The sequence below is a fragment of the Apteryx mantelli genome, chromosome 2 (genome assembly GCF_036417845.1).
Source record: "Apteryx mantelli isolate bAptMan1 chromosome 2, bAptMan1.hap1, whole genome shotgun sequence".
Classification (NCBI taxonomy): domain Eukaryota; kingdom Metazoa; phylum Chordata; class Aves; order Apterygiformes; family Apterygidae; genus Apteryx; species Apteryx mantelli.
Window position 1 is genome coordinate 97,978,023 of NC_089979.1, and position 72,089 is coordinate 98,050,111.

Genomic DNA, 72,089 nt, shown 5'->3' on the forward strand with positions numbered 1-72,089 from the left:
AGTGACAATCTGTCAGGTTACAGAATGATGGATGAGGTACATAGTGAATGAGTGGAGGAAGCTAGTTTCGGTGTAAAAGTGAAGGAAACTATTGGTGGGAGGAAAAAGAATTACACAGTTTCACACCAAACATCTCCTGCGCTTTTACCCCAACATTGCTTCCTCCACTCATGACAGAGATTTCCAGCCATTTCCCCTGAAGTACCAGTCCTGGCAGCCTCTCAGCTGAGAGATGTAGTTCACCATTCGGTATATCTGCCGGTTGAGGTCTGACCACAGTTTGACAGGACAATTTAGCTAAAGGGGTACCCTGCCTGCACCACAGGCCGTGAGATGCAACACAGCGAACACACTGTGGCCATCCTGCCCAATATATTTAGCTGTAATACAGTTCTCCTGTAATTTCTATACTGCAGTTTCTGAGACTGCTTTATTTTCACCCCATTTGTCTCCAGATTAGAAACAGGTGACATGGTAAGGCTCTACTAACTCCTGCTTTTGCTATTATAAACCCTTCTGCCCTTTCAGGGAACATGGCAAACACAGATTATAAACCCCATTTCCTATATAAATACTCTATTTCCAAGAATCTCCTAGCAATTTGTTATTTTGACCTTTGTATATATTTTTGCAGAATGAAGATTGGAGGGGGCCAGTCTGAGACATGTGTAGGGAGATTGAGTTCTGAAGAATTATGTGCAGAGCGAGCGAGTTGGGAGCCTTAAGTGTTAATTCCCAGATATTCTAATTACTTGTAAACGTGGAGAAATATGTTTTTTAAAAAAATGCAATGTTGGGTGGCATGTGAATTCTGTGGACACACTTTTAATAGAAGCTATGAACCTGGCCCTTAATCCTCCTTCTCATAAAGAGTTTCGCATATAAATAAATACACATGACACTATCACAAGCCTACAGACTGTATTCTAGAATTGCTGGGCAATGTAGTCTCCTACAGACAAACAGGGAATGAACACAGGCCCAATCAGAACGGAAGCGAGCTGAAGCAAGGGGTGAAGCCCAACTGTATGAATGCTCTGGCACCATGAGGGCAAAAGTGCACACTGCAAGGGGCAGCACAAATGAAGGAGGATGAATTTAACACCCTCAGCTGCCTCTACAAATGCATTCTTGCAAGCCGTAGCCTGAGATCTGGAGGCTCATAACCAAAGTATCAGGCCAGGGCTGTGTTTGCATGAATAACGTCTGGAGAATCGCTTACACACACAAGTTTCATAATGTGCTTATTAGCAGCTCTAGATCTGTTCCAGGTTAAAAACACATGGTAATATATTATCCCTCAGAAGTTATTTCCTTTGCTGCCTTAGAGAAATGAGACCTGAAAGGCTAGGCAGAGTGGAGTTCTTCTGCTGGAAAACGTGCCCTTTCCAGGTATGTGCAGGAAATGGTGGAAGGGCAACATCAGCTCATGAATGCACTGTGCTTAGGGCATCTGCTGTGGTTGCTAGTGCTGATTCTTTCAGAACTGCTTCCAATACCCCAGGTAGTACTTAAAGAGCAAAGAGAATATTTCAGTCAGCTGCCACAGACAGCCAGACAGTGGCTTTTGCAGACGGAAAAGTTTTAAGACAGATACTTTTGCCAGGTTAAATTTGCAGAAGGTATGTCATCAGTAGAGCAATACTTTATACAGATATGATATGACTTCCCTGCAATGTATCGTGGTCAACTGTAGGCATGGCAAAGCAAGCAGTTCCTGAAGGCAGTAAATACTCCTGGGCATACTGTCTACTTTGCCCATGAGGAGCCTGAACTGCTGAAGGCTGGAAACAGGACATCCCCTTCCATAGGAGTAATCTGCTGAAAGGAACAAGCTTGGGCAGGAGCAAAAGAAACAAGCGCAGTTCTCCAGGACTCTCCCCTTAGATCTTTGTTTAATTTTGCCATTTCGCACTCTCATTTCAGGAGTGTTCCCCCTCATCCTAGTCCTAGCATCTCATTGTTGGGAAGCAAAATTCAGTTTTCTCAACAACCATCGAGAATCTCTGAGTCAGCTCTCACTAGAGAAGGGTTTTCCACCTTCCTGTCTTGCTTCATTTTATTATTGTTGTGTTGTTTTTTTTGTTGTTGTTATTTTGAACCAAGCTGTGCTAACAGGACACTAATGTCCTCACTGTTTGAACATGGAATATCACAGTGCTGTTTCACCACCCTACAGAGAATCACAGAATCACAGAATCGCTGAGGTTGGAAGGGACCTCTGGAGATCATCTAGTCCAACCCCCCTGCTCAGCAGGGTCACCTAGAGCACATTGCACAGGATTGCATCCAGGCGCGTTTTGAATATCTCCAGAGAAGGAGACTCCACCACCTCTCTGGGCAACCTGTTCCAGTGCTCTGTCACCCTCACAGTGAAAAAGTTTTTCCTCATGTTAAGATGGAAGTGTCTGTGTTTCAGTTTGTGCCCATTGCCTCGCGTCCTGTCGCTGGGCACCACTGAAAAGAGTCTGGTCCCATCCTCTCGACACCCTGCCTTCACATACTTGTACACGTTGATAAGATCTCCTCTCAGCCTTCTCTTCTCCAAGCTAAACAGGCCAAGCTCTCTCAGCCTTTCCTCATAAGAGAGATGCTCCAGTCCCCTAATCATCTTTGTGGCCCTTCACTGGGCTTGCTCCAGTAGTGCCACATCCCTCTTGTACTGGGGAGCCCAGAACTGGACGCAGTACTCCAGATGTGGCCTCACCAGGGCTGAGTAGAGGGGGAGAATCACCTCCCTCGACCTGCTGGCAACACTCTTCCTGATGCACCCCAGGATACCATTGGCCTTCTTGGCCACAAGGGCACATTGCTGCCTCATGCTTAACTTCGTGTCCACCAGCACTCCCAGGTCCTTCTCCGCAGAGCTGCTTTCCAGCAGGTCAACCCCCAACCTGTACTGGTGACTGGGGTTATTCCTCCCCAGGTGCAGGACCCTGCACTTCCCTTTGTTGAACTTCATGAGGTTCCTCTCTGCCCACCTCTCCAGCCTGTCCAAGTCTCTTTGAATGGCAGCACAGCCCTCTGGTGTATCAGCCACTCCTCCCAGTTTTGTATCATCAGCAAACTTGCTGAGGGTGCACTCTGTCCCTTCATCCAGGTCATTGATGAAGAAGTTGAACAAGACTGGACCCAGTACTGACCCCTGGGGGACACCGCTAGCTACAGGCCTCCAACTAGACTGTGCCACTGATCACAACTCTCTGAGCTCTGCCATTCAGCCAGTTCTCAATCCACCTCACTGTCCACTCATCTAACCCACACTTCCTGAGCTTGTCTATGAGGATGCTATGGGAGACAGTGTCAAAAGCCTTGCTGAAGTCTAGGTAGACAACATCCACTGCTCTCCCCGCATCTCCCCAGCCAGTCATTCCATCAGAGAAGGCTATCAGATTGGTTAAGCATGATTTCCCCTTGGTGAAGCCATGCTGACTACTCCTGATCACCTTCTTTTCCTCCACATGCTTGGAGATGGCCTCCAGCATGAGCTGCTCCATTACCTTTCCAGGGATGGAGGTGAGGCTGACTGGCCTGTAGTTCCCTGGGTCCTCCTTCTTGCCCTTTTTGAAGACTGGGGTGACACTGGCTTTCTTCCAGTCCTCGGGCACCTCTCCTGTCCTCCATGACCTTTCAAAGATGATGGAGAGTGGCTTAGCAATAATGTCCGCCAGCTCCCTCAGCACTCGTGGGTGCATTCCATCGGGGCCCATGGATTTGTGGGTGTCAAGTTTGCTTAAATGATCTCTAACCCACTCCTCCTCCACCAAGGGAAAGTCTTCCTCTCTCCAGACTTTCTCTCTTGCCTCCAGGGTCTGGGGTTCCTGAGGGCTGGCCTCAGCAGTAAAGACTGAAGCAAAGAAGGCATTCAGTAACTCTGCCTTCTCTGCATCCTTTGTCACCAGGGCACCCACCCCATTCAGCAATGGGCCCACATTTTCCCTAGTCTTCCTCTTGCTGCTGATGTATTTGAAGAAGCCCTTCTTGTTATCCTTGACATCTCTAGCCAGATTTAATTCCAAACGGGCCTTAGCCTTCCTCGTTGCATCCCTGCATACTCTGACAACATTCCTATATTCCTCCCAAGTGGCCTGTCCCAGGTCTGGGGCAGGTTTTGCTGTGTAGCCAAGGATAGATTCTGCTGTCACTACAGGCCTTAAGGAAATGCTACTGTGAGAAAGTCCAGGGTCCATGAGCTCTTTCTGTTAAGTTTGCGTGGAAGCAGAAGCTTCCATGAATATATGCAAGGTTTGATACAAGGTTTGGATATGACAAGCATGATGTTGTAATTGAAACAAATGTATTACCTCTCTTTGATCAGTTATCCTTGATTCCACACATGAGTGAAAGAGGTAAAACATCTGCATCAAGAAGAACAAGCGTTGTAGAGAAATGGGATGGGCTTTTCATTTACCGCATCTAGTATTAGAGCGGGATGACTTGGTTAGACATTTACAAATCTATATTCAAGCATATTCATTGAATAATCAGGAGACTCTTAGATAACACAGTCCAAACAATCTACCCAGCTTGGTCATCATATTTCCTGGCAAAGATGTTCTGGCTGTCACAAATGTTGGTATGTTATTGTCTATTATCGTCCATCCTTTCAGGGTGGATATATTCCTCCTAGATGAGTTGTAACATATGATATGATAAACTGTGCATTTATGGAAGTTTATAACCCCTTGCTGTTAGTAAGTGGGGTGGGCAGCATCACTTGTATCAGAACATCCGCCTTTGAAATACAAAGTAACCACAACACATGATCTGTCAAAAACTATCATGATGATAAACAATGGAGTAAGCTCCAAAATAAATAAATAAACACTGCCAAAGAAATTATTTGCATATTTTTCTCTCTCCTCAACCAGTGCTTGAAAAATGTCCTCATTCAATGTGCTTGCTCATCCACGCAGCTGCCAGCTGTGCCTCTTCCTTCAGCAGCAGTCACATGTCACAAGGTTTGTAATACCAAGTCCATATTGCTGCAGAAACCTAAGCTATGAAATACAACTCTCTCTGGCCCTTTAGAATTTGCGTGGAAGTGTGATTTCAGCACTGCAAGTAAAATTTGACATTCGGCTGAAGACTGTAGCATGCGGAAAACCAAGACAGACAGAGTACATGCAAAAATGTCCAGACACTAAGAGACATCTCCAGCAACCCTCATATAATTAACATAAATCTGGGCTGCCAAAAGTAGTAACATCACTTGAAGCAGCTTTTAAATCCCAAATGCATGACTTCTAAATTTAGTGCTCTGTTCTTACTATATTCTGTTATGCACATGTTTAGATTTCTGTTGATTGTTTGCAGAAGAAAAGGAATCTAAAGGTTACTTGTTTGGAGCTACACTGTGGCCTACAACTGCAATTCAGCCCTGGAGAAGAAGAAAAACTACTCTGCCACCATAGGAATTTAGAGTGGCATCATGAAGTATTCAGAATTGAGGCAGCTGCTCTGCTCTTGAGGAGGATGAGCCTGGCGATAGCAGTGTTTACTAGCAGTGAAGAACACGCAATCCACCCCTTTCCTTATGCCGTCTTTTGCAGACGCTAAAAGAAATGGTAGGTCTGCATAGCTGTTACACTCACTTAGTGCAAGATTCTGGCCATAACTGTCCCTGGGTAGGTGGCACAAATGTGGGAGATAAGATTAGAGCGTAATATAGTGGCACTGCAGAAGGTTGCAGCTTGCACTGAATATGAACGCAGACCTCAAATATGGAGGAAGAAGGTAAGAACCAACATGTTTTTTTATTATTATTCAGGAGAGTCACCAGGATGGTGGTAATCAGTTGATACCCTGACGTTTAGCATCCCCCCTTAACATGGCACAGACAGCTGTGGCTGCAGTTCAGTTGTGTATACCACCTAATTATCCATAAAGATCTGAATTTTTAATCTCTTTTACCATTACCAAAGCTTCTACTTCAGCATTCCCCCCCAGACATTTCTCTCATGGGCTTATAAGACTTAATTGTACCACTACATAGCTAATAGAAATAATGCATATCCTACCCCTGCCATTTTGTCTTCTTTTTTTCCTCCTGTGTGGAAGGAAATCGACAGAAGATCATACTTTGTATCCACCCACTAAGATCTAAATCTTTTTTTATATCCTGTTTCTAGATTTTATGTGCAATTTCATGAATCTGAAGCTGCTTTAACATGTGCTTTAACATGTGCTCTGTAATGATGAGGCTTTTTTACTTTGTGATTATACATACTTTTATGCTGTTATGAATCCTGAGTTGAATTTTGTTTCTTTTTTTTGTACTTAATTATTCCCTTGTAGTTATATTAACTGCATTGAATGCATTTTGATGGAAAAATTAGATGTATATTGTTCAATATGATTAAGTTTCTTCCTTTTCTCTTGTCTTTTGAAGCGATTCTGTAGGTCTTGTCTCCTTTTTTCAGCAACCTGAAAATATATTTCCTAAAGTTTAGGGTCCTTTTATACCCATATTTCTTCCTTTTCTTTGTAAATCATTCTAGCAGTAGTCTGAAGGAGAAAGAGCATGTACCCAATGGAGTACACAGATACTGTGAAGAGAGGCAGATTGCATGATTCTGATGGATACCATCTCAGTAAGAGAAGGAATAATTTCTAGGTAAGGTATTAGGTTGCTGTTAATGTAACCATGAAGGCAGAAGGTGGTAACAGGATAATTCTGGTAGACATACTCAAGTTTTAAACCAGTTTTATGGTATCTCCACATGATAATGTAAGCAAAAGGGGTCAGATACGGAATACATTTTTAACCATTTGTATATTAGTGAGACGAGGCTTGATAATAAAAATAACAGTTGGGCATGCTCTTGCATTAGAATAAATATTCTGCATTTGGTACTGGAAATATGATAAAATGGTTGTTGCGACTAAAATAGCCTTTCATAGTTCCAGCTTCTTCCATACAGTAAAAATGGAGAAAAAGGATACAGACAGACTTCACATCAAAGATTCTTTGCTTCTGATAACTCAAAATGGGAGGCAAATGTTATGGATGAAACATCTACATAGCAAAAAAATCTAATAGCCTGTTTGGAGAATCCATAATACAAAACCTAATCACACTAGATAACAGTCTGTCCTGCTCTTTAACACTTGCCCATAATGTGTGACAAGACAGAAAATTTTAATAGGGATAACTTCATCCCAGAATATATTTGCTCATCATCTCATGCATCACAAAATTTTCCAGAATTTCTAAAAATAGTAAATGGTAATTTCTTTGTACAGAAACTCCTGATCTCAAACAAGATAACTCAGGTTTTGATCTTATTTGAATGAACTAAGAGTTAATTGCTACCATAAAGCAAGTGGTTTCCTAGATATAGATACCATCATCTAATTGCATTTACCTTGTGCAAACAGAATATATCACCAAACAACAACACACATATATAATAGACTTTGCAGAGGCTAGTTTTTGGTATATCGTACATTAAAACTGTTGTTGGTATATCATACATTTAAAGTGGTAACTATTGGCAAAAATATGAAAACTGACAAAAAATAAAAACCTGAATAGCCACATGGCACAATTCACAGAAATAAAGCAAATTATACTGAGCAAGAAGCCATCCTAGTTAAAAGGTGATAGAAAACAATAGAATATAAAATATTAATACAAAATGTGAGTAAATAACAAAGTATTATAAGCTACAAGTTGAAAGATATACAGCCTGAAGAAAGGATTGTGTGTCCAAAAGCTTGTATGCCTTTTTCCAGTTACGTCTTGTTGATCTAGTAAGAAACATCCTCTCTCCCTGCAAAACCTGTCCGGAATATATCCTTAAATAGTGATGGCTACACAATACATAATAATAAAACCTTTAAGACTAGAGGAATGAGAAAAAAAACTAGCTTATGTATGTTCATTCTAGATTGCAAACTGTAGACAGATGTGTATGTTCTATACATGGTTTTGGCTTGTAGTTTTAATGAAGTGGTATATGTCAGAACCATTCAATATAGCACAGGGAAAGAGAGTTTATCATCCCCAAAGGATGGCATATGATGAAATATATACTAAAATGGGAAAGGTGCAAGTTAACATACCTCATGTAAATACTTTACAGGCCTTATTTCTATAAGTTACAGAACGCTGAACAACCAGTATTATAGTTTTATAAGTGCATGAAAAATGGGGAAATTTCAAGGTAATGAAAAATTGCCTATATTGATATTATTGATATTTAAAGCATAAAAGGTTCACCCAACTTGGTTTCTTGTTGAACTAATGGATTTTTAATTTAGTATTCTATTTGTAAATAAGCTTGGGTGAAAGAATTGTTGCATAAAAAACAGTTTGCCAAACAATCATTTTTGTCAAAATTGCAAGTCTAATCATGTGTTATCATAACAAACCTGGATTTCTCCAGAGTGCAAGGCACTTCAAAATTAACAGAGACTACAGAGATCAGGTTAAAATTAGCTCACTAAAAGATCTCAGAATGGGTAGTCCTGTTTCTAAGGAAGTCTTTCAGGGATTATTTTGCACTTTTGCCAATTACCTAGAAGATGATACAAAATCTTTGTTAACAAGTTTTGCAGATAGCGCAAGGATTGGTGAGGTAGGTAATGAAGATGATCAAGAATGATACAAATAATCTGTTTAAGGTGTCACACCCAACAAAATTTCATTTAATATGATGATTAGAAGGTAATATATCTGAGAATAAAGAAGGAAAACTGTGCCTACTGGCTGAGAAGTTCTGCTTTAGAAAACTGTGACAAAATAATTGGTTTGAAGATACTGAGAGTTAATCAACCTCAATGATAGTAGTGCAAGCAGTGTTTGTAGGGAGACCTCCTCTAGCCAGATCATGGTCTTGATCTTTCCTGTGACACACAGCTTAGAGTTTCTAAAGACTGAAATGTTTTAATCTAAGTAGTTTACATGATACAGGGAATTTGGTGGAGATACCTGAACCACTTCTGCTAGTGACAGTTTGGATACTGGAAATGATGCAGCTGCAGCTGGGAGCTGCTGTGCCTGGACTACATTAGCTGTACCACTTTCAGCAGTGTTCCCGGGTTAATACAGCTTTATTGCTTCCTGTATCTGAGCTAATTTGTTCAGAGGTAGCACAGGTATCGCTGTATGGCACTCCATTGTGTCATGTGTATATACCTTTTATGGCCTGTAATATATAGGATGTCAGGCTAAGATGATCTGATAATCCTTTCTGGCCTTAAACAGTATGAAACCACCATCAGTCAGTTCCATTAATCTTCTATGAAGGAAAATAAGACACCTGAATACGGCAAGACAGTGAGATACAGCAGTAAAAATGTTGAAAATGTTTCTCAGCTTCACCCTGCTCCCTCACTAATTCTGCCATGGATTGCTGTCCTGAGTCATGCACTGTCCATGGAGACATAGAGGCATTCTCAGATTTATTCTGACTGCTGCAGAGGCATTAGATTCGGACTAGCTACCTGGGCTGTAGAAATTAACATAATTTTGGTGGCAGATAAGGAACAGACAATTGTACACAAAAAAATATAATATTGCCATCAAAGTCCCTGAGTGCTAGCATGAGAATTTTTAGCTAGACCTTAGGCCCACAGCATTAACTACTGTTGGCTGCTATTTTCATAAGCATGAGAGAGAAACAAGCAATCTTGGATTTATTCCCTCTGTTTCAGATGTGTCTCATGTAAAATGTACTGAGTAAGTTGCAATCTAGAAATGGCTAAAAGCTTTGGATCAAAAAATCTCATGGATCATGGCCAGTTTGTGCAGAAGTTACCAGAACATGGTCTCGTTGCTCAATACACAGAGAACAAACAGCTGGAGGGCCTAAACATCCACGTGATGGGGATTTGAGAGAACCAAGACTGGGAGATGTGCTGATTTTCTCTTCTGGCGTGTGAATAGGTTTATTTTGGACAGAATCTGTTTTATTTTTTTGTTCTCCGTTGTATGTCATGTTCCTTTAAAAAGGGAGTGACTAGGTCAGATGGACCCCCTGAAGGGAGCAGAGATTCCTCCTTTCCCTGGAGAGCAGATGAGCATGCTTGAGGACTTGGTGGGAGGAGGAGAGGTGGCAAGGAGGAGCTTCCAGGCTTCGGAGTGTAGCAGAGAGAGGAAAAGAGAATGGGAGTTATAGTGAGAAGATGGGATCCTGCTATTCATGACTAGTGAAGGAAGCAGGGAACATATGCACAGCCAGGCCCCCTTGGGGAGAGGAAGAAAACTTCCTAGGGATCAGAGAGGACTGTGCAGAGTTTGCGGCAACTCAGAACGTCACTGAGTTGACTGAAACTGAACCTGGAAGCAAGTAGGCACCTAACACAACAGTGGGAAAGGGGTGAAGCTGTTCATAATTTTTTTTCTGTGTTTTTTGCTCTCACAGAGAGAAAATATTTCTTTATTTATAAAGTTAAACATTCTCATTCCTGTTTTATAATAATTGTCTTTTTGAGTTTAAAAGATCCTTTGGTCTTTTCAGGGAGCTCACGGTAGGAAAAAGTCTAGATCACCTTCAAAGCCCTGGTTGCCCTGTGATGAGGTACAGAACCAGAAGTGACACTCAGTTTTGCTCTTCAATGCTAGAGATGTGTGAATAATAGAAACACTATGAACCAATTAATTCAATTTCATTTATAGCATGAAACCATCCCCCAAAAGTGTGAGAAAATTTGGAAAAAAATACATATCAGTTAACATCTTTTAATAATTCTTCCTTTAATTTCAGCAAGTTGAGCAGAGCAAAAAAATGGTTCTTTGGCAGTTCAGAAAAAAGCAAGGGTTTACTTTGGATCAGACTGAAAATGATTTTCTTTTTTATAGTTTTGTGAAATATTGCAAAAAATAATGTAACTCAAAATATTTTATGTGCGTTCAAACCTTTTACAACTGTTTTTCTCAAAAAATTGAAAGGAAATTTCAAAATGAAATGCCATTTTAAATGAAATAATTGAAATGCTTCATTTACAAAAATGTCAAAAGGAAGCTTTTGATTCTTTCAGAAATTTAGAAGGGTCTTTTCAAAATGAAGCATGTAACAAAATCAACACAACTTTGCAAAATGTTTTGGTATAACTCTGCCTTAGTTGCTCAGAAAAAAAAAGCAGTTGAAAAATTTCATTCAGCTTTGCAAATAAGTAAACATTAAGAGCTAGAACAGTACTTAATATATGAGCATTGAACTTTTTCTGGCCATGCAGACCAGAAGTGCCCCTGAAGAGTTAGTTTAGTCATAACCAGAATAGCCTACCAGAAACACAGATCTGTTAAGAAGAAAAATTAAAAACAGATATACCATGAATGTTTTTGTTGCTCTTTATTATTTTCCATTTTCTTTTACATTCTTTCTCCCCTCCTTTTGCCCAGTTCTTCTTAGATGCCTGTGTACCAGACATTCCAGGACAGAATGTCTTGTGATCTCCACACAAATACCTCCCCCAGAAAAACTGTGGAGCAAATTCTCTGCTAGCATAAACTGGCTCAATACTCATAAACTGAATTATGTTAGCTAGACATGCCACCTGATAACTTTGGATACAATGATTTCAAATGCGTGTTTTGTAGAACACTTTTTGACAATTTTTATTCCATAAATCTTCATAAGCTTGACAAAAGTTTCCTATTGAGGATTTAGAGAGGAAACAAAGTAAGTGTCAGCATCACTGACGGACTTCAATTATTTAAGAAATGAAACAATTTTCAGGACAAGGTAAAGGACATGCAATAAAATGCTTGCTAGCTGAGGACTCTTATGAGTAAGAAGATCTGAGAAGTTAAGCAGAAGAGCAAAACCTGTGGTCTTCAGGGCAAAGTGAGCCTACAGAGTATTTTCACATGTTCCCAGACCTCCTAGAAATCTGGACAAGCACATCATACTGTGCTGGGAGATGAGCGCCTTGAGTTAATACTGACCTGAAGTGCTAGGCCATATGGCTTGCCACTGTGCCATACAGATGCCCCATCTCCAATTGCCAGCTGAGTTTATTAGTTTTAGTATCACACCTCAAAAGCAGAGTTGCATTGCTTTGGAACCCACACAGGCTCTGGAAGTGCTGAGTAGGCAAGGCTCTAGGTCACAGGTAAAAATACAATATAAATGGAAGTGCCAACATGGTTTGGGTTTATACTGTCTCTATTCAATAATGGTGGGTGAATGGCACAGCAGGTGCAAGGATACTGACAGATAAACCAGATAAAATAAGGTTGATATCTCTGCGACAAAAAGTATTTGTCCTTTTCCAAATCAACTGAGTCATCTCTGGTTCTGATGAATTCAAATGGGAACTTCCTGTTGTTTTCACTGTTTCTTTTGAACATAAACCCTCCTTTTGTTAATCAATTTTGTCTTCTTTTTCTTTTGATGTCTGAAAAACAAAATTAATTGGAAAGGTCATTCACCCACCCACCTTCCTTCTTTCCCTTTTCTCTTTCCTTCTTTCTTCCTTCCTCTCTCTTTTTCCTTTTCTTTCTCTTTTTCATTCTTTCTTCTTTTCCCTTTCTTCCTTTTTTCTTTGTTTTTTCTTTCTTTCATTCTTTTTTCCTTTCTTCCTTTCTTTTTCTTTCTTTATTTTTCTTTGTTTTTCTTTCATTTCTTTTTCTTCCTCTCTTTCTTTCTTTCTCTCTTTCTTTCTTTCTCTGTCTCTCTCTTTCTGGTCCTTGGAAGGCATTTTAACATTATAGGAATACCAAGTTTGGTCTTTGCCTTTTTATTTTTTCCTGGAGCAACTCTGGGAAGTCTTGTGTTCTCAATGTTCTGGCACAGTTGTATAAAGAATGAGGATCCTGAGCAAAGGCTTTCTTTGCCCAAAATTGTAATTAGTTGCTGAAGTTGCTAACAAAAGTAGAGGCAGACGAAAAAATTATTCTGGACATTAAAAAGCTTGTATGATGACAGATTGAAGAGATAGGGACTATTTAGGGGAAAACAGGGTCATTTTTGTTCAGAAGAACAACCAGCCCTATTAAAGGAATAAAAATAATACTACCACAATTACTATCTTATTATATAAATCAGTACTGCACCTTTATGTTGAATACTTCGTTCTGTTAGCTAAGATACCATCACAAAAGTGAAGTCACTTTTCAAAATGATGCTAAGTGTCTCATCTTTCACCACACTAAGGACAGCAAGACTTTACAAGGGGATGGAGCTTTTGATATGAAAGTCCACATCTTTTTACTGAACCTAGCTAACTCATGAGATTTACGTGATGAATTTTGTCAAATGCTTTGCGAAAGTCCAAGTAAATTATGTCTTCCAATCTTCTTGTATTCACTCTTTTGTTATCATACCAAAACAATTAAAAGAATGTGAATAGCTTACAGAGGCACAGATTTCTTTTACAGAAGCCATGGCGATCTGTCTCCATCATATTATTTTCAGCAGGGTCTTTTATAATTCTGTTTTTAATTAGAGTTTCTACCAACTTGCTTGGTACTAAAGTAAGAATGCTCAGCCCTGAATTTCCCAGAATAACCTTTACAGTAAAATCCTATTTACAACATAGCTGTTCTCTGTGACAGTAGCTATTTAATTTTCATTTCTTCTACTTGATTTTTGAATCCTTTTGACAAATATTTTATTTTTCAAACAACATTTTCAAAGGCTGGAATGAAATTTTTTTTTATCTAGAGCTTAATTAGCATCTACTTCGCCTGCAGCACTCCATGAAAGAAATCAGGTTTTACTGTAAACCCAAAGAAATCTCCCAGGAAGAGGCCATGGATAGAAGGACATTGCAGATGAACACAAGGATCAACCAGGAAGCTGAGAGAGAGCTCAGCAATGAAATTATAGGACACAAAGGTAACAGTATGATAGAACAGATGGCTTACAACATTTCCAGTAAGAGGTGGTTCAGTTTTAAATACCTGGCTTATGGTTCAGCTCTGCCTACCACAGACATGTCAGACTCCCTGTACTTCAGCAGTCTAGCTCAGTGCAGGAGTCTGTATGAACTGGCCATGCCTAGTCCAAGAAGTCGTTAGCCTTCAATGAACAATTAGCCTTTTTAATGAGCAAAAACTGAGCACATTCTGCCCTTGATTCTGTGAAACCAATTTCTGCCATCCATTTCCTCAAAAAACACCACTTCCAGTGTAGACAAAGACACGGGATGCAGTTTTTACAGGCTTTCAGGCTCTGTGCTGTTTAATGTTGCAAGGCCTAGGAATCAAATTCTAAATCAGGACATTTAGATACTTAAAAATCTCTGAATAGTTTTTTTTTATTGAGCATCAATTCCAGCAGTGGTTCAAGCACTTATTAGTCTGAATTACATAGAGGTCAGTGAGGTATAGGCTTCTAAGTATGTTACTGTCTTTGAAAATGTCTTTTAGGTCTGGAAATCTTCTGTGAGGCAATACCAAATACTTTCTAAAATCAAAGTCCAAGATGCTGGTGTCGCTCTTTCAGACAGATCTTGGCATTGGGAATTTACCCCTCCATGGTATTTTGATTCTGATCCACCATCAAACCAGCTTCCCGAACTAGGTTATTCAAATCACAGTGGTGTGGTCTCCTTCATGTAGATGTATCTGTAGGCGGTATGCTCACCAGCCAAGCAGCCTCTGAAATCTAGAGGTTATATATCACACAAAATAACCTGTACAAAGCAAAACAAAACAAAATCATTCTTTAATCAGTAAGGTCAATAAAGACATAATTTTAAAATAAGAAAATATTAAAATATAATAAACAAATTAACAGTCTACCTTTTCTTGGTGTGGAATCCAATCTTTGGGCTCTTAGTTAAAGTTTCTCTAATGTTGGTGTTGACCCCCATGCATGTTTAGAAAGATTAAGCATTCAGCTTCAGGCAAACACAATACTCTAAAGAACTATTTTAAAAGAGCTTTCCTGAAAATACCAATAATGGAATACCACAAGTGAATTGAAATAATTGAAACAAATGCTGCATGTAGGAGATAATTCATAATACAGTTTTTATAAATGTAACAGAGAGAACAGTCTTACTGCTGACACTTTCATAAGTTTTAAGATATGAAGAGTCAGTCTGTGAAGATATAATTCTTGCCCAACTGCAGATGCCAAGATTCAAAGGTTTCATTTCACCTGCAGGTGGGCACATGAGCAGCAACATGGGTTAAAGTGGGGAAGAATATCACAGAACCTTGCCATTATTATCTGGTCACAGATATAAAACTACATTATTACAAATATGACAAGTGGATGTTCCCCATCTCTTGGCCAGTTCTGCCTACAGTTCTGCCTCATTTATATGCTCTGTGTTTACCTACATCAGTCCAATCCCGTTCTGCACTCAGTTCTGCCTCTTGATTGGAAAAGTCTACTGCTTCCACAGCCCTTCATCTATTAGTATTTTCCTTGAATCTTCTTCCCTTGATATCTTTTTTTGACCTAATTTATGCTGAAAGTCTTAACTTGTAAAACATAATTTATATTCCTAAACTTACTAAGGTCTATTAGCACACTACTTCCCCAATAGTAGTATTGTATACATGTCCTATTTACTCTGTAGGTTAGAAGCAGTCCATTTGGCTGCATGCTTGTGCAACACCTGGCATTATGGCATCATGATCTCCTCCATAACCTTAAGGAGTCATCTTGAACACTGATGGAAGAATTCCTTTTCTTTAAACTTCGCTGAGTTTTGCTATGAGAGAATATCATGGGCCTGAAAACTAAGGAGCTACATTGGCCTACATGTTCAGCTGGCAAAATACTGATTAGTGATTTTAAAAAGGATAAATCTGGTAGATGGTATGTGGCCAGCCAAAGTGGAAAAGGGAGAAAACAAAAGAATAAAAGACTAGTCCCAAGTAAAATTCCCAGGTTAGTTGCCAATATCAGTGGACTAGCAATTTTTTAAGAAAGCTCTATAAACAAAAACCAGTTAGAAGAGTGGAAACAGCCAATTCTGTCATTCAGGTGGAAACAGACTAAATAATCAAAAACAACAAAAAAAGCATATTCAGTGTACTGTTTGTTCTTTCAATTGCTTCTCAGAAACAAGCCCCTTCACAGGGAAAGGATTCCTTTATAATCCGTATTTTTAACACGAATTAGATTTAATGCTTTATTCCTTCATAGATTTTTTTATTTTATCAAGAGTTCATGGAAGTGTTTTTAGTATATACTGTTAAAAATCTGATAAGGTGCATAAATTCAACTGAAAGACAATGGGTGTTAGGAATTAAGTATCTATCCTGGAAACAATGTAACATTTTTATCTGCTGTGCAGGTGCACATCTTGTATTAAGTGTGTTTGTGTAAAATTAAAAACCTGATATTACACTCCTGCAGGAATGCTGTTGAATGATTTCTTAAAACTGTGTATTTACAGAACTAAGTTTTACTAGTTTAAAAAGAAATCTCACTAAAACTGTAGCGAAGTGACACCTGATACTATATTGTGTCTGATTATTGAACTATCCCAAAATAACATGTTTGAAGTTCAGGTGACAAGATGAAGCTCATAACATTCTTTTGGTGCAATTATTTATGATGATTATAATAATCCCTCCTAAAGTCACAAAGGCAAGTCCACCATTGCCAAGTTGTGATGTCAGCTACACTGTTGTCATCTAGAAAATCTCAGCTAAGTGAAGGTGAGAGAATAACAGCAGGGGAAGAGAAGAGTGAGAGAAAGAATGGAACTTTTGGTTTACCTTGGTTTTGAGAATCCAACAGCTTTAAAAAACTGAAAAGACCACAAGGCTGTAGAAATTTTGGCAATCTCAGGACAGGAATATTTGAGACAAAAATATCACAGTGGAGGCTGCCAGTTAATCAGCAGTTTTTTCTTCCCACTGGCATCACTTTATATCTTTCATGTACAGGGCCTCAGCCAAACAGGTAGCAGCTGAAACAGCTGGGAGTTGTATTTATGTGAGAAATAAAGTTTAAACAGATTTATGTACTTTTGGTGTTTGAGATAATGACATCATGTGATTCTAAAAAATAGTTTCAAAAATGTTCAAAAGCATGGAGGAGGCAGAATCTTCTAGGACTTTGTTAATTAGCAATTTGCGAACATTCAAAAAAAAATCATTTCACTACTTTCTTTTTAGAGATGTATTAAAAGGTCATGTGTTTTAAGGCTGAGATGCATAAAGCAGAATTCATTGTCTTCTGACAAGCATGAAGAGATTTTTTATTTTAAACTCCCATAAATACACTTCAAATATAAAATGTCTCTCTGAGAACTGAAGCAAATCTGTTGATCAGTTAGTGTTGGTATTAGTTTTTAGGTATTTAGCATCTAGTATTAGTATCTGGGTATTTCTTTTACCAAAATGATCTTACTGCCAAAATAATACAAGCTCTCCAAACCCTTCATAGAGTGAAGAGTCAGTCCATACACAGTATTTTGGCCATGACAGGATCCCGCTGTTATGGTGAGCATAGCCAAACACACAACAAATTCAATAGTCATGTCATTCAAAGCCATCTTGATATCAGAAGGAATCAAAACACGCCTCTTCTTTGCAGCTGATTTTCATTCTGTACTTCTGCTGATGGAAATGAGTCCATTTGTTGTATGACAAGAAACACGTGTGTGTTTAGACTCTCACTGGTAAATTGTTTGGCCACCAGCCTTTTCCCAAGGAAGCTGTCTGAGAAACTGTTCAGTTATAGGTTGAAAAACTAGGTGCCAGATGGTCTGTCCACCCTTCCTTTACCTGACATAAAGCAGGCTGTAAACTTGGGTCAGCTGGCAGTCTACTCTAGCGTTGCTCCAGAATAGGGAAAAACAGTCAAACTGTATGAGCAAACCTAGATAGCAATTTTTTTAACAAATTAGAAATAGCACTATGTTTGTCTTGCTCATAATATTCATAGTAATAAGTGTAGGGGAGGGTTGCTTACTGTTTATCTGTGAAAGACTAGTACTAAGAAAAATCTTTTCAAAATAATCTAAAGATTCTAACTTGGAGCACAGGTTGAAGGCAAAGCATATGTATATAAAAAAAGGAATTTTGTAATTATTCGTTAATTAAATGTAAGGGATATGGGAGATTCAACATTGATTTAAACAAAATTATAATTTAAATTAAATGCACCACTAAAAAAAAAGAAAAAAAAGAAAAAAAAGAAAGAAAGAAAGCCAATAATTTTGTAATTATTCCATAACTAAATGTAAAGGATACAGGAAATTCAATATTGATTTTAATGAAATTTCATTTTAAAGGAAATGCACAGCTAAAAACTTCAAACACCCTTAACTCTGCCCATTAGTGTAAGAAAATTATAAAATTATTATAAAGTATAAAACTATTATAACAATAATTGAATGGTTGTGAACTATGCTGTACTGACTTTAAACAGAGTTTTTTAACCCTCGTTGGTATCACTACTCAAATGAACATATAATGCTTTTCTGAATATGACCACAGTTTTCATATATTTTTTTGCTCTGCTTTTGAGATTACACCAGCAAGCTTGAATGACCACATGACTGAATGCTTAAATGAACATATGATTGGGATATTTGTTCTGGGAAGGAAAACTACCTGATTTTAAGGGGAAACAAGTGGTCCCCCTTGTTCCAGAAGGCTGTTATTGGAAAGAGTGGGATGTTTTGGTAGCATCTTGGGTTTTTTGATCTAGAAATATGTCTCAGGGTCTCCATATGAATGATATATGCAGATACACTCACATGACTGCCTGAGTGAATGAGAGAAAAGCACAAAGCAGGTGAGCAAGTGCTCTCTAGTGTTAAAAGCAGTGATCAAACGGATGATGGTAATTACAAGAAGGGGAAGGGATGTGTCAGAGCGACTTCAAAATTGTTTTAGACAATTCCAATGTGACAGCAGATTTCCACACAACTGGCATATCTATGAGGAGGAACCAGTAGGAGAACTCCATTATACACGTGCTCCAGCTCAAGCCCTCCAAGGAGCCCGCCTACAAGTATTCCTTGGGCAAAACCTACTCGTTGACTATTCCTGTGTCAGAAGCATACATTTTAACCTGAGCCCTTAAATCCCTGGCCTCTTCGATTAAATCGTCCCCCTTTGCCTTTACTCTGTCCATCATCCATTTTAAAAGTGTACCTCGCTGAAGGGATTAAGCCTCTCACTAACTCCGAGGCAAGCTTTTCAGTACACGCCGGCGGAGTACAAAATCCAAAGGCAAAGACGTGGTGGTGCCTGCCTGGCTCTGCAGATGGGGGGTGGGGAGCGCCTCTCGCCTCGACAGCCCAGGCACGGGAGCAGGCGGCGAGCCCCAGCCTGGCCCGTGCGAGCCCCGCTGCCCGCAGCCATCCTGGCCGTGCGAGCCGCCTTCTCCCGGACAGCTCGTAACTTTGCACAAAGAAATCAGTTAGAGGCGCTGCGGGAAGCGAGCACGACTCCGTGCAGGCAGCGGCAGCACGCACAGGCCGGAGCGTGGGAGCGCGGGACGCTGCGCGGGGCGGCCGCGGGGGCTGCGGAGCGGCGCGGCTGCTCGCCAGCGGCCGCGGGCGCCGGGGCCATAGGCGGTTCCGGGCCCCTCCGAGCCCTTCGCAGCCAGGGACCTCCGTGCCTGTGCCTCCACCGCACAGATTTCTCGGCGGCTCGTTCAAGAAACACAATACACTGATTTAACTTTTTTCCCCCCTCTCCTGAAGAATGAGGAGCTATCCCACCTGTGGATCGTATACTTGTTCTCTCCCTGGGAAACGCTGCCTGCCTTTCAGGTGAACGTAGCAGGCTCCAGGAAGGCTTCGGAGGTTTTTTTATTTTACACTTACGGATATACGTTTGCTTGTATTTCCCTAAGCAGAAAATGAGTAAGACAGTTAATAACAGTGTGACATATGGCAAGCAAATTTTCTAAGTCCCAGATCTCCTTTTTCAGAGATACGTTTTAGTTTTCCAAAAGAAAAAAAAATCCCAAATAAAGTCTAAAGTGGGAAGCTAAATCCTCCTTAAGATGTGGGCACGTTTTTTAGTGTAAAATTTCGCTTTCAAAGCCACAGAAGCCGGGGGGGGGGGGGTACAAATAGGGGGTGTATTTCATTTGTGCCTATGTTGTGCATGTTTACGTGTTATAAAGAGTTGTCTAAATTCTCATCACTTCCCTGGACAGATCCTTCTTTCAGTCTATTTTGAAAATGAAATATATTAGTCCCCTCTTACCGAACTGAAAAGGGAGACAGAAAAAGAAAACTGGGTTAAGGAGAAGCGAGGTGACCATAATTCCTGAAAATATTCCACCTTTTAGTGTAGGTATCAGGGGGCGACAGTTATGTAATATTGTTAATAAAAGTAAAGACTGAAATATGAAAAGAAACCCCATGGAAGAAGCTTACATAAACAGTTATGCTCCGAGTGCTCCGGAGCGCTGGAGAATTCACTGCCACAGCGCCCCCTCCCATACACAGCCTGAACTAAAGATTTTGTCCTGAAGAAAGAGAAAGAAAAGTTCTTTCTTCTCATTTCTCCCTTTTAGTTTTCTCAGTTCTTTCCTTTAACCCTGTGAGCAGATGTACGGCAGAAAGGCTCGCCCAGCTCATCCCGTCTCCCCTCACTTGTACAGGTCGCTCCTGCAAAGCACCTGGTTCAGAAAGAGCCTCGCAAAGCAGGCTTCTTTTACTAGAAAACTGGACAACTCCGCTTGCACAGTATGCGTGTGTCATTTGTTATTTTTAAATATAATAGTCTATTATTTCATGTCGCTCTCTCTGGGAGATGGTGGCGGTCCCCCATTTCGTGAGAGAAAGGAGAAAGCATTCCCAGACTATTGTGTGGTTATGTCACAGGAAACGGTTTCTGCTGCGCATAGTGTTACATCTCCAAACCCCACCAAGCTCCACTTCGCTTTGCTTAAAAAGTTGCTGTGACCACTGTCATGACAATCGGGTAACCGGCATTGTCCGAGTAACTGGCATGTGCGTCTCTTTGGGCCACAGGGATGGAGGAAAGCTCTCCTTCACGTCAGCGAGATTTTTTTTTTTTAATCTGAGTAAAATTTAAGGGAGTGGGGTCCTCGATAAATAGTCCCTAAACGCACAAGTCCCGGGCGCACCGCGCAGCTGTTGCAGAAAGCAAAAGGATCGCGCTCCCGCAACAGTGGCATGAGTGCAATTCCCACAGACGGGGCTTGCAACTTCGCTCACCCGAAAACTTCAGCCTCTGTCACTAGTGCAAGGAGAGGCAGCTAATAAATGACAAACCGCGAAACCTGTCTCCCAGGACGTCAGTGAGCGATAGCTGAACAGGGGCAGGGGGTGAGGGGCTCCCGGCTACCTGTTTCAACTGAACTTGGAGCAAACTGAATTACAGAAGACACGGCGAGCACCGCTTAAAATCTAGGAAGGTAAACGCCGAACAAATACATAGATTATTCAAATAAAAACGCAGTGTGTACAGTCTTAATGTCTCTGTGTAGGCATTTTAATTTGCCACAGTTATTATCAATAAAAAGTGCACGTAATACTATTCTGCTGCTTAACTGTGCAAGTTAGACGGCTTTTTATTAGTAACGGGTAGTACTATGGGAAAATTAGATTTCAGCTGAGGCAGATGAAAAACCTATTCCCTGCACAAGGCATTCAAATCAAGTGGAGATAACTCCTAAGAGAAGTTAAATACAGCCACGTACACTGACCAATATTTAAAAACATTATTGACACTGTTTTCTGGTTTGTTTACCACAAAGACGTCACCAGCTCTATTTAAATTACCCCACTGACTTTTCGTTCTCTATTTTGTGCAGACTCAAATTAGTGGTGTACTTGGTGTAACAAAATACGTGTTGTCTCCTAGCAGTGGGCAAATCCATGCCTTTCTGAAGCCATATAAAAATTAGGCAAATGAAACCAACGCAAGAACTTGTCTTTTGAAATGATAATATTTTACCTCATTAATCTCTGATTGCTAAATTAACACCCATTTCCGTATAAAAACATCATTTTTGGACAGCACAAATTAAAACATCAGAAATAGAATCTGTTGCTCTTTGTGTTTGGGGGAAGAGGACTTACGTTCCAGATTTTAACATTGCTTTCACCGAAATCATAAAAAAAAATATTTTCATTAAGATAAGACATGCAGATAGAGCAGAAAACAACACCCACGTTTTATACGGACATGCACGTATACTTAGCATGTATAATCTGTGTATATGTGTGTAGATATGTATGGAGATTTGTATCTCTTGTGTGTGCGTGTGTGTGCGTATCTACACACACTCTGAACTGAATTACATCAATTCTCTTGGAATCACGGTATTTATTTAAGTACTCTTCACAGGTCATAACTGTAACACTCACTTAATAGCATTAATCCCTTGTTATAATGTAAACACAACGGCCATTGTATTCCCAATCTGTATTGTTCCACTAATTATTAAAGAAGAGGAACTAAAAGCAATCAATTCTCGTAGATAAACACTCACACTTACACCACCTCTGCTGGAAAGAACATACTGGGCTTCCCAAATAAAAATGCAGCCAGTATACTACATTTTGCAAGGCATGCAGGTTGACTTAGAGAGGTTCCTGTATGACTTTATAATGTTATAATTAATTTTGCATTCTCATCTCTCCAGATGCTGCTCCATTCAGAGACAGAGCTCATACACTCAGAATTCGCTCTGCGGAGCACAGAAATTGACTATTCAGATGCAATCGCCTGATATCGATTATCCCACAGAACTACTGAAATATGAATGTGTTTTATATAAAGCTCTTGTTTTTAGAGTTTCTATTTTTACTCAATATATGCGCATTAATCATCAGGCAGGGAAGCAAACGTCTTTTCTGTAATCTGTTGCACTGAGTTTACCGGTTGTTTATCACTCTCTTATCAGGAAGTCGAGAGTTGATGACAAGAAATACCTGTTGGTGTTAACCTCCTCCCCCTCACCTGCCTTTTTAAGGATTGCTTCTTCTACAGACCATCTGATAGATCTGGATAGGAATTAATCCAGTACGTCTGGTGGCCAGATCTCTTCTGCTGCTTGCAGGGACAGGGGTAAACTGGTATGTAGATTTCACAGAAGACGAGGAAAGGAAAAAAAAATTAAAAATCATATAGAAAAGCAAAGGTCGAATTGCTTCAGACACTATATGTAGCCTTATACTTGACTGTATTTTTAATACGACAATTTCCTCGCTATATCTGCGAGTCTATTGAAATGGCTTCTCGAAGCGTAATTTTTTTATTAGCTGCATGTTTAATTGATTAACAATAGGCTGCCCTGCTAACCCATAATTCTTCAGTTATTGCCATCTCTCCTTCCTGTCAGTCGCGAGTCGATTCCTCGGCGTACTGTGATCTGATGCTTTTTCCCCATCTTAGCTAATTGAAATTACCTGAGGTATTTTATGAAGTCGAGCGTAAACTTAACAGCGACTTTATTTGGCTAAATACGGGCTAATGCTCAATCGCAGATGTTGCAAAAATAAAACACACGGTTTGATTAGCCTTTTTTTTGGGGGGGGGGGGGGGGCGAGCCTAAAGAATTATTTCAACAACTCAGGGACTCATTCCGGTCTCTCGATGTGGTCCCTATTGCGGGCGAATGGGCTTGCTGGTGACTTTCGGCGTTTGCAGGCTGCGAGGCTGGGGCAGCCGCTGCCGGCCGCATCCTGCCCTATCGGGGCGAAGTCCGCGGCGGGCGCAGGTGCGGGCCGGGGCCGCGCAGCGGCCTAGCGTGGGCGCGCAGGGGCGGCTCTGCCCGCACCCACTACGCGGGCTGCCGGTAGGACAGACGTGTCGAGGGCTGCGCACACGGCAGTGTGCTTCCCACGGGCCAGGGATGAACGCACGGAGGGGAACGGCCTCGGCATTGCCACGGGACGAGCCGGGATGAATCGGGGCCGCAAGACAGAGCACGGACACTGGAGCTGGTCCCAGCATCCAAAGGCCAGCGCTCAAGTGTGTGCAGTTAACCACAGTTTTCTAAAGAGTCTCTCCAGACTAACCGTCCTGGAGAGAAAAGAAAAAGAAAAAAAAAAAAGAATACGCACACATATATGCATTTATTTATATTTGAATAAAGAAGAAAAGATCAATGACTTCATCTCGTCCTCTTATGTCTGGACCGCAGCAGAGCTGCCAAGGTCTAGAAGTTGATGGTGGCCAGGGCCGAAGGGGAGGGGGGGAAGATTACGTTATTTGTGAAATTAATTACATTGTGAGTGTATTCTGAGAGATTCATCTGAACTGCAAAAGGGGGGGACACCTAGCCCCCCGGAAGGAGTCACCCAGGCCTCTTCTCCATGCACCAGACCAGGAAGAATAGAAATGAAACAGAGATCAGGATTTCTCTTTCCTTCATGTGCAAACGCGCTCCACGACTAAATCTTGACTGCTTTGTGGCAACTTACAAAACTGGAAATCTCCTGCTGCCAGGAACAGCACGATTCTGGCTGTGCTGATCTGAGCAGTTGCTCTTCTTTCCTACCATATAGGGCAATACTTTTACGAAGTGCTCTTCCCTTGTATCACTGCTCGGCTCCGTCGAGCCTGAGTGTGTACGTACCAACAGGCGTGCAAGCGCACATGTATGTGATACGTGTGTGTGTGCAGCATAAATTGCGAGAGCTGCAGCGAGTGCGTGTGAGAAGGGGTGTGTGTGTGTATATACATATACATAGAGAATATAAGTATATATTCTCTCTCTTTTTTTCCCCCCTTGTGGATAGAGAAAGAGGGAGCGCAATGGAGAGCATATGAAAAAGCATTTACAGTGCTCCGCGTGCGGAGGAGCCGATCGGCAGTACCATCGCGGAGCTCCAGCAGTGTGCTGGCTGCCGGAGAGGCTGGCTTGCATTACAAAGCCTGCCCTGGCTCCCTCCCTCCCTGCCTCTCCGCCCGCCTCCCTTTCTCCCTCCCCGGCCGCGGGAGGGGCCGGGGCAGGCGGCGGGGCCGGCGCGAGAGCGGCGCGGGCGGGGGCGGGTCCACCGCTCTATGCAGATGAGCCGCGCTGACGGACAGCTCCGTTTTCCAATGTCCCTCGGAAACTCGAGCGCTCCTTCCCTCAACTCTTCACTTCAGACTCTATACTTCCCCCAAAATACAGGCTCGCAGGCGCTGGGGGAGCTGGCTAGCTGGCGGGTAGAACTCCATACGCAGCAGCCACTTTTCTGATTTCGGGGGCTCGCTTTTCTCTCTCTTTTTCCCTCTCCCCTTCTGTTTCTCTCCCTTTCTCTCTCTCTCTTTTTTTTATTAACCCTCTCCTCTTCCCTCTCTCCCAGATGCCCTTCCCCTCCCGGTTAGATTTCTGACCACTCGATTTATTTTCTCTTTTGGGGGGGTGTTCTTTATTTTTTTCCCTCCTGTTTGTTTTTATTCTGAGCGGGTGCGCATGGGGGGGAGCCTATAACGATTCTGATTCTCTACATAACTGCACAGAGTCAACCGGAGAGAGAGAGAGAGGAGAGAGAGAGAGAGAGAGAGAGGGCGGGAGAGAGGGAGAGCACGAAAGCAGCGCCAGGAGCGGCAGCAGCAGCAGGGCCGGTCACCCTCGCCCCCTCCCTGCTCCTGTGCACTCCAGTGCAAGTCATGTCCTATCCTCAGGGTTACCTCTACCAGCCCCCTGGCTCGCTGGCTCTGTACTCCTGCCCGGCGTACGGGGCGTCGGCTCTGGCGGCCCCCAGGAGCGAGGAGCTGGCCAGGTCTTCGTCGGGATCGGCGTTCAGCCCTTACCCGGGATCGGCAGCTTTCACCGCCCAGGCGGCGGCCACAGGCTTCACCAGCCCGCTCCAGTACTCCACAGACCCCGCCACGGGATTCCCCTCCTACATGGTAACTACCGAAGAGCAATCCTCTCCTTCTTCATTAGCATCCGCATTCTCATCCTCATCATCTTCAGCTTGGCTCCTCACACACTCACCGTCAGCCCCCGACACCACGCCGCACCGCACCGGTGTGTGCCCCGCACCGGCTTCGCCGCCGCCCGCCCCTGCTCTGTCGCCCCTCAGCCCGGCCGGCGGAGCGGAGCGGAGCGGAGCGGAGAGGCGCGGAGCGGCGGGCCGGGGCCGGACCGGGCCGCCGCCTCTCTCCGCGCCGCCTGCCGTCTCGGCGGGCCTGGGACCTGGGCTCGCCCCGCGGATCGCAGAGCCGTGCCGTAGCCCCGATTACAGAAATACGGATCGTCTCTGGCAGTTGGGCTGGAGGCTATCATTCCCCCGCCGCCCCCTTCTCTTTTTCTCCTTTCGCTGTGGTAGGATAGGGGAGGGTTTCTTTTTTTTCTTTTTTTTTCCTTCTTTTTTTTTCTTCTCTCTTTTTTAAGTCGGTGTTTAGAGGCGCTGCGGGCTTTATCCCCGTGTTGTTTTATTTACTTTCAGTGTGTTTTGTGCTAATGATTTAACTGGATTTTAGGAATGAAAAGGAGCATCTGTTTGCGATCTGTGAGCTTCGCTTAAGCCCAAGATGGTTGTGGTGGCCGCAGTTTCGGATTTCACTTTCTCCTTATTAGTTAAAAGGAGCATTTGCAATTGCATGTGTGTGTATTCTATGCATAAACTATATAAATAAAACCATAAGCTATATAAATAAACTGCACGTCTAGATGTTTATATAGTTTTATACACATACACACACAGTCAGACACATCTAGTCCCGTACACACAAAGACCTGTACCCGGAATTTAAGATTGGAGCCGCTGTCGAGATCCTAGGAAGGGGTGGCAGCAGGGTAGTTCGCTCTCCCTGCAAAGTGACAGGGAAAATTCTTTCTTTCTGTTTGTGAAACATGCATAAATTGTCGCGCAGTCTTTATTCGCGCATCTGAGGATCTCCCTTGTTTGTTTTTCCTGTTGAGAAGCAATAGGCGAGTGGCTGGAAGCTGCAGTGAGGTTGTGAACTGTCTCGAATATTAGGTGAATTTGTGCCTGTGACTCGCCATTCTGTAGGATTCTGAAACGTGCTAAAAGTTAGCAAGTTCCTTAGCAATATCTTTAACTTTTCTTGCACTATGCAGGCTTAAATAAGCGCAATTTAAACGTTAAAGGGCTAATTAAAATGCTAATTACATCGCATTTGAACAATTCGAAACGGTGCATATCTTCTGATTTGCAAATTGGATTTGCAATGCATTATTGCAGTGAATTGCTAAGTGGTGTCTTTGTTGTATTTTCTATAGCAAAAAAGGAAACATCTTTTGAACTTTTGAGAGAAATTTAGATATCAAGTCACTACCTGTAGGGACTTTAAAATGTCTGCGTTGTTCAAAAATGATGTTGGGAAATATTCAATTACAAAGAGCTAAAATTGGTCAGAAAGATTAAAACATTGAGACTGTAAGTGTGCGTGTGTGTGTGTGCGCGTGTGTGTATTGGACGGAGGAAGGGGGGGGGAATCATAACTTAATGACCTTTGGGTGCTGTTTCCCCCCCTAATAGAATATGAATACAAGACACCATCCCGGGGAAACACAAATATAACCAGCGATCTCTCCTTGACAACTTACTAATGGCTATCAGCAATAACAAATTGCCAACCCTGCCGTTTTGTTCTGTGCAGGGCTCCCCTTACGACGCTCACACGACGGGGATGACCGGAGCGATCAGCTACCACCCGTACGGCAGCCCTGCCTACCCCTACCAGCTCAACGACCCCGCGTACAGGAAAAACGCCACCCGCGACGCCACGGCCACGCTCAAGGCCTGGCTGCAGGAGCACCGCAAGAACCCCTACCCCACCAAGGGTGAGAAGATCATGCTGGCCATCATCACCAAGATGACCCTCACCCAGGTCTCCACCTGGTTCGCCAACGCCCGCCGGCGCCTCAAGAAGGAGAACAAGATGACCTGGGCCCCGCGGAACAAGAGCGAGGACGAGGACGATGACGAAGGCGACGGGGCGAGGAGTAAAGAGGAAAGCCCGGGGAAGATGCCCGAGAGTAACGAAACCTCCGCCGAGGACGAAGGTGGGCTCGGGGTGCGGGGTCGCCCCATCCCGCCCCGTCGCGCCTCCCCCCCTGGGGGCCGCCCACGGGCCGCGGTTGGGGAGCAGGGGAGAAAAAGGGGGTTGCCTAACAGAAGCGACCGCAAAGGCGCGTGGTTGGGGGGAAGTGCCCCGTCCCGCCCCGTGCCACCGCCCCGCTGCTCTCCCGCGGCCGGGCGGACTGGAGCGGCCGGCAGGACCGCCGGGCTCCGCGCGGCGCCGCGGCGCAAGGACGCACTCAGGGAGGCTCAGGGTGCCGCCGCGGAGCTAGCCCTTGGGGATGTTCCTAAAAATGTAATTACACGTCAGCGGCCGCGATTGCAAGCGTCTGCTCCGCGGCCGCGGTGGCCGCGGCTGCGTGTGTTGGTCGGCCGCGCTCTTTTGTCAGTGCCCCTGACTGTGCCTTTCCGCGCCGGCGGACGCCTTGCAGGGATCAGCCTGCAAGTGGACTCGCTGACGGACCACTCGTGCTCCGCGGAGTCGGACGGCGAGAAGCTGCCCTGCCGCGCCGGCGACCCCCTCTGTGAGTCGGGCGCGGAGTGCAAGGACAAGTACGAGGACGTCGAGGAGGAGGAGGAAGAGGAAGAGGAGGAGGAGGAGGACATCGAGGAGGACGACGGCGGCGGCGGCGGCGGGGAGCGCGACCCGCCGGCCAAGCCGGCCACTTCGTCGCCGCTGGCGGCGGTGGAGGCGCCGCTCCTGGGCCATCCGCACGCCGACGCCGCCCGCAGCGCCAGCAAGGCCTCTCCCGGCCCTCCGACGCCCGCTGCCAAGCCCAAACTCTGGTCGCTGGCCGAAATCGCCACCTCGGACCTTAAAAGCCAGCACCTGGGCCCCAGCTGCCAGCCCCCGGCTCTGTCGTCGGCCACCCCCGCCTCCACCCCGCACAGCGCTGCCTACTCGCCCTCCTCCCTTCTGGGGAGGCATATCTATTACACCTCACCTTTTTATAGCAATTATACAAACTATGGGAACTTTAACGCGCTCCAGAGCCAGGGAATCCTGAGATACAACTCCGCAGCAGTGGCTTCAAACGAGGGACTAAGTCAGACTGTCCTAAATGCCAGCTCTGTTCACAAGCAGAGCAGTGACTCTTTGAAAACCATCACTAACCAGCTAGAACATTACAGGCCCTCTAGTTACGACTCTAAGAAAGGTAAGTGATCTGTTTTTGCCGCTTTCTTTCCCCTGCTCCCTGCCCTCTTGCAACCAGTATAAATTCTTTATACACTTTAAATATAGAAACCTTCTTTGGACAAAACAGTGAGTGCGCTGTCATCACTACGATTGGGCAATAGTATTATCTGGGGATTAAAAATTGCATGTCTCCATCGTATCGATACTTGCCTTTAAAAACGAAGAGAGGAAATGTGAAAGACGGCTTTTCAAGCAATCTCGCACGCTTCATATGCAGCTTAAAAGCCATTTTTAAAAGGAAAAGTAAATACACAGATATCCAAAGAGTACTGGTATCATTACCTTTTTTTTTTCCCCCCCGGCAGACTGCTTTTGCTCTCTTTGATTTCAGTATCCTCACTTTTTTTGCACCTTTCGTTTCAGATAATTGCTAACCTTGAACATGAAACTATGTGCAGCATGACACTTTTAACTTCCTGTTTTTTTATAATAGGTTTTACGTAAACATATTTGTCGTCTTATTAAAAAAAAATACTCGAGATAAAGACAATTCTAAAACTTTGGCCAAAGTCTTTTAAACCACTTAGCTATGAATTGTGTGCGAGTGAGGGCTGGGACATACATAAACTGTATAATCTAGTTAGCTAGCTGTGTCCTGTGACTAACTGACAGTTATATTTTGACAGATCCCACTGAAGTTTGCACAGTAGGAGTACAACCGTACCTATAGAAGTGCAATCACACAGCAATGCAAGTAAGTGGGAATATTTTCCATTACACTGATCATTTGGCATCAGGTCCACGACATGCTGCACAGCTCTAGACTTGCTTAACGTTCATTTCTTGTTTCATTACAAAAGAGGCTGATTACAAAGTAAGACACTCTTTTCTGCTGTTTTTTAAACCTCTCATTACGGCATTTCTTTCTCGGGTTAATACTCATTTTGAAGTCAGGTTAGCCAGTTCCTTAATCTTGCCTACTCTTTGCTTATGTAAGGCAAAAACAGAAGAACCATTTAAATGCTATGGAAAGAGAGCTTTACTAAAATATTCTTTAAAGGTATTGTTGCTTAAAAATAAAGGACTTGTGCTCACGTGGCAGTGTGAGAATTGTACCTCATAAGTGAGATTTCACGCAATGACCATATATTTAAAATAAGAGGGGACAATTATAAGAAATCAGCCTGCATCTTAAACAGGCTATGTTATCTGTGGTTTGCCTAGCTATCAATGGCACTCGTAATACCTCTGTATTTAGGGTTAAATAAACAAAAAAAATCGCCTTGTCAATATTTTAAACTAATTCTTTTGTTAGAAGAAAGTAGAAGAGAAAGAAATTTGCCTCACCTCCTTTTTATGATTTAATGGTGTCAGCGTGTAATTGAAGGACTTTTGTATGATCTGGTTTTTTCCTTGGTCCACAGGTAGGTGTCACAATTGCTTTGAAAAAAGCCATCATCTCTCCCCGAGCTAATATATATAACAAATCTCTAAATGCGGATCATATCTTGTGCCACTGTATAAAAGAAGACCACAGAGCACTATTAAATCTTCAGACTCTAATTATTAAACCAGAATTTTGTTGGACATACGTGAGTTTGCTGGTATAGTATAGTTTCCCCAACGTATGTGTGACTTTTGAAAACAGATCTGTTTTTCTCAGGATATCTTGAATTGATCACTCCATTGCCACGGTATATATTCAATAGGTGTGATAGGATTTATTGTAAAATTTATTTGTAAAAGATGTATACAGTAGAGATAATAAAGATGTGATTGGAGAACTTGAGTCCTTACAAAGTGGAAACAAATTTGATATTTATTTTTGTAATGATATAAAGCTTCTAGTAATTTATGCAAGTTGTATTGCAATGGAATCTGAACTTTTTGTAAATAAATTTTGCCTGGTTTTTATTTGAAACGTTGATGGTTATACAATCTTTGGTTGTTTAACAAGAATTCTTTACTAATTTATATCTCTAATTGTAAATAAAAACAGACTAGTCTGCAACAATATGGTGTTTTTCATTCATTTTCCCCAAAATAATAATCTATTATTTAGAAAAAGGCGAAAGTTGTAATTTCACTTAGTACAGCTTAAACCATAAAATGAGTAAACAATTTAAATATTCTGCAAAGATATGGTTTGCATAAATTAATTCCTTCTGGGTTGTTCCGTTACACTGAAACTGTAAATATACACATGTGTGTGAATACATATTTGTATATACGCATGCATAGGCATAGAGAGAGAGATGAATACATGCATGTTTCTTATAAACTATTTATGTTGAGTGTGAAGTAGCTTTTTATTAGAGTTAATGTTCTCTAAATTCACCATTTCTAGGGGAAAAAATGCAATTTATTATGGCTTATTTTTAATTTCTTTGTTTCTGCTTCTAGCTAAAATATGCAAATGTAAAAAAATGAAGCAAAAATAGTCCAATCCCCATTTTCTATGTTTTTTTGTCTTCTTTTGTATCAGTGAACCACATCTTTAATTTGATAGTCACATTAGAAATCCACCTTGATAGGACTCATAAAAACAGCTAACCAATCATTTTAATTTTCGGTAAAATAATGGGAATCCTCATATAATATAATTTCAAAAAAAAAGAAATGAACAATCATTTATTTCCCCCAAAAGATAAATTGAGTGAATATAATTTACAGTTATAAAACAAGAATAATAGCTTCTTAGATTGCCCTTTAATCAATCATACACTTATTTTTCAAGAGGCTCATCTATTTTATTCCATGATTAATAATGTTCCAGTGTGAGAGCATTATTAGATCCCAGCAGGGGAGATCCTGAATGCTTTTAGCTGCTTTGGAATGGTCAGTTGGGGTTCATTATGGTCTGATATTGAGCAATTTATAAAATCTTGTCTAAACATCTGCCAGCTCAGATAGGCTGATGTGTCTGAAGATGGGAAATTGCTGGACCAGTTGATATTGACAAACGGATCTCTCTCCAGTGGCTTTTTGTTCAGTGAAAATTAGTGGCCTCTTGCTCAGGTCTTGTTAGAAAGGGCATTTGAAAGTGATCTTAGATACTTCAGGCATCAGCCTTGGGAATGTTAACTGGATAAAGAGCCATTCTAGGCTGGAGTCAGGAAAAATGTAGTAATTATATTAAATGGGGGGAAAGGAAGCTGTGGTTCTTAAATGCAAATATGCAGCTCTCCCCCTCCCTCCCCGCCCCCCATCCCCATCATATTTTACCCATATAAAGCTGTTCTAACTGACTGAGAAAATGTATGTGTTTTTCAGCTGTTAGGGCAGAAATTAATATTGTAATTCTGGAAAACTCTGAGATTCATCTAGCTAAATATAAAACACTGAAGATCTTTACAGTTGGAGGCTTAGTCATCTGCTTCATGTACTGTAGAATGTGCTTCTCTGCTCCTATAGTACTGTATTTTTTTATAGAGGTAAAATGCAGTTTTATCTGTGTGCAGTATATAGTACAATTAGATAAACAGCTTAAAAGTAGTTCAGGAAATGTTTGTTTTTTCCCCTCCAATTTAGAGTATGATGTACAGGCAAATATTTACTACAACCATGCTCAAAATATCTTTACCGTGCACTTTAGGAAGATTTTACAGGGAAACTTTTTATGCTAGGGGAGACATCTGAACTTTCTTTCCCCCACTCCTCCTCCTGCTCCGTCCACCCCCACCACCCACGTTTCCAGGTCGCTGTTGGACACAAGGTGTACATTTCAATCGGTAAAAAAAAATAAAATAAAATAAAATAAAATAAATCTGTGGCAGAGATTAAGAAAGGCTAACGACATTCCTTTGATGTTTATACGCCCAAAGAATTATAAAAGATTTCCATAATTTACCCACCCTTGCTAGTATTTAGACCTGGATTTCTTTCTGGAAAGAAAAGTAGAAAGTCTTAGGAAACTCGCTTTTAAGTGTTCACTATGTATGTAAAACCCAGTGGACTTCTCTCATCCTCTGAGAAATTCACTGGTGGTTCATAGATTCAGATGGGCGACACCCAAACGATTGGCAAATATATATGTATTTTTTTAAAACAAGCAATAATAGGCAAGAATTCAACACCATTCAAGATTTAATAATCAAAATTAAAAGCAGGAGGAAAGTGTAGCTTTGCTAGATTGTTGGCACAAACAATGCGATTATTTCAGGATAGCGAGAAAGAAGCATGAACGATAAAATCCAGCACTTTGTGTACAGTCTATTTCGTAATGATGCTAATCAGCCCGTTGGGATTAAAATCTCACACCCCTTTCTATATTTACTCCTTCTCCCCCCTCCCTCCCGTTTCTGTGCTCGTTTCGGAGCGGGGAAGACAACCCATCCCCTCTTCAGGGCCAGAGGTTTCATTAGAACTGATTTATTGAAATTCAAGCTTTAATCTCAGGTGCAATCCCCAAGGAATTAGCGCTGTCGTCAAATAGGAAGAGGGTCGCTTTCCACTTTGCACTTCCTGGGCTGCGCTTTTCCTCGCTCCCTGCAAATGTCAACATTTGTTCTCAATAAGAGAGTTATTGTTTCAGGAAAGCTGCTCACCAACCGTCTTTGAGAGTGGAAAAAGCGTCACCCACCTTTGTTTGAGTGGAGACTGGGGGAAGGGATGGGGACGGGGGTATAACGCAGCGGAGGCCAGCAGCGGACAGAGACACAGACATGGGGACCCCTCCTGGACACACAAGGTCGCGGCTTGAGGGGAAACCGGCCCGTCTAAGGGGAAAGTTAACACAAATCGCAATAGACGCCTGCGTTTCTGTTTCCACTACATTTACATGTTAGCCGCGGGTATGCTTACCCCTAATAAAGAGAGCGACTGCAGAAACAACAATAATAATAATTACAATAATAATAATAATAGTAATAGTAATAATAATAATAATAATAATAAAGAGGTCGGGCTTTTCAAACGCTCACGCTTGGAGGAGGTCTTGAGGCTTTTGGGGGAAGGATAATTTTTAGGCGAGGAAACAAATTGCGAGGTGCACCGTCTAATTCCGCCCTACCTGGTGGACCCACCTGGCTCAGGGGCAGTCAGTGCGCTGCTGAGAGGCGGAGGCCGGCGGCCATGGTGCGGCGGCGGCGGCAGAAGCCCGGGCCGCCGCCCGGCACCGCGGGGACCGCTCCGTCGCGGCCCCTCTGGGCCAAGTACGCCGGAAAAAACCTGCCGCCTCTGGAAGTTTCTGCCCCCGTCGCATGTTACGTCTCACTTAAGCGGAGTTAAGGCTCAACGCACCGTTGAGAAACGGTAGCAGGAGCGTAATCAATATCGGAAGGATTTTATTACGTATTAATTTTGAGGGAGTGGGGGAGAAAGAGAGAGAGAGGGGGAGAAAGAGAGAGAGAGAGAGAGAAAGAGAGAGAGAGAGAGAGAGACGGGATTTACATATAGGTCCTTTGGTCGCCTTCTGCGTTCAGACACTTCCCCGGTGCTTGGGCAAGGTTCTCACGATCGAGTTAATTGAATAGAGCCTTTTCGCTGCAGCAGTAGAAGAATAGTGGTAAAGTTAACAATTATGATTATGGTAGTAACGTTGTACATTAAGTAATATGAAATTCATCGCTTTGTTTTTAATCCAGTAACTAATAACTCAGATATGTTCCTGGCTTCAAAAGAAAAAAAAAAAAAGACGCAAAAAAAGTTAAGAAACAAAGGAATCCACGGTGAATATTCAAATGCACCCATGCATCTAATCCCCGATTACTGACTTTGAAGCAGAGTCTTTATTAAAACTTCAGAAAGAAAGTGCGCTCGGGAGGGCACATGTACCTAGGTAGTTAAAATAATAATAATAACTGCAGGGAGCGATGTGGAGGAAGGCTCTGTATCCTGGAGGAGCGTTTTACCTGTAAGCACCCTGGCCGAGGTGGCAGCCGCGCTCCTGCAATCTGGACCCGTGTCTCCCCCCTCTCCCCCGCTCCCAGCATTGAGTCACAGGAGACTGTCGCTATTTCACATCCAATCCGGGCCGAGCCGGCTGCGTTTTCCCTTAGCAGAAGTAAGGGACGGAGGGACCCGGCCGCTCTCCTTCGAGGGGAGGCACCGTGCAGCTTCCGAAACGCGCCGTTAAGTTTGCTCCTTTCGGGATTTGGGGGACTCAAAGGAAAGGAAAAGGGGTGCGGTCACCCGGGCCCAGATCTCCTCGGACATGCGGCAGTTCAGGCCGGCAGCGACAGTCACCTCTGCTCCATCCGGTCATGTGTCATCCGTGACGTGCGATTTCAAAATACCGAATATCTGGGCGGAAAAAAAAAAAAAAAAGGCCTTCCTGCTCTCTGTGTGGTGCCCGTGTAGATGCTGCTGTTGCTCAGGCTCTTAAAAAACGCCTAGGAAAAGAAAAAAATATCATAACTATGTGCATTTTTATAGGGAGATAAATTGACAAATTATTGTGTATAACTTCTGATCAATTATTAATCGTTAGTGTCAACAACAGAGTTATAATTACCTTCAGTTATTTAAAGGAATATTTATTTTTTCTTCTCTCTGATCTGGTAATTAGTTAATGCTCTGGAGTAATGAATTTAAAGCTGATTTGATAATGATTGAGACAGGTTTTTTTTTTTTCCCGCTCTCCTCTCTTTTGGCAGCCTCCCTCGCTAGGAGGGAGCGGGAGGGAAGAAGGGAGGTGTCTCCCTCCCTATTTGCAGAAGAGTCCATGTAAAGGCAAATCGTGGCGCGTTTTACTTTTCAGACCATAAATAACGATTCTGGGAGGAAAAAAAAGGACGAAATGACAAACAAATAGAGCGCAGCTGGGATGAATAAAGCCAATCAAGTTAGCGGGGGCCGGCGCTTCTCGTAGTCCCAGCAGGTCTGAGTCCCATAAAGGTGCCAGCAACTCTTACCTCTCTACCCGAGATCAAGGGAGAGAGCAAGCAGGACGTTTTAACCCGCTGACATCTTCTCGCGAGTGGAGGGTCGAGGGCGGGGGAGGAAGGAGGGAGCTGAACATTTCTTGTTTAGGGGAATTTTCAATGTCTTGAAGATCGCTTAGGAACGGAGGGGCTCTACCTGGGAGCCCCTCGGGTCCGCCGGCCAGGCTCGCGTAGGCTGCGTGGGGTGCGGCGGGCGGCGGAGATGCGGCCTCGCTGGCTTCAGCAATCCCCAAAGCTGGCAGAGCCCTGGGGATGGGGAAGCAAGATATATATTTTTTTTTTCTTTTTTCCACCTCTCCTTGCTAGAGCTCCACCGAACTTCATCACGAGGAAGACCCTAGGAGGGGACCGCCCCCCTCCCTCGGGCCTGAAACCCGTCCGCCAGCGGCGGCTGCACCGCGAAGCGCCGCTGCCTCTGCGTGCGGAGCTGTGCCGAGCTGCCAAGTCCGCCGTGGCCCCCTACGCGCTCACCGTCATTCCCCCCAGGCCTCCGTCTCATTTAGCGAGGTTTTAGAGCCAAAAGGACGTTTCGGTTTTAGCGCACCAAAGCTCGTTTTACGGCAGTTCTGCGCGAGACGGAATACGCGTATAATATATATTATATACGCATCTGTTGTGCGTATACTCTTTCCCCGTGCAACAAAACTGCAGTGGGAATTACAGTGCAAAAATGCAACTTTTAAAATTAATTCATCTTGACAGGTTTGACATCGCCCAGCTCCCTTTTTTCCTGCAACTCTGTCCGCAAATGAATGCCGCTTCCAGAGTGTATGTTTTAATTTGTCACATCAAGGCAATAAAAGGCAGCGATATATACTTAAGCCAGTTAACATTGTAATAACAGGTTTAAAGGAGCAATTAAATGGTAGTGAGTCGCATGTCTGACTTTCTATAGGCATTACCACATCAATGGTACCTTTTAGACTGACTATAACTTAGCATGATTGTCTCAATTAGTTTAGCTACATGATAGTTATTGTGAACTCTTTGTGAGTAATCAATGCTAGGCAAGCTTTTGGGAAGGAGTCTTTAATAGGGGTGAGCAGCAGCTAAATAACATGGACCTCCTATTTCCAAAAAACACCTTTCTCTTTCTCTATCTCTTTTCTTCCTTTCCTACCCTCTCCCCGAAGGAAAGAAACGGTAATTTATAGTCTTATAAACGTGTTTCCGAGATCGGTGTAGTCGAACGTAGATTTACAGGCAAATAACTATTCCTGCCGCCGCTGATGAACGAAACCATCGCTTCAATTTAGCGCGGGTGGCGAGTCACCCCTGCTACTTTTCCTTTTTTTTTTTTTTAGTGTTGTGCGTTCCGGCTGTTTACAGTCACGATTCAGCCCCGAACCACAAAGGAAGTGGAGGGATGCTCACATCAAATTATACGTATGTATATAATGGGCACGTTGAGTTTCACCTTGTTAATATTAGATCAGGTCCGAATCGGCGTGTTGCCTAGATGGTTTCGTGTGTGTGTGTGTAAACCAGAAACGGGAGGGGAAGGCGCAGAGGGAGGAAGGCGAGTGCAAAGCGGGCTTATAAATGTGATATAATGCAGAGGGAAAGATCCTGCCAGAGCAACCGGCTGTTTAGTAACTTGTTAATTCTTCTCCACCTACAGACTCTCATTAAATACTGAGCCACGGGTGGCTAATGCAAAACACAGAGGGCTGCAGATTTTGTGAGAGTTGCGTGAACTGCTTTAAAACACTAACAAGTTTGCAATGTTTTCTGTCACGGAAAAAAAAAAGCGAGCGAACAAGTATGTACTATTAAAATTTAAGATAAACAAGATGCAGGAAAATTTCTGTTGCTGAAGTTATTCTCATTAGTCCTAACAATGTCTCACCATTAGACAGGGCTGGAGTCAGCCTCAGTCTCAAGATTTTAGATCCGCAAGCATTTTTTTTTTTTTTGGCATGCACATTACATTTCTGTCATGCTTTGCAGTAGAACACGATATCCCCAAAGAACCCAAAGAAGAAGAAGAAAATACTCTGACAGCAACCATTAGTTAAGAGTGCAATGAATAAACCCCTTGCACAAGAGTATCAGGACTAATTAAGATTCTGTTTAGCAGCACTGGATGGAATGTTAATGTAGCTTTGACTAACTGGGAATAAGCAGGGGGAAAAACTGCATTTTAAGAGGAATGCTGGGGTGATAACATCTCTCATTTCTTCTGTCCAAGGTCTGCCCAAGCCTGTTACAAAGTCATTATCTCAAATTACTCCTGTACTTCATTTTTAGAGGGTTTGGGCAAGTTCCCCTGGCGTTGAAGAGCTGCCTAGAGCCTCACAAAGCCAATACTCTCTAAGGGGATAAAGGCTGAATCAACCCACTATCTCTATCTTCGAGAGTTTGCTGGTACCAGTTCCTTGCACAAATATAGCCAGGATTCTGGAGGCAGATTAGGATCTATTGCTGGCGTCTCCTCACAAATCCCTAAAGGGTTTTTGACCCTTTGAAGTTTCGTCTATTTTGCTTACAGAGAAGTTCACATGATTAAGTCAGGATTTTACAAGGCTCAGCAAGGCAACTTTAGTCACCTCGGAACACTCAACACCAAAAGAAAAAAAAAGTAACCCCCCCCCCCCACAGTTGCCCTGCTACTCGGTTAGCTCCAGAAATGTTAGGATACTATGATATTTACTGCGATTAGTTTAATAAAGAAGAAAAATATCTGCAAAACTGTTTCAGCCGAGGAGGAGAGATTTTACATTAAATCCCTCTCCCCCTACGGAGTAGGGAGTTCTAGATGATGATGATGACGATTTTATTCAGCTGTGGATATAGTATTCCCCGCCCTCCCCCGCTCCTAGTGATGCAGCTATGTTTCTCGGAGAGAGGATGAAATTTCCCTAAGTCCTCTCCAGTCGTCCTAACATTTCCAGTCTGCCTTCTCTCCTCCTCCTCCTTATACAGGCACTTGTGGTTTTTTTCATTCATCCAGCAACAAGCACGCATAATCCATCTTTCTGAAATAAATTTTTTGCAAATGGTTTTCCTTGCTAAAAGCAGGCGCTCGTCATGCAAATCTTTGTTCAGGACGCGAGGGCTGGGAATTGACAGCAGAAGCAAGAGAGGAGGAACAGAGTTCTTTCTCTCAGAGTAGCTACCTATTTAAAGAAGACCCCTGCAATCTGAGAGGGAGGTCTATAGCTAGAGCTTACAGTTGCATCTGGCCCACCATACTTGCATCGCCATTTGTGGAATACAAGCAATCTCTCTCCCTTTCTCTCTCTCTTTCACTTTCTCTCTTTCTCCCTTTCTTTCTCGCTCTCTCTCCCACCACAGAGAAGATCACTTTGGCAACAGATTACTGCTGCAGAGTTATTTTCTACAAAGTAAGGAATGATTAGACTTTGAATAATTAATAATAAATAATAATAATATAATAAATATATAAATAGACCTGACAGGCTGGAAAGTTTCTATGGCTGGATCATTGAGCTGCAGGGACAACAAGAGCAATCAACCAAGCTGCAGATTTCTCTTCCTCAATTGATTTATAATTGATGAATATTTTTTCTTGTGCAGCTGCATCATGGTTAAAAACTATCAAAGAGTAGGTGTCCTGGGAGGTGTTATTTTGTAAGGGACACAGTTAGGAGTAACTGGGTGCATTTATCGGCAGGAGATCTGAGCAAGCAACATGATTACATTAGCTGCTAGTGGATAGGATTCAACTTTCCATAGACCTCCAGCACCTGCAGTCTCATAGGTGCCTCATGTTGAAACAGGTTCCTGCTGTCTGCTGGCAGTATGTGGGGCATCGACCCGATGCAGAGCTCCCCACCAATCTCAGTGCAGAGTGCTGCACCCAGGTCAATGGCATGCTGCAGGCCACTGTCAGCCTGGGAGAAGCCAGTCAGGTCTAATTTTGCAAGTGAAGAGGAAGTAATATATTGCAGCATCTCTCTCACGTATTTTAAGGACCCTTTAAGTGAGAATACTCCTAGTTCTGCTTCTTCTTCCCCCCCAAGGAAGTAGCTGGAAGTTAAAGCATTTGCAGTACATCTTTAGGAGAGAGAAGCTTTGAAACAGACCTCAAGAGATATAGAGAACAGTTACTGTGTCTCTGGATCACGGGTGTTTACCGCAGGTCTGTGTGAAGAGGTGGGCAACCAGCATCATGGACCAGAGCCCTGAGGGTGAACTTTCCATACATCCTAGATTCACATGGTAAATCTGTGCTTTGGTGTGGTAGCCAGGGAGCAGGTCCTCCACTTTGTTTTTGTTTTGATCTTTGGAAAAAGATAGTCTTTAGGAAGGACAGGCCTACAGGCACCAGGACCTCTCTCCAACCTTTGTAAACGGGCTTAGGGCTATATCTGAGAAGGGGCCAAGATGTCTAGGTAAATGGAATAGAAAATTCCGATTTTTTTCCGCATCCTTGAGATCGCTCAGTTCCAGGAACACGTTCTTTTTTTGACCTTAGACACACTCAAGAATGCCTGCGCTGTCTTTCCATATGCCCATAAAGGCCTCAACCTTCCCAGCTGTGAGGAGATTGTGCCTAACCTTGATTGGGATGCTGACCACAGCATGCCACCACCCCAGGTCTCTGAAGGGCTCGGTCTGGTAGGCGTTCTCCAAGTCAGCCTACAACACCAGCTGCATTTGCCTCTTAGAGGGATAGTCACCATTTTCTTTTAAAACACACCTGAGATGGAGCTGTTTCTGCTAGTGACAGCACAGCATAAAATGAATATGTAATCTCTGGAGCAGAGACAGGAATCTATTCCCAGCAGAATGACTGAACCATGAGATAACTGTGTCATATTCCCACTTGGTCTCTCTCTCTGGCTCAATGTCCCTTATGGTGTTTTTCTGGATTCGCTCATCAGGACGGGGGAGAGAGACCTCCCCTTTGCACAAGAAGGGGGCTGGGGCACTGTAAGAGCTGTTCCACTGCTTGGGTGAGCACCTGAGCTCCACCAGCAGGTGGGTGTGTGGTCTGTGGTGTTCCTGGGAGCAGATGCTTTGAAAGAAGGGACACAGATACTTTCATAGAGAAAAGAGCTCCAACATACAGACATTTTCTCCCACTAGCCTTGAGAGAGGGGGCACATGACAGGTGGCTTCATGCTCATGCAGAGAGCTGCTTTGGATCCAGTTCTGAGATACATAGCTGAAATGTGCATGTAGATCTGTCTACAACTGCTTAAAAGTAGCTGAGACTTAGTCCTACCAAAGGATCTGTGAGAAACATTCAAGGGGAATGGTATGGGGTTTATTTCCACTTTCTCCCTTCCCGCTTGCTTTTCCACTGAATGGGAAAAATCTTATATTGAGCATGTGTTTCTTATGTACAACCAGTGCAATTTTCAATTCTACATGTCTTTATTTACAGATCATGAGATTTTTCTTTTTTTTGGTGAGTTTTAATTCATGTTCCAATTTTTGAACTTCATCTTCATCAAGAAAGACATCGTTAATATTTTTTTGTAGAAAGTTCTATATAATGGAATCCTCTAAACTGTCTTTGCACAAAGCCCCTTTGAATAACACGCACACTTAATTCTACTTCAACTGACTTCAGTGGGAGCTAAACATCTGAGAAATAATATTCAAATTAACTTTTCTTTATTTTTAATAGCAATAATGAAAATAAACCCTGCAAAAACAGGAAAAAATATTTGCATAGACAAATAAGCAGAAGAAACTACTCAGTTAAGGCACAACTTTGTGGATGTTTTAGAGGGCCAGAAACAATAAAAATGTCTGTGGAAATGTGGTCCATAATATCCTTGAAAAATCCATACAGCTGAGTCCAATTTCTATTATTAAATCCAGTCCTAAAAAAAGTGATAAAGTTGAACTATTCATCCTTAAGTTGTTTTAAAGTAATGTGCATTTAATCTTATTTTTATTAATGGAGTAGGTTTGTGATTCTGAAGATAATAAGTCACATTATAAATCCACAGTAAACTTGTTTTCTAGGTAATGAAGGTATAGGATGTCAGATAAACAAGCAATTTTTTTCTTATTATTTCTTTTTCTCTTTTTTTTTTATAAACTCTTCTATAAAGCTCAAGAATATTAATCATGAAAGTGTTTGGTGCCTGTGTGAGTCAGTGGGATATATGGCTTCAGTTATGTTCTTCCATTTGCTTCAATTATCACAGTCATTAGAATATTCTAATGAAAAAGTATATAGTGAAGATGCAGCTAAAATATCAGTTATGAGACACACCCCCTTTTAAAATATGTCAGATCACTTATCAACACTGAGAAATCAGTTTCTAACAAATTTCCTATTGCAAATTAACTATTTTACATCTAAAGTATGTAAAAGAGTAGGCCAATTCTAGCTAAAAAAACAAGACCCAAAATACACAGATTGAATGTAAGCCTATTAAATTAAAAAATTGTCAGAACGCTTGCTGTCTGAGACATGCCATCTTCTTAGATGAAAGTTGCAAACGTGAATATCCACCTTTGTACCAAATGAAGAGGAAGTTCAGCAGAAAAAATAGTGTGTGGGCATTTAATGAATTGCTTTATTGTATGACATATGCATAAAAGGGCAGAATTTAGATCCCAAAGCCATTATTTATGTGATATCCACACTTCCAGCTGCTTGAATTTGAAGTCTAAATAAACTAAATTCATTTTTTAAACCTCTCAACTTTTTTATACTATCATACATAGGATTCTGACTCAGGGAATGTAGTGGAGAACTGAACACCAATGCACTGATAATTGTCAATTTTGTGATGATCAAACCTCCAAGGCGCACTGGACGTAGAACAAGAAAGGCTCTCATCCTCAGCTGTTGTATGGGGGGCTTGGGGATTTTCTTGCAGAAATCTGCTATGAAGCACTTCTCCATCATTATCTCCATGCCATAGTTTCTCTCCCAGTCTGTGATTTCAGATGCAGCTGGTTAGTAGATCACAGATCAGGTCAGGCAAATGCATTTGAAGTGTGGGGATCATATGTAAGACCCATATGTAAGAGAGAGAGGGAAAGAAAGAGAGAAAAAAAACAGCACTGCCTTGCAAATGTGTGAGGCACAAGCGCAGTAAAAGGAAGATGTGTTGGGAATCTAATGGTACAAAATGTGTGAGATCTGATATTTCTTTACGAATGTAATTTCCACATTTTTGAAAAAGATAAAAATAAACTGTACCTCTTAGCATCTATTATCATCTGTAAGAATACAGCATTTTTGTATACACCTCATCAACTGAAATGTATGACCGATACATTAGGCAGTGCCAGGAGGAGGTTGTCACAGGAGCAGGGAGTGTGCTGGTTCCTGGGAGCCTCACTATCTTCACTTCATCTCAGTTGCCAAAGCTATCAGATGTTTCTCGAACAGCATCTAATGGTGGTGAAGAAAGACTTCCTGTCTATTATCTGACAAACTTAACCATCACAGCAATTAGTTTGTGTAGGAAGTAAAGAAGAGCAGCTGTTGTGACCTAGACTGAAGCTGGGAAATAAGTACCTAACACTTAGAACACTTTCAAGACAAATGTGGTGTGTGTATACACAGGAAAGAGGAGAAGGAAACCACATTTCTATTAAAATCAGGGCTTTACAGTGTTCAGCCAGGATTTGTCTATATCCTGAGATAACTGTCAACTTAGAATATACGTTATCAAAGCCCACATTAAAGGAACACAATATATTTATAAAGTAAAATATAGTGTACCTTGAAAGTGTGACGTCACATTACTGTAGCTCTTCAGAATTAAATGTTAAACATATTAATCCCCTCAATTATATTTATAATCAATGAATCAATACATAACAATCTGTGACTTGACTTTGAGGAAATATGGTTGTCTTTATTAAGAATGTAAACACATTTAGAGATATAATAGATAAACCATGGTGAGGTTAGGTTTTCCATCAAACTATTTAAGATTTATGCCTGCAACTTTTGTTGTACTCAGTAGGCATCTTCCACATGAATCCCTTGAAAGGAATCAAAAATCTTAAGTTAAAACAATGAAGCACATTCTTTATTCAGAACTTTAAGTGCATTTACATTTTTACAGTGTTAATTATGTTTTAGGTGAAATTAATCACTGATGTTACTCAAAAGAAGCTAGTGAGTTTATCAATAGTAATTTGGCCCAATGAGTTTAATGGGACTTTAACAGGAGAAACACAGATCATGTCTGACATGATTACATACAAATACAAGTAAACAGAAAACCTTTAGAAATGGATAAAAAATAATAATGATAGTAGATGGTTAAAAATAGATAATATTGAAAAATGACACAGATATATATTTACCTATAGATGGAACTGGAAATGGGAACCCTAGTTAAAGATAGATAGCATTCTCTTATGTAAGATTCTGGTGCATTTCCTGTCATTAGATGTAATTCCTCAGATGAGATTTTTTATGACTAATATTTACTGCACACTGTGTGTCTTGTTTTTATATAAAAAATAAAACTTCAGCAAAGCAATTTAACTATTTCAAGAAATGACAATAGGGAGACAAAATTTGGTTTGCTAATGTTAAAAATCTCTGTGACTACTGAATAAGGTTTTTATAGTAAATGATGAAAATTTAGAGAAGAGGGTATCTTGGGGCCAGAAGGAGATGCATTTTTTGCTTTCCCTATAAAAATGCACACCCATTTGGCAGAATTATCACTGGGTATACTTGATATAATAGCTCATAGTTTCATTCTTTCTAGATTCCATCTGTGGTGTGTATGTTCAAGGCTGGCAATCTCTGAGCAGAGTTAAGCATGTCGTTCTCTATAATTGTTCCTCTTATGTGCCTCAGTAACTCCTGAACTGAGGGCAAGGAGGCTGTCTTTTGTCTGCTCTCATTCCTTCCTCATTGCCATCCACATCACTTCAGGGCAGTGTGAAGAAGGACAAATTAATCAGGCTCAAATAAAAGTCTGAATGGAAGCAGAGCTGGAATATGGCCAGGTATCTGCAGGAGTTAGGATCTGAATGGAGACAGCAACAGGCTCAGGAAGAGGAAAGGATCATGGATCAGGTCAGGGATAGAAGCAAAAGAAAATAGGAATAGAGAGATGAAAGCAGTTGTGGAGAGGAATAGATAGGGATAGAATCAGACAGGTTAGAGAAGACTAAAAAAAAGTCTATAACCACTAAAACACATTGTCTTCCAGAACCTGGGGCAGGACCCAGGATTTCTGTTTATCAGCATTCCTCTGACAAATGACTGCAGCATCACTGGCAGCATAAATATTTTATTCCCCATAGAACTGGGTCCATAATCATTGCTTGTTATTCCCTTGTTTCAAGTGATAAACTTTTGCTTGGAGTTCAGATTCTAGCGCCATTGTCCACCATGTAAGAATTGGAAAGATTTCATATGATTAACATTTTTGTCAGACTAAGAAAAAAAGAAGTGATTACCTTCACTCTTTCCTGGGTCCTGCATCATTCCATTTGATTGCCTACTGGATAGGCAGCTCTCCGAGAATGAGGCACTGTGCCAAAAATAGTCTTTAGTTGTGGATTTCCTAACTTTTAAATATTTGGCCTTGCAGCACCAATGTTTTGTTTAAATATGATTGTTGCATGTAATAAGTGATAGCGGAAAATGACACAACCAGGATGTTTGTCTCTCAACATCCATACTATGTTTTAAATATATATACACACACACACAGACATATATATGTATACATGTATATACGTATTATGTATATATGTTGTTATATGTTCTTTTTCATATACCTTTCTGTGAGCTGAGGATGGAATAAAGAATAATAAAGTTACATAATCCTATGATCAGTTACTCTGATGAAGTAACTTACCTTATTTGAATGAAGACTGCCAATACAGCATGAGATTTTGTGACACCGATATCATTCAGATGTGAGTGTTTCTAGGATTGCAACTATTAGCTGTAGCTCTCTGAAGACTTTCTGTTTCTTCCAGTAGTGTTAGTGCTGAAATATGCTGCTACTGATTGCAACAATGCTCCATGCTAAATTTATATATAGAGAGCTCCCATATCTATCCAAAAATGTATGCAGATAACTAGTGTCAACGCAGGCACTGAGCCACTCATAAATTTACAGTTACTGGTTTATATTAATATTTGCAAGATTTGGGCCTTTGTTATTTTGTTGCCTTCCTAAACAGAAAAGGGATATGGATGAACAGGGGCTAAACTGCCAGGTGTTAGTCCTGCCAAAGCATTTGTAATATATCTGATGTTTTCCTTGAGCCAGTTGGTCAGTTAGTCAGCAATTCTCTTCTCTCCCAAAATTGCTCCTAGGAAGAAAAGCAAACCTTAAGAATTTAGTAGTAGAAAGGGAACATAAGAGAGGAGAATATACTTTCCTCATATGTTTCCTTTCGGCTGCTACAGAGAAATAAGAGATGACATAGCACATATAAAGTGACAAACATCTAACCCTTGATGCCATCCAAAAAGTAATGAAATGGAACAATAGCTATTTGTTGCTGCAAATCATATGAAGGAAAAATTTAATGATCTCTCACTTCACAGCTATGCAGATTAATAACCACCCTAGCAAGAATTCACATCTCTGCTTTATATCTATATACAGATCCCAGTTTGTCCCAGTGTTTTACACACACACGCTTGTAACACTTTTCTCTCTAATGGAGGGTGTTGCTTGTGCACATCTGCATGAAAAATTGACCTCAGAAGCTTTATTACAGAATATTTTGTAATCTTTGATTAATATTTATGGCACTGAAAAAGCTATTTCAAAATATTTTTGCAATTGTCCATAAGAAAAGTGTATTATGCCATATAAAAACTGAATGTAGGATAATTTAGGTATCAGATTAGAAGAACATCATTGGCATTTTCATTAAGGCAGTTAAAAACTGCTTGAGCAGGCCTGAGCCTGATACTTCTTGTGGCTTTACAGTTAAAAATTTCTCATTTTAAGGTTCTCATGTCTTGCCAGTAGCTGTGTGTTGTGCTCCTTTGACTCTGTAGAATAAGGTTTCGTGTGTTTTTTAAAAATGATAACATACTGTCTGGATACAAGAAAGACTGAGAAAAACAAGCGAGACGAATTTAGCACCCACAGCTGGAACTTTGTGGCTTGCCAACAGTATGTGTTAAACTCTGAGTCCTTGGAGAGAGTCTTTGCTTTTCTGGAGGGCTGGTCTGTGCAGGTTTGATTGCTAACGAGGTAGTGAAGTATGGAGGGCACAGAGAAATCTGAGCAAACCCATCTTACAGCTGTTAAAGAAATTGGGCCTTGTTATGAGGTTTGATATGTGCTTTGATAGAGAGCTTTGATGAGTTCCTCTGTCCTATTTACTGACTCACCGTGCGGCACAGGATAGGGACTTCAACTACTTGTTACCTCTAAGACTTTGTCTCAGGCAGGGACACCTGGCTATACACTGAAGCTCTGTTCTGTTACTTCTTACTGTTTGCCACCATCCTACATCAGAAGATGTAGCATTCACATGTTCTTATGGAAGAGGGTGAAGATGTCTCCTGCTGGCTAGAGGTGTCTTTCTTTTCATTGAACTTGCAGGAAAAGAGCTATGTTAGGCTAAGCTAACATGGCTGTGCCCCATGATCATGAAATAATTGTGCTCAGGTTTTGGTTCTAAGCAGACAGCATTTTATTTTGTAGCATTAAAAACAAATGGAAAAAAAAGCAGGGAACCAAACTGTATAGGACTTCACACTAGAAACTCTAGTGATTTCTTCAGGATGACAGAGGACTTCCTTTTGGGAAGTGCTAGCTCAAGGGGGAATTCAGTTTCATCTCCCCAAAGCTAAGGAGCTTGTGCCTGATCCCTCTTCCCATTGGGGAGGTGACAGGAAAACAGAGCAGAGATGATACTCCGTATCAACTGGTGGCGGCCCCGGAGGGTCAATCATATGGCTTCTGCTCCAGCCAGAGGGAGGAGGCAGTTGCAGTTTCTTCTTCTGTCTGCAGCAGTATCATACTCTGTTTCATTTCCTTTCTTTCTCTGCCTGTGCCCTCCCAGCTGCATAACTCTAGCAACCTGCTGACCCAGTTTATTTTGCCTTTGTCTACAAGCCAGATCTAATTTTAGGAACTAAAAAAAAGGAAAGAAGAAAAATTTTAAAGTAATAGATAATATTTCATGCGGGACCACTATAATATTTTGCTTAATTATGTCTAGATTGTATATCTTCCTCTTTATACACACTAATAGTGTATTACACAACAGATTTTCAAAGGACGACTGGATATTGTGGACTTTTATAGTATATCTTTACATACCCTTATGGGCAAAAATGAAAATCAGCAGGAGCTGAGCAATATGTAAAAAACCCAAAATATAAAACAGTTAAAAAGTGTCTTTTAAATATCTGCAAAATCCTATAATCCTCAAGAAATACAAAAGGAAATATAGATTCAGTTTGGTGCAGTACTGTATTCTGTGCCTTTCCCCTGGAAATTGTTAATATTTTTGAGTTACTTTGTACAGTCTGCTCAGCTAATGACAGAACCGATGACACCAGCTAAACTTCTACCAAACCCGGGAGCATAATACGCAGTGGCTAAGATCAAATGTGTTACTTCTTTAGTCTTCTTTCAATTGATTAAAGTCAGGTGGGTTGTGTAGGTTTGCAGACCTTACCAAAATCTCACTGAAACTGTCATAAAACAATTTTATTTTATTTAACTGAGCTTTGGAAGAAGTCCAAAGTAAAGGTAAATTTTCATGTTTAAAAATGTTTGATAAGAAGAATTTATGCTGTCAAAGTCATACCCTTTCTTGACTATGTGAAGTGGTCAATGCCTTAAGTATTTGGACTATTCATGATGGACAATATATGCCAGCACATTAACCCTTTTTGCTTGTCAATGACAGGTAAATATATTCATACATATGAATGGTTTTTGAGATTGGTTGACAAACAGTTTTATGAGTGCCTCTAAGAAACAAGTTGAATATAAACCAAACTGGCTATTCACTATATTGTTTGATAGAATTAAATTGTTATCAGAACCATGTGACTGGACATCAAAGAGACCTGATGGTGTTTTTGCTGTTTAGGTGAACTCAGTTTACCCCATTTTTTTGTTTGTTTATTTGTTCATTTGCTTGTTTGTTTTTTCCCCCCTTTTTTCTGCAAAAGAATGGCAAACCTAGTTTGATCTCTCGGCCAAAAATATTTACTTCATGGATTAAAACTCTAGCTAAGAGGAAGGGTGAATTCCCAGAAAGTTAATACTTCTTGTTAAGAAAATCTGGAATATAGATTAACTGCAAGTACCAAACATGATGAAAGTGAATTTGAAATTTCTCACTTCTCCTCTAGTAAAACATAAACAGATGCAGAATGTCCAGCATCATATTTTTGGTCACTTTTTGATGTCTTCTTGTTATATCTAAACTCCTAACATCAGAATGACTTTCATATATACTGAGAATTTTACATTGTGTGGGTTCAAGTTTTTGTTCTGGAGAGCTTTATTTAACCTACAGCCACTCTGGAATATCCCATCTGAACTTTATAATTCATTACACTAGAACATTAAGAAGGTCCAGACAGCAGAATAAATTCAATCAATTTATTTGTTTAGCTTAGACATTTGTATGCATTTGGTTAAGGCAAGACATCCAAAGTAAATCAACTAATTTGTGCCTTTGATTTAGTGTCTTTAAGGAATCTTGTAATAATAATAACAATAAAAAACAGAACCCCTTAAGAATTTTCTCCATAAATTGAACTTTTGAACAAGTTTGCTCCCCAGCTAAATCTTCCTTAGAGAGTTGCCTTCCTTTCAGGGCAATCATCTTTCAGCAAATCCACACAGGAATATTAGTCTTACTTCATTTAATCACCAAATCCTTACAACTAAGTATTCACTTCATTAAAGGCACTCAAAAATTCTGACCAGCTGTTTCCTGCCGCTTGGCTGAGGACAAGGTGGAGAAAGACAAGCAATTCAATCTTCAGTAACTCTCAGTTGTGTTCCACATAATTCTGCCACATAATTATACATTCATCATTTTATTCCTAAACTAGAATCTGAATCCAAGATGGGTTCTCTGATTTATGGGCTTAAATTCTGACATACTTTAATTCATGTTATGCACACTAAAATTTCCAGAGATTTTAGTAATCATCTCAGACTAATTCTTTGTTTTGTCAACTATGCTCTCTGTTCCTCTTTTTCTAAGCATTTTAAATTACAGTAGTCAAATAGATTGAATATGGACATGTAATTAACATACTAGTTGTATATACAAATGATGGATTGGTTACTTGCTCTGTTTCTGGAAAACTGTTTCCTGTTCTGGTTCAAATACAAATTTCTGGAAAAAAATTGAGAACTCTCTGTCAAAGATCAAGGTGACTACAGTATGGTGTTTTCAAAGCTGGTAGTAATCTTAATGCACTAAAAGTAAAAAGAAATGTTGATTACAACCAAAGAGTGAATTAAAAGAATATTCATTTGGTTGTATGAACTGACAGGTCTGTTGCATATGAAAGTAAGTGCGAAGATATCAAATCATAAATCAAGATTCTGCCTACATCTACCCATGTAAATCAGTGAAGTTATATGGACATCAGCTAAGCTGTGCTTATTTATACAGCTGGATCTATTGGATGCCACAAAAGTGGCAAAGTTATCAAATTCAGGCATCATTTGGGAGTTTTCTTAGAGAAAAATACGTTCGTCCCTGGAAAAAAAATCTAACATTCTCTACAATCCTTAGGAAAATTAAGTACTTCAGAATGGGATCAAAACTTGTCCACCAGCATGGGAAATGCTGCATAGGGCAGTGTGAAATCCTGCCCCTTCCTGGGTTGTAGGTGTCCTAAGGTAGGCATCTGCGCTCACTGGTGAGCGACAGATTTGTACCTTATCTTCAGCATAATCCTACTGATTTTCTTTGGAAGAATGAGCATGGCACAGTGTTCTCAATAAAGGGAGTCACCTGCCCAACAGCCTGACGACAGAGTTCACAAATTTTTGAGAATTTTGTTCTACCTCTGTGTAGCACCTTTCCCAGGAAAGTGCCCTAACCCTTGAGCCAAAGGAAAAGGGAATGAGCCTCTCGATAAAGATCTGTAAAGATTTTACAGCAAAATAAAAGAGCTTCGCTGAGCCAAAAGGAAGAATAAAAGAGAAGTATGACATTCTGGTCTAGATGTGGAGAGCACTCATCTGGGAGTGGGATGTACTGAGTTCTAGACTCTATTCTCACTACACAGGTTAATTAAACAATAATGGCATAAAGTACATTTCCCCTTGCCCTAGGGTTTTGAAACTGAGGAGCAGCTTCTCATGATGCTGTGAGCAGCTTGATTTCATTAGCGCTTCTTGGGAATACTCAGAGGCTTGTGATCTGAGTAGGGCAGCTCAGCCAGAAAGGACCCATTCAGGACTCAAGAAATACCAAACACTTGCTAGATGGAATCTCTCAAGGGAGTCTGGTCTAGTTTTGGATTCCTGTCAGGTTAGTAAAATGCCTGATTTTAACTGCCCATTGCATTTAAAACTAGGACAAATCTGAGCTTGTGCGGCACACCGTAAAGTTTAGGTTGCCTTCAGGTCTAAGCAGAAGCTGAGGAAAGGTTTTTGTATAGAGATTTTGGACTTAATTTGGCCTAAATTCCACTTCAAGTGCTGTGTTCCTCATTGGCTTGATCCACTAAACACTTACCTTGAAAGAGGACTTAAACATGTGCTTATAAATTAGGCACAATGCTTAGATGCAGTCTTTGAACAAGGATGCTTTCCTGAACTGAATAAATATGATGAGTTACAGCTCTAGGTAAGGACCTTAGAAAGTAATGTGCTGATTTCCTCTTGATGCACTTTTTAAATTATGTGCTCTGATCTCCTTTTTAGTTTTCTGTATAAAATACTTGGATTCACTTTGTTTTTGGTTATAGAGTTTTTGAGAAAGGCTTGTTATTATTCAAATCTTCAAGTTCTATTTGATTTTCTCTGTCATATGGTGGAGAGAGGAATACTAACATTCTACTTTCATGGAAATTTGGGAGTAAGAATAATAAAGAGAGGAAAATAGGTAGATGGTAATCTGCTACTACTGCATAGCTTTTTTTTTTTTTTTTTTTTTGCCATGGTACTAAGCTCATATTTACCTGTTCACAGGAAAGATGGGCATCACTAGGAAGGGAAATAACATTTGCTTAGTGTTTCATTTCTCCTTCAAATACCATTGCAATGCAGTAGTTTTTCCAGCCGTTGCTGTTCATTTAATGAGTCACTTCTCAATGAGCTTTCATGCCCTAAAGAGATATATGGGCTCACAAGAATCAGGAGGCGTATGGACATAAAACTGGGAGACTTGCTGAGTGTGCATATGAGCCAGAAAACTGCAAAACTGTCACCTACAGTTTGCTAAAGACTATCTACTCTCAGAACTAAACACTCTTGTCTTACTTTCCCAAAAAGAAAAGGAAAAATGGGTATGTTTTGGGTATATCTTTCCTTTTTGGATCTTTCAGCTTCTCCAGGGGGAACTTCCAATCCAATGTGAATTTTAGGGATTGTGAAAGAAGCTAGTTTTAATGCTAGATCCCTTAAAAGGTTGCTGGAGGCTTGACAGTCTTGAGTCAGGTGTCTGATGTTTATGTACAATGTGGAGGATGATTAGACACCTCAGACTGGCCTTCACAGCAGCTGGTATGCTGGTCTGAAAACAGACCAGGAGCACTGAAGAGGGAAAAGAATCCCTTATCTTGCACTAGTAAGAGCCCTGCAGAGTGCTATGTCAGATCTATAATGTCCAACAGCCTGACATTATTAACCAAGTTATATCTGCAAAAAACAGTTTTTCTGAAGAGAGAGGCCACTTCTCTCTCTCTCTCTCTTTTTTTTTTAATGCAGCTGGAGAAGGTGATGGTACCTTTGCAACTTACAGCAACTTAGTGCTAAATTTATGAACCCTGACTAAGCAGTGACTTGTCAAGGAGGATAAGCTTTTGGTATTTGCAACACAATCTTAGAAGTCTAGGAAGTTCCACTTTAAAAAGTTCAGATCCCTACAGATTTGTGTCCTATTATTGATACCTTACTGGCAGACATCAAAGTTTGAGATAAACTCCCTGAGCTCCTTTTATTGTTGATAATGAGACAAACTGGTTCCCCATAGCCTTGGCTAAAGGCCTGAGGAATTAGATACATGAGGTTACTTAGACGCATGGAGAAGCACTTAAGACACTTGTAACCATAGATAAAACAAGGTAACCTTCTCCAGGATACTACCATACCAGTACCCCAGTACTTCAGGGTCCTCTGAGGTAGGTGAGCTTCCTTTCTCATTCAGTCCATGACTTCTGTGAAGACTCTTACCCGGAACAAAGGTAGAAGATATGGATGTCCTTAAAATTAGCAACAATTTGGTGTACCCAGGCTGCTTAAAAGCTGACAGATGGCAGATTTTATGACAGGAAGGCCACATGAATAACAGAAGAGTAATGACAATTCTCAAAACGTTATCAAAATGGAAAGAAAAAAACAAAACAGAACTGAGTCCTAAAGGCAAAATGTTTACATTTGCATGATTAATTTAGTACAAGATGAAAATGTTTTGCTTTTCTGAGGTAGCTTTTGTTTTAACTTTAGTTTGAATTTGGCTTCAATAACAAAGCAAAATTTCTAAGTGAAAGCAAAAAAAAACCAAAAAAAACAAAAAAAAAAAACAAAAAAAACCCCAAACCTCCCCAGATATTTCTGATATGTGCCAAACCGTTGAATCACTCATTTCCTGTCCCTCCAAGTGAAGGAAGGAAGTCCTGTTCAGCTGATGGGTGAGTCAAACTCAGTGGGTGCAAAGAAAGCTTGTATAGGCCTGTGCAGGATAACTACCTTTTACCACACTTGTCACCATGCTACTCACTCTCTGCATGGAATGATCTATTGCTGCTGTTGTTGCTGACACAATCTTTTTTTTTTTCTTTTTTCTTCCCCACATGCTTTTCTTGCCCAATGGCATCTGTTTTTGTTCAAAGAGGCCTGTGCCTTCCCTCACCTTGATGCTCCATTGCTGTCTCTTTCTGGCAAAGAGCTCAAAAGATTTGGCCAGAAGGTTGCACTCAATCAATCCTGCCTTTAGGGTGTCCTAGAAGTGCTTTCTTGGATAATCATTGCTTCCTCTTTCCACACTCTAGTTCCCTGCATAGGAGATACTTGAACATATGTACATCTTTGATCCAAGCCATATGTCCAGCCCATTACACCTGGGCCTTCCATGTGGATACACTGCAGGAATTCATCACTGGTCAACTTAGTGCAGCATCTGACTCAGAGCAAGACACATAGGTGCCTCTGGTGGAACTCCTCCAGCTGGCAGATGTCCTTTCTGTACTATGTCAAGATCTTGCATCTGTTCAGCACAATAGCCTTGTACAATTTTGGTCTGCATTATCGTCTGATCTGACAGTGATTCCATATTTGCCTTGTAAATCTGGCAAAAAAATTCCTCTAATTTTATGAATTCAGGAGTCTACCTCTCCATCAACACTGTCATGATCATTCAAAATAATTCAAAGGTACATAAAGACATGTGAGACAAATAGCTCTGTGTCACTTTGTTTAATGGAAAGCACAGCATGTTCTTCATGTTGATTGACATACCATCTCAGTTTTTCTCAAACTGATAGTTCATTTAATTTATTTATTTATTTATTTATTTGTGGATGAAGCATATTTGTCTATTAAGAAGATCTAAATATCTTGGCTGATGTGAGGCACCATTGTATAGTGATTAGCTTACCAGCGTTCTTCTGTATTCTGTTTGGCCACCCTGGGCTTGATGTGCAGTCCTCTTGTAGCTTGAAAGTGAACCCTGATATTTTGGTTAAGACTGCATTCATTTTACCTGATGCCTTGGAATAAAATAACATTTTCTCAATGAACTGTATCAAAGAAAACAGACACAACACTCCATTTCATAAACGGTAACTTACAAAAATAAAATAAGAGATAATCAGGGTCTGAACACTATGCAGTCCAAATAGACAAAAAAAAGGCAAAAGGAAGAGGAAGGAAAGGAAGGGAGATGGGAGTCGAGAGAAGGTGGATGTGGGTTGGATACATGGGCAATGAACACAAGGGGGTGGATGCTGAGGTTGAAAACTACAGAAAGAAGCCTGTCATTGTGGTCCATATCAAAGAAGAGAATGGAACTATGTTACAAAAGCCAAAACACTACGTAAGCAAGAAGATGTACACAAAACACACCTAAGCACCTAAGCAAAGTTGAAGGGAACTTCAGTTCTGGAGGCATGAGCGATAATAGATATTCAGGAATATTCTCCTGAAGGTTACGTACTGTTTATAAAACATTTTGTTAAAAAAGAAAATCAGATTGTGGCCTGGTGAAGCAATAAGTGACTGACACCGGTTTGACTTCATTCCTAAAATTAGGAGCTCAGTTTCATACATTCAGTTTGACGCCAAAGGCTCTGTAATGGTAAGCCTTTTTCCTATGATCTCTTTTATGCCAGTTTTTCATGATATACTTACTGATTGAGAGCTGGATACATCACATTGTTAATTCATCTTCACAGCCATCTGCTTAATAGAATTGGATTAATGAATCTAGAGGAGGAAAAGGATTGGTGGATTATGGTTTGTGTGATTAAATCTTTGTTTTATTATTTCCACATTAGCACAAGTTTGTTAAGGGGCTTAGCAGTTCATGCGCTCCTCACAGTTCTGTGGGAAGAATTTGGACTATGGCTTTGTCAAAGAATAGTTGATATAATAATTCTTCACATATGTTGCCTTATCAGCAAAATATTCAGAGTGCCTTAATGACAAATAAACACCAAGCATTTGTCTTGTTCTCATTTGTTTTAAATGATTGACAAGATAATATCAATGTTATGAAGAATCTAACTGAAGATTTGGAATAAGTAATTATAAGCTCCCAACAGAAGTTCCAGGGACTTTTTTGAAGGAATAATGCTCTTGGATTCCAAGACACTGATAGATGTCTCAGTACTGTAAGCTGCATGAAGAAAAGAAACTTCAAATTAAGTATGATAATTACAAATAAGAGATATTCCTTCTGTTTTTTTTTTTTTTCCATCAAAAAATGCCAGCCTGGACATTTAAAAGACATGAAACAATGCTATCAGAATTTCTTCCCATGTGAAATATTTGCATAGGAGGTACAAATATGAACAGCATGCAAGTAAAATTTTATAGTATGCGATACCATATAATAACAACCTCCTTTGAGAAAGCAGATGACTGATTGCCTAATTCTACAATAAAGTCCTGTCATTTATAATGAATCAAGAAAGGAAAAATTCAGAAGACATCTTTTCCATTTTCTTTTACTCTTCTGAAGCATTTCTTGCAAATATCTAAACACTCAAAGAATAATTTGAAAATGTAATCTGAATCTACAGGAGGAAGTTTAAAGTATGTTGACCATACCGTTCCATATCGTAGACATGTTCACGTGATTAAGAAAAATTGAATGAAAATATTAGTCCAAAGTGATCAAAATGTGTCTCCTAAAGTAAGAGTTCCAAGTCCGTATTTAAGTACCCAGGTATGATAAAAAGGTTGTAAATAAGAATGTGAAATCTCATTGGTTTCAGTGTGGTTTGCAGGCACAGATGCGTAACAGTAGGTTTCTTGCTATGGATTTAGGAGCCTAACTCTAAGCATCTAAGTTTACAAGTTTGCTTCCTGTGGTAGGAAGCTGGCGTGTGGGTCTGCGTGTGCTTATGGAAATATCTGTAAGGATACATGTCTGAAGAGATGGAATTCTTGTTTGCAACTTCATAACCATATCAAAATATTCTCAGACTGAGCACCATAAACCCTAATTAGGCATGGAAATATAAGGCCAACTAACTACACTCATTTTAATTTTCGGAAAACCTTAGGGATGTTGGGTGAACATATTGCAGCATGTTGTGTGCAATACGTTGGTTGAACAACACCAGGTTGGTAAGCTGAACCATAGTTTTTAAAATTAGGAGGCAAAAGAATGTGGATGTTTAGTCCTTTAACACTTGGCATGGCAACAAGGCGTATTTTCAGACAAAGCACGGCATCTCAGTCACCTTTTTTGCAAATGTTCCTACGGATTTATCACAATTACTCAAGTGTTTTGTTTTAGCTGAGAACTGGCTTGCTCTAGTTCAGATGCGGTGGTGTTCTTTTTGTCAAAACGGGAGGATGATGTCAAATTCAGACAGAACACTGGAAGATAAATTAAGTAATGTATATTTCTTACCTTTTGGAAAACCTAATGAAAGAGTGTTCTTTTACTGGCTGGCTGTTGCAGTTTGCTTTAATTGTTGATGTTACTGTGTCATGTTTCCTCAAGAAGGAACCAGCTGGGACTGGAGGCTGCTCCTTCCCTGGGAGCCACTGGCCCAGCCCCAGGAGAGCAACCCTCAGGCTGCAGGGACGGGATGGGACAGGGCAAGTGTGACAGCCTTACCAGCTGAGTTCCCAAGCACAGCAAGGGATTTGGCCACTGCTGAGGAGAAAAAGGAGCAAACAGAGCAGGACCTCGAAGGAGGTGGGACACAAGGCAGCTGAAGGACTTGGGAGTAGTGTTTCTTCAGATTTACAAAAGACTGGAGCCAAGTCTGGAGGAAAGAAATGATGTGAAAGTAGGTGGAGGTTAAGAAGAATCTTTTGATTCTATCTTGTCGTACCTTAGCACTTTGAATTTATCTGTTTTAAGAAGTTTGTTGTTAGTTATGCCCCTAATACAAGCTGACTCCTGGATTTGTAAGACCTTTTGGTCTCTGTAAGGTGCTGACAGGTTTACCTCAAACTTCTGGTTGTGAAGAAACTTACAAACTGATGGAAGGCTTGAAGTAAAACATTAAAGTGTGAATGAAGATTTACATTTATATTTTTAAGGAGAAAAGGTACTGAGCATCAGTCGCCATTAATTTCAATTTTAAATTTCAGTATTAAGAACCTCTGAGGCTTGCTTAGGTTTTATGTATAGTCTGAGGCTTGTGAATTAATGTAAGTAATCTCCCAGTTCCTGGCGTTTGCATTTGTTTTTTGTTTTCAAACACATAAAATGTTTGGTTCATGAGTAAAATTTTTAATTTTCTTTTTTGGGCTTAGCATCTTTCACAGTTAGGATCCAATTAATGCATGACTTTCAACTTAATCTTCTTGTTTTCCTTTAGTCTTAGTTCTTGGTATTTTTCTTTAAAATGCATTAAAGTAAAAGTCAACTGACATCATTCATAGATACAAGTTAAAGTAATCATGTGAATCGGAGTTTGACAGAGATTTTCTTCTAGGATTAGTTTCTGATATTTTGTTTTTACAAGGAACTGAACTGTACATGCCTATCAAATATTGCAGTCAAAGAAAAATACAACATTTTAAACAGCAATTCAGTTGGCATACACATCCATAAAATCTGAATCTAATACATTATTCTGCGTTTTTAAAAGAAATGATTGATAAAATGATAGCTCATTCTGTTCCAAGTGGTCCTTCCTGCTGGTGATTTGTTGCACATCATACTTGTGGTTAATCGGGCTACTGGAGTAAAAATCACTGAATGGTACCCCTTCTACAGTATTTTTTCTGCAGGAGAACTGTAATATTTTAACTACTTACCACTACCCACTGCTTTGTGATCTACACAAAAGTAGTGAAATGATTTAATAGCAGAGTGTAACGATAAATATCTTGTAATAACTTATATCCTGCAGAACATTTGCAAAGAGTATGATTAAAATAAATACGTTTCGCACTAAATTAGTGTAGATGTAGAAAAGGTCCACACCTCCACAGATCAAATAAACAACCTTGTTTGATTTCCATGGATTTCTGTTTGTCTTTTTTGCTTTCTGAGAAGATTGTGACTACTTCATTCAGATACAGCCCCTGTTACAATAATCTATTGCTTTGTCACACTGAGATAAAATATTCACAGGACGTTGTGCAAAACTTTGTGTGAATGGCTTTGACTTGCTGATTAAAGGTGGTTTCAGTGAGTGATGTTCCATGAGCTATGCCACCGCACCCATGGTACGAGCTGTAGTTTAAGGCTCTGGGTTTGACCTAAATAGTCTAAAGGGAGCAAGGTGAAAAAGTAGTCTTTGTCTATGGTTTTTGACATTGGATTTGCTTTTTAGCTTGGCCTAACTCCATTAATCTTTGAGGCATGCTGAAGAACTTAGCTTTTCCCACAGGCTTCACTACAGGGTGGTTTGAGATTTGATTATAGTTCAGTGTTGGTCATTGCTACTTTTCTGTTCCAAGTGAGGATTTCTAATATGCATATTCCTTGGAGCAGTTCATTAGTGTTTACTTACACTTTTGAATAGAAGCATGCTATTTAAATTGGTATAACTAACTTGTGAATGTACAAATAGATCTAATTTATGCTGCTGAGACCTAGCATGGGAATTTGCCATCTCATTTTGGTATAGGTAATTTCACTAAGCTACTCTGCCAAATAACTGACAGCAATATCAAATGAGGAAAGCATTATGTATTTTTGCAAACTCTGATACAGAGAATGGACCCATTTAAAGATTATTTGATTTCAAAGAAGCACAGACAGATGCATCTGAACCTCTTAACAACACTATCTCCCTAGAGATAAAGAAACTGACCACAAGCTAAGCACCAGTTTTATAAAAGATCTTTTTCCTGGGATACTTGGACTTACCTGGAGGACATGTTTCTAAGCCATTGGCCAAGACCCAGCAACCACATTGACATCTGTTGAATTTTACTATGTAGTTTTTAAACAAATACTGCAAACTGTGGATTCAGCCTTTGACCATAACTGGATCGTTGTGAATATCATAAATAGTTTCACCTTGATTCATACATTTCCTTCAAGACCAGAATTCCCTATCTGATTAATTTGCTGCTTAAGCATTATGGAGGTTAAAAGTATTACAGATTCACAGAATCACAGAGTAGCTGGGGTTGGAAGGGACCTCTGGAGATCATCTGGTCCAGCCCCCCCTGCTCAAGCAGGGTCAGCTAGAGCAGGTCGCCCAGGACCATGTCCAGCTGGGTTTTGAAAGTCTCCAAGGATGGAAACTCCACAGCCTCTCTGGGCAACCTGTTCCTGTGTTCAACCACTCTAGCAGTAAAGAAGTGTTTTCTTATGTTGAAGTGGAATTTCCTGTGTTCCTATTTGTGCCCATTGCCTCTTGTCCTGTCACTGGGCACCACTAAAAAGAGTCTGGCTCCATCTTCTTTACAACCACCCTTCAGATATTCATAAACATTGATAAGATCCCCCTGAACCTTTTCTTATCCAGGCTGAACAGTCCTAGCTTTCTCAGCATCTCCTCATATGAGAGATACTCCAGTCCCTTAATCTTTGTGGACTTTTGCTGGACTTTGCTGCAGTAAATCCATATTTTTCTTATACTGGGGAGCCCAGAACCGGACACACCACTCCAGATGTGGCCTCACCAGTGCTGAGTAGAGGGAAAGGATCACCGCTTTTGGCCAGCTGGCAACGGTCTTCTTGATGCAGTCCAGGATACCATTGGCCACCTTTGCCACAAGGATGCATTGCTGGCCTGTGTTCAACTTATTGTCTACCAGGATCCCCAGCTCCTTCCCTGCAAAGTTGCTTTCTAGCTGGTTGGCCTCCAGCATGTAGTGGTGCCTGGGGTTATTCCTCCCCAGGTGCAGGACTTGGCATTTCCCTTTTGTTGAACTTCACAAGGTTCCTTTCTGACCATTTCTTCAACTTCAGGTCCCTCTGAATAGCAGCACAACCATCTGGTGTATCAGCCGCTCATCCCAGCTTGTATCATCTGTGAACTTGCTGAGGGTACTTTTGGTCTTATCATTCAGGCCATTAATGAAGATGTCAAGCACTATTGGCCCCAGTGTCAATTCATGGGGGTACCACTGTGACTAGCCTCCAGCTGGGCTTCATCCTACTAATCACAACCCTTTGAGCCTGCCAGTTAAGCCAGTTTTCAGTCCACCTCACTTACCACTTATCTAGCCTACACTTCATTGGCTTGTCTATGAGGGTGTTATGGTAGACAGTGTCAAAAACCTTACTAAAATCAAGATAAGCAACATCCCTCATCCTCCCCTCATCCACCAAGCCTCATCTCACACAGAAAGCTATCAGGTTGATTAAGCATGACTTCCCTTTGGAAATCCATGCTGACTACTCCTGATCACCTTCTTGTTCTTCATGTGTCTGGAAATGGTATCCAGGAATAGTTGCTCCATCATCTTCCCAGGGATCAAGGTGAGGCTGACCGTTTTGCAGTTCATTGGCTTCTCCTTCTTGTCCTTCTCAAAGGTAGCAGTGACATTTGCCTTCTTGAGTCCTCAGCAACCACTCCCAGTTGACATGACCTTTCAAAGATAAGTGACAGCGGCCTAGCAATGACATTGGGAGGGAGGCCACTTCCCTCAGCCCTCATGGGTGCATCCCAGTAGGGCCCATGGACTTTTGTAAGTCCAGTTTGTCTGAATGTTCCCTAACCTCATCGTCCTCCACCAAAGTATGACTTCCTTGCTCCAGATTTCCCCTCTGGTCTCAGGGGCTTGGAATTACTTGTTGTAAGATCAGTTTTGTAACAGCTCAGTCTTACAACAGCTTGGTTCAATGCCATCTGCATACTAACTCCCAAATTTCTCCTCCATCCTCATTTTTCTGATTAGTCCATTATTTACTGAGGACTATCATCCATGCTGATGTTAGCTGACCACTTAAGAAAAATATTCAAAAATATTTTTCATAAATTCTGAATGGCAATTTAAATCTGACGTAGTTACAACTTATGTATTCATGCTGCATAAACACCACTTTGAGGAAAATTTTGTTCTTACTGTAATTCATTGTAATTAGAAAAGTGCAGCCAGGGTTAATTTATTAAAGAAAGAAAACATAATTTGATTTTGATGGAAATAGAAAAAGATCTAGTAAGATTAACTGATCTAATTAGTGAACAGAAGCATGACCATGTGGTGTGGGTGACCTGTCAAAAACCTTGAAAAATAAGGATAAAAATGTTTACTATGACTATTCCATCAATTATTCAATTTCAGAACAACTCATAGATTCAATAGATCAATATAACTTTTCACTGAAAAAATGCCAAATATGAAAACAGTCAGTAGTGATGATCTCTTTGTAGATAATTCTTTCTTAGAGAATTCTCAGAAAGTTGCAATATGCAGATACCCTTCTCCATGGAGAACAGTTTTGTATAGCTTCACACGTAGTTTTTAGTCTCTGCTTATTACTATTTAGCATTACATTAAACCAACTAAGGATAACGTGAGACACTCAGATGTTAAATGTTAATACTAGGTTTCACAATACACAGATAAATATTATCTTCTTTATTTTGAGTAAAATAGGCTATTTGCTAACGTCCTTAGAAAAAATAAATACATGGATGGAAACCAGGTAGTTTGAGTTTAGCCTGAGTTCAGCAGGGCTGATGATCAAAGTGACAAGTGCAACTCCATAATGCAAAAGGTCAAAATGAGTTAAAATGTTGCCTTTGTAGTTTTCTTGCTTATATTTTGAACAGAATTCTTGAAAAACAATGCAGGCTTGAAACTATTTCCTCCATTCTTTCCCCTGTCCCCATGGCCCAAAAGGCCCTAGTTAGTGTTTGTGTGTGATATCACTTTTAAATGACTGAAAGAAGGTCATTTTGTTTTTGACATGTTTAATAAATGATGCAACAAAAATAGAGTTATTTTAAATGTCATTAGCAATTTATTAAGATATTTGCCAAATGTGTTTATTCATAGTGTATGTATACCATCCTTGCAAATTGTAGAGGATCCAGCAATCTCAGAGTTTAAAAAAGAGGTAAAAATGAAGTGTATAGAGAGATGGCAAAATGATCAAATTTCCTTGGATTTTTGTTCAAATGTTAACACATGTAAATGTAAATGTATCCCACTGGAAAATTAATTTTCAGTTGAAAAAAACTTTTATGAGAAAGCATTACTTTTATTGCATTTGAACATTTTAATGGGAAATTTGAAATTAAGATGTTCTCACTTCTTTTAGAATTTCCATTTCATTGTGTTTCTTTGGAAAATTGAACAGCTTAAAATCCACCTTTTTATTTCTCCTTCATTTTTTTCCTTTTTTGATAATGAATGTAAAAAATGAATAGAATGGAAACATTCCTTTCCAAACTTCTATTTTTTTACCTTTTTCCCTCTGGAGTTTTTTAAATCTTTATCAAAATCAGAAGGATTGTTGATAATCAAAGAAAAGAAAAAGTATACAGTCTCATCTGTATGTTCAAGGAATTTGAAGGAAAAAGAGAAAAATTAGAGAACTGAAGAATAGAAAAAGGAGAAATATTCTAGAATGGATTTGCTTTATTTGTGTTCTTGTAAAAAAAATCTGTTTTTTCCATTTACACATCTTCATAAGACAAAAGCAATTTTCACCCCTAAAAATGGGTCAGACCATGTCCACCTAGTCCCATGTAGACTCTGAGAACGGCCAAAAGCAGATGAGCAGGAGGAACGGAATAGCACAGGCTTACAGATTGCTTCCCCAAATGCTCTACCAGCGTCTCATGATCTGTGAGTTCCTCAGACAGATGTGATTCCTGTGTATTTAATAACTTCAGTGTATTCCTCTAACATCACTCTGTGGCAAAGCATTCCACCACTGTTTTATAAAAAGATCACCTTCTTTTGTTTGTTTTGAACCTTCTTGTTGCTAGCAACATTTAATGCCTCCTAATTATTATACTGGAAACGACAGTGAACTGACCACCCCTGTCCACCCTTTCCATGCGACAAATGTTTTAATGGAGTTTTATCACACCTCCCTGTAGTCATTTATCTTCGCAACTGAAGAGACTGAAGTGCTTCTTTAGTGATCCATACTCTTGAATGTTCCTGCTGCCCTCCTCTGAACCTTTCCCAATTCAATTATCTCCTCCTGGAGATGCAGGGACCAGGGCTTGTGCCAAGCAAGATATGGGCCAACCTTCTGCTTATTGAGTGAAATAATAATATTCCCTTTTGTTCTCTCGTCCTTCCCTTATAATTCCTAACAGCTGACTTGCCTTTTCTGTTGCCACAATGTATTAAGTTGATGCTTTTATTGAATTTTCTGTCATAGCCCCAAGATCTCATACCTGAGGGGCAGTGGTCAGCTCATTTTATGTAGAAATGAAGGATTGGTTTTTTTTCCATATGCACCAGCCTAAGTTTATCTAAATTGAATTATATGTGCTGTTTTATTGCCTGGCCCTTGAATCTCATGAGAACCTTTTGCTGTTCTTAAGTTTGCCTTTGTTTTACTACCCTGAAAAAATTTTGTATGTTCATAAAATTTGTCTCCTGGTTATCCTCTTCTTGGGTCCACGTTGCTCATGTCCCTAGGGTAGATCACTCCACTGGTACCCTCCTTTCATCATGAGCATTGACCATGTATTTCTACCTTCTGTTTCCATTCTTCTAGCCCAGCATTTACCCATGCAGCAATCCTTTTTAATCATGTGACTGCCTAGTTGCATTGAAAAACTTTTTGGAAGTTGATGGAAAATATCTGTATCTTCCCTAATCTACATTCTTTTGTTGAACTCTTCAAAGAAGTGTCACATGACTAATTTAAAATGCTAATAGGCACTGGAAAGATAAATGGATCATCTCCATGTTTCTCCAGAAGAAAACTTGATAGGTTTCCCATAAGATTCAGTATGATTACTGAAAAAAAAATGTTGTATTTCAAATGTATCATACTTATGTAGGGTACTGGCTTAAATTTAGACTGTAATTGATTATAATAAGAGATTGTTTCCTATCCTTTACGAAAAAACAGTATGCTTTACTTGTTTCCTATTTCTGATCTAGTCTTATCCTATAAGAAAATTCTGATTAGAATTATTTGTGATGATTCTTCTGACTATTAAGGAAAGGAAATCTATATTGTACTCAGTTGTTCAGGAAGAACAAGTAGAATAAACTTGTTCATGGTAAAAACAAAAGTCCTAAATAGAGCAGAGAAGTGCAAGCTGGAGTCTTAAGCGTTGGAGACAGCTGCACACTAGCAGTGAGGAAACTAATGTTAAAAAGGAGGAATGTAGCAAATACAACAGAGTACATTTAAAATTATAACTAGGAATAGTTATAGGATTTTCTGTAGGTTGAATTGACTCACTGACAATTTCTAGACAAAATCCTATGCTGTTACAGTAATGGTAACATGAGAAGGCAGTCATTTCCAAGCTGACCGTAGCCAATTATGTTGCACTTAGCATTCAGCTGTTTTCCTTTTTGCTTCACTCAAGACACTACTTCTGGAGGGCCTCATTAAATGAAGGTTAGATAATCTACTAATAAACTATTTAATTAGGAATATACCAGCAGGAAAAGTACTAAAGTTGTTATTTGTCTTTACTATCATTTATTTGTGAGGGAAAAGAAATCCTGCTGGAATTTTTTTCATTTTTGAAAAACACTTTTAAATTAAACTTACTGCAGTTAGAAGACACCAACTATGGAAGTCAAAGTTATAATTTAAAGTAGTACATTAATGTTGTAGAACAGTTTTCCTTGCTTCATTCTGCCTTTCAGATGACTTTGTTGATTTCTTATCCATATTAGAAAGTTAAAAAACAATCAAATACGTTGCTTTTGTACTGTGTCTTTCTGTCATTTTCATATCAGCACCAGCAGGGAAAATGTTTTCCTAACTTTTAATGTATGACTAGCTGATGTGCAATATTCTTTGTCAGTGAACCAATAGTGCACTCATACTGGACTTCTTTAGTGTGTATTTCAATTATTTTAACACCAGTCTATTATGAAATATCCCTTGCTGTAATAAAGCTATCTATTTTGGTGAGAATGCTGAAAGAGTACCAATTTTGGGTATCTTCTGAGATGATTGCTCCTGTTCAGTATCAACTGTGTTGAGACCTTCTTAACACATTTCACTTATGATCTTTTAAAGCTGTCAGGATGGAATGATTTTCAGTCACTTTGCTCTGGAGTGGATTTAAAATCATGTCCCAAAGGTGGTAGATTAATAGATTAAAAAGGTAAAGTATTAATCTAATGCACTGTCCTGTCTCCTTACCCATAACTTATAGTACAACTGTCATATGATTATGGCAGTTCTCCGATGAAACAAAGTACCTATATTTTGTTCTCTGTAAAGCATTTCACCGACTGGTGCGCTTGCTATTTCAATACATTATTCTGTATGGAGCACAGCAGTTAGCTAAACTGATTTTTATAGAATTAAAGAGCATATAAAATTTTTCTTTGATTATATGGACATGTTTGAATACGATTTAATTATATGCAGTAAATCTGAGCATTGGTTGGAAGAAACAATTTTCCTGGAAAAACAAAATGTATTTTTTGTATAATGTTGAGTCTCAAGAAGGCAGAGAATGTTGTAGCTCTAAATGTCTTCATTCATTTCAGGTTCTGCTCAGTAGCTCAGCTGGTACAAATTGTGGAAACAAACCATTTTTGTCCGGAATATAAAAATGATTTTTTTCCTTCAGCAGTTGTGATGGAGTAGGTTCTAAATCCACTTGTTCATTAGTGTGTGTAGTTAGGATCTGGAGAAATATATTTTGTATTTCAATTTCTTTTTCAGTGAAATTCAAGTGCCTTGTAAGCTTATTCTGTAAAATCGCTTTGCTAGGCTAAGACCTAGATTACTTTGGCTAAGGAATTCCTGAGATATCACTATCCCTTAAATGACCATCTTCTACATTTATTTTTAGATTTTGCTTAGCATAGTTTTTAAAAGAAAGTCACTGATACATCCACTGAGGGAATTTACTGCCTAGTACTATAAACCAGTTCAATATCTTGGTATTTTAGAAGAAATGGAATTTACCTTTTGATTATCTGAAATGCTGTTTTGAACTGTTATGGGTCTCTGGCACTGTGGAGTCTCTCCTTGCATTTGGACATGAATATTGGCTAAGAAAGCAAGAAACCTATGACCACAAGATGCAGTGTTTTTTCAGTCAGTGGCTGAAATCTTTTGGTATATGATTGTATGCCTATCTGCACAGTTTAACTTGCACATTTGGTGAGATAAAGGCTGCATAAGTAGATCTACCAAATGTCTGTTGGTTTAAATTTGGAGGTTTGAGTAATGTTCTCTTCTTCACATACTAGTATTTCTTATATAAGCTTGCACTTTTCAGACATGTGAAGCTGTACAGGGAGATCTCGTGCCACACATGTTCACACATGGTGTTTTTCACATTTAGGTCACATCTCTCAAAGGGCATATCAAGGAATCTACACAGTTCTTATCTCTTGGTTCTCATCTCCTAAGAATATCTAAGATTTACATCTCTCTGTGTTTGTACAGACTGTTGGGAAAAGACTCCTTGGCACAGCAGACAAAGCTTGAGGTCTTGTCCAAAGGAAGAAAAAAGAAAAAGAACAATATGTTCTAGGACTAGTAGGTTGAACATATGAAAAACAGGCAAGAAAGAGTCTGAGAAACTGTTTACAAAAGGCATAAAAACTGCTAATCATTTTTTAAATACATCAGGAGTAGGAAGCCTGCTAGGTGATCTGAAGGATAAAGGTGTAAAAGGATAGCTCAGAGAAGATAATTTTACAGTTAAAAAAAAAAAGAAATATTATTTTTGCAGCTCTGTACAATTAAAGATTTTTGGGCTTTGAACAGTATAATTTTTGGGGGGTGCAAGTCATTGGCTCCCTCTCAAAATAAAGTGTTAGTAGAAAAGGGTGGAGGAATAAATCAATAAACTGAACACTAAAACTTGTCAAAAGCATCACACATTCACCTGCCTCCCAGGTTCTAGAGGATCCCTAGGATGAAATAGCGGAAATATTAACTGCAGCATATAATTACTCTTGTAGAACAGCCTCAAGATAAGAGGACTAGTGACAAATATTGTTTTTTAGGGGATCATTCAGGGAGTAATATGAGTCTGTAAGGTATGTACGTACCAGGATAACTGTTAGAAACTACAGTAAGGGATAGAATTAGCTAACACAGGAATAAATATAGTATATTAGGGATAAGGGATATAATATACTGAGAAAGGATCATGAGACTTTTGAGAAAAGAATTCTAATAATCTGAGCCATGACTTCTTTGAAGAAGTCAACAAGCACATGCATAAGGAATATCAGGTAATATTGCTGTTTGGATTTCCCTAAAAACATTTCACAAAGTTCTTCTCCAAAAGCTCTTGAACTAAGTTGCCATGAGATAAAAGGAAATGTCACATGGATAAATAATTGGTATAAGATGAGAAAAAGTAGGGAGAAATAAGCTTTCACAGCAGAGGGAGATCACCAGTGGAGACTTACATGGGACTGTGTCAGATTTGTGTTGTTCGTTATAGTAACAAATGATCTGAAAGGAAAGTGAGCAGTGAGGTGAAAAAGTTCATAGGTGCTACTAAGTTAATCAAGGTTATAAAGATGAGAGATACCTGCAAAATATTGCAGAAAGACTTCATGATGCTGAATGAGTGGTTGACCAAATGGCAAATAAAATTCTGTGCAGACAAATGTAAAGTGATATGTATGGGGTGAAAAAAAGAGTCCTAACTTTATACTTCCTTGAAAACCATGCTCAGCACTGGTTAAGAAAGCACATAAAATATTATGAAATATGGCAACAAATACAGATTAAAATAGAAGATGTTGCTGTTGTGCTGCATATATCCCCAGTGCACCTGCGTAGTGAGTTTTGGGTGTAGTTCTGGTCTCTCCACTTCAAAAAGAGTGCAGCAGAACTGGGGGAGTTAGCAGGGATGATCAGAGGCATGAAGGACTCCCTCTCATACCAGTAAATATTCCACATGACTGTGACTTTTGTAAAGAAGGTGTCCTAGGAAAGATGTGAAAGATGTCTATAAATTCCTGATAAGAAGGTGAGAAGAGCAGTTGTCAGTATTTCTTCTACTGCAGGAATTTAGAAGTCATCAAATGAAACAAGTAGTTGGCAGGTCCCAAACAAGGAAGAAAGTTTTTCTTATGATGTGTGGTTAGTTGTGGAATCCCTTGCCAAAAGGATGTGTTGAATGCCAGAAGTTTACTTGAGATCAAAAAGTGATTGGACAAACTCATGGAAGAAAAAATATAAATATGAAAATGTTACTTATAGCTCAAAAGCTTGAATTGACGCTGAAGGATGAAAGATTACCCAGCAGAAACATCAACATGAGTTTGTCCTGTTCCCTAACTGTTCCTGAGGTGTCTTCTGTCAGGTATTGTCAGAGAAAGGATTACCGGGATCTTTGGTCTGACAAGATATCACTGTCCTAGTGTTTTCATTTATTCAATTCCTTGCAGTCACCAGTTGCTGAGAAGCCCATACCCTAAAAGACTTGCCTATAACAGGCAAATGGGTGTGGTAAGCATGGTAACGCAAGTGTGAAGGTTGCAGTTATTTTGTGTTCAAAGCAAGAGGCTGACCCACATGAAAGCTTGTTTGTCATGAGCTTGCATGTGTCAGCTGCTTTTAGACTGAGCCTGATATTTGTGCTCCTTTCGCTTGCCATTCACACTGAAGAGGAGGAGAAGCAGAAACACACTGTTAGACCAGCACTGAGTCCGCTTTATGGGGGAGGTGATGATAGGGAGACTCACGCTGATGCATGGGAGAAGAGAAATACAGTCTTGGGAGCCAATTCCTGTTTGCACTGCAGAGACACAAACTATGAGTGAACTCATAGCTCCAGCACACGTGGTCAATCAAGAATAGTGAGCTACAGTGTACGTCTGCAGGTTGTCAACTAAACTCTGAGTGGGTTTCCTCATGCAATTTGCCTCCTATCCCCAAGGCTTGCTTTATTCACAGCGTCATGGGAACAGTGAAGGAAGAGGGATGAGGATGGTCTTTGTTACCAGAAGATACTTCCTGTGTGTCTTTTCTTCTTCTCTGTTTAAAAAGCAACAAACGAACAAAAAAGCACCTGAAAAGGTATTGCACTGTAACAAGTTGGAAACTAATACAAATTCATATTGAAACAGCTGTATAGAAAAATGAGAGAGAGATGAAAACTATAGTAATTTCCTGCACTGACTAACATGAAATGTAACAAGTGCGTCTGAAGATGCATCAGTTCACTCCAATGATAAACAAAGGCAAAAAAGAGAAGGGAGGGGAAGACAGACAAGGTATCTGCTGGTCTGACCTGCAGTTTACTGGGCAAAAAAACCTGGCTGAAGGTGAGGAAGGAAGAATTGTTTGAATAGAAGCCTTTATGGTATCTTCATGGGCTTTCCCAGCTGCCTGGGGCAAGACTCCCGCAGGGCACTGTCAATTTCCAGAGGGACCTTTTTACAGATCTTATTTCAGAATTAAGAAAGTATTTTCTTGATAACTCCAAATCAGCTAAAATGCATTGGAGGAGGAAGGTGACAGTTACCAGCCCAGACGACTTGCAAGAGTTGAACGGGACTGAAAGAAAATTTTTTGTCAAGGAAGATAGAAATACTGGAAAATCCAATAGGTATTACAACTTACTTTCTTCAACAACAAATAGAGGTCCATCAGGTGACAGCAATCCAAGCTATGATCTCTGTCATGCCAAGGAAGTATATTTGAGATAGCAGTAATCACACCATCTACTAAGTCTGATAAAAACCCATTATTTTTGAGCAGCTAAAGATTCAAATTTTTCAGCTCTGCATTGGGTAGACAGAAGTGATTCTCCCTTTATTAGGCCAGAGATATGTTACATAGCTAGAGGGAACATCACATTGGAAAAAGAAGTATGATTACCTTCTCTGGTGGCTATTCAGATCTTATCTGGAAATGTAAGGTGAGAGGTGAGACTGGAGAAGGTGGCAAAACAGCCAAAGTGTGATTTTTTTTCAGATACGGATCTATTTTGTACATTAAATGGGCCATTTTGGGCAAGAGCCTAGGAGATACTCTTTTGTAAGTGCTTGCAATATACCATAAAATAAGTCTTTTTTTCTTTTCCCCCCATTAGGAAGTAAGGGCCAGGATCTGGAAGAAGCAGCAGATTTGGGAAGTAATGGATGATGGGAGGGAACTGTGAGGCCAGGGCATAAAAGGGTTTTTAAATGACCATGTTTCCTGGAAAAAGATGACAGGCAGTTCACGCTTATCTAGTTATTCTTCTTGATCCCAAAGTCACTTTGTTCAAGGATACACTAACCTGATATGCAATAGGTAGCATAACTGACCAGTATTTATTATGTATATAAGTCCATCTCTTTTTGTGTTATCCTCAAATTTTATTTTCCTTTCAGACCTTTGATGATAGTATCAAATCCTATTGGGCAAGAAAATTCTTTCAGCACACTGCTAAAAATACATCAACTAGATGGTGATTATCCACTCACACTTATTTATACACAGTTTTAATTAATTTGGTATGTTACTAATACTTTGTTGGTTCTCACTCATATGCTGTTCAGCAAACTGATTGTGTATATGTAGTGCCAGCAGTCCCAGCCACTTTAACTCAGCTGCACAGCAGTAGCCATGAAGATGCTGTGGCACGCATACATTGGTTCACCAGCACAGATATTTTGGGTTTTGGGAGGTGTTGTTTTGTGCCTTTTAGCTATACCTACTGTCCAGCGCCAGATAAAAGTCCAATCACATGCGCGCGCACGCGCGCACACACACACACACACACAATCAAACCTGAGCAGATAAACCTGAAATTCTTTAAGAAATCCTTATCAGATTTGTTTGCCAAACCCTATTCTCCGTAAAATTTTCTACAACTTCCTGGTAACTTCTAAATGCATCATTCTCTGAGCATCTGCCCACCTCAATTTTTACAGTTTTTTTTTGTCCAACCATTTCTTTTCATATGTGAGCATTCATGAATGTTCAGTCAGTTGTGGTACTTTTATCTGTGTCATACCAGGGTCTTGAACCTAGAGTCACAAAGGAGCGTACACTTGTAAGGAGACAGCTGTGAAGTCAGCTGCAGACGGTTGCTTCCTATCACTTCAAATCAGCAAGATATGGACTAGCTCCAGGAGGAAGATATGTAATCGCATTAGCACAGTGCTGAGCCTCAAGGAATAATCCCTGCTGGATTCACGTGTCTGCTCTGTCTGAGGATATTTGGTTCTTTCGCCTTACAGCTCCCCCAACCTCTCTGGGGTGGAAAGCTTGTGGGAGAGAAGGGAATGAAAGTGGTCATGACTGGCTGATGAGTCCCTTATTGGCGAGAAGTCAAGGATTGTGCTTATTGCTTGGTGCATTTTGAATGCAGTTGTCATTGACTAAAATGCCCCAGCAGGTTTGAACTTTGAAGTGAGAGGTTCCTCATTCTTCCTACCCCATAA

At 40.5% G+C, this 72,089-nt stretch overlaps 1 protein-coding gene across 1 annotated transcript; it reads left to right on the plus strand.

The window, feature by feature from the left end:
- Positions 1 to 25,426: 25,426 nt before the first annotated feature.
- IRX2 (iroquois homeobox 2) lies at positions 25,427 to 30,903 on the plus strand. Its single transcript, XM_067292422.1, has 5 exons — positions 25,427 to 25,708; positions 27,428 to 27,833; positions 28,281 to 29,006; positions 29,674 to 29,741; positions 30,412 to 30,903. Exons 1-4 carry the CDS (start codon positions 25,466 to 25,468, stop codon positions 29,715 to 29,717), a joined length of 1,419 nt encoding a protein of 472 aa, XP_067148523.1. The 5' UTR covers positions 25,427 to 25,465; the 3' UTR covers positions 29,718 to 29,741; positions 30,412 to 30,903.
- Positions 30,904 to 72,089: the final 41,186 nt, after the last annotated feature.

What these genes read in the sequence shown, in the direction of transcription:
- IRX2 (XM_067292422.1), top strand. Translation starts at nt 25,466, where the DNA reads ATGTCCTATCCTCAGGGTTACCTCTACCAGCCCCCTGGCTCGCTGGCT. An exon ending in AACCTCCGCCGAGGACGAAG is followed by an intron (nt 27,834 to 28,280) that starts GTGGGCTCGGGG and finishes GACGCCTTGCAG; the next exon opens with GGATCAGCCTGCAAGTGGAC. An exon ending in TAGTTACGACTCTAAGAAAG is followed by an intron (nt 29,007 to 29,673) that starts GTAAGTGATCTG and finishes ATATTTTGACAG; the next exon opens with ATCCCACTGAAGTTTGCACA.